Source organism: Bidens hawaiensis, unplaced genomic scaffold (assembly GCF_021521415.1).
Source record: "Bidens hawaiensis isolate Kalapana, Puna unplaced genomic scaffold, B.hawaiensis_p1.1 tig00028454_1, whole genome shotgun sequence".
NCBI classification, from domain to species: Eukaryota; Viridiplantae; Streptophyta; class Magnoliopsida; order Asterales; family Asteraceae; genus Bidens; species Bidens hawaiensis.
This window is the reverse complement of record NW_027505118.1, coordinates 204,704-276,792: the sequence shown is the minus strand read 5'-3', so window position 1 is coordinate 276,792 and position 72,089 is coordinate 204,704. Positions and strand designations below refer to the sequence as shown.

At 37.2% G+C, this 72,089-nt stretch overlaps 2 protein-coding genes across 3 annotated transcripts; both read right to left on the bottom strand.

The window, feature by feature from the left end:
* Nucleotides 1-29,653: 29,653 nt before the first annotated feature.
* LOC143610848 (NADH dehydrogenase [ubiquinone] 1 beta subcomplex subunit 10-B-like) lies at nucleotides 29,654-31,063 on the bottom strand. Of its 2 annotated transcripts, none has more exons than XM_077085217.1 (2): nucleotides 30,746-31,063; nucleotides 29,654-29,820 (listed from the first exon to the last, which is right to left on the bottom strand). In XM_077085217.1, exons 1-2 carry the CDS (start codon nucleotides 31,047-31,049, stop codon nucleotides 29,816-29,818), a joined length of 309 nt encoding a protein of 102 aa, XP_076941332.1. In that variant the 5' UTR covers nucleotides 31,050-31,063; the 3' UTR covers nucleotides 29,654-29,815. The 2 variants fall into 2 exon arrangements, with proteins under 2 accessions (XP_076941332.1, XP_076941331.1); XM_077085216.1 differs by having other exon boundaries at nucleotides 29,692-29,820; nucleotides 30,742-31,063.
* A 516-nt stretch (nucleotides 31,064-31,579) lies between these two features.
* Nucleotides 31,580-38,657, bottom strand: LOC143610847 (histone-lysine N-methyltransferase ASHH1-like). Its single transcript, XM_077085215.1, has 9 exons — nucleotides 38,575-38,657; nucleotides 37,616-37,775; nucleotides 37,039-37,125; nucleotides 36,846-36,930; nucleotides 36,558-36,651; nucleotides 36,082-36,280; nucleotides 32,965-32,999; nucleotides 32,166-32,577; nucleotides 31,580-32,050 (listed from the first exon to the last, which is right to left on the bottom strand). Exons 1-9 carry the CDS (start codon nucleotides 38,655-38,657, stop codon nucleotides 31,820-31,822), a joined length of 1,386 nt encoding a protein of 461 aa, XP_076941330.1. The 3' UTR covers nucleotides 31,580-31,819.
* Nucleotides 38,658-72,089: the final 33,432 nt, after the last annotated feature.

Below are 72,089 nucleotides of genomic sequence, written 5' to 3'. Positions count from 1 at the left end.
ATAAGCACTAGTAGCTCCAGCCTCTTGCCTAGCTGTTTTCCTAGTGAAAGTTATATGGAAGCATCGTAAAGGATCAGATGCCACTTGGGAAGTTGAAGAAGAGATGCGCAAGTTTTATTCATATTTGTTTTAGTAATAGTTAGGTTCGGAGACGAAACCTCTTGAAGGAGTGAAGACTTGTAACATCCCGTTTCCCTTTCGACTAATAAAATAATAATATTAATTGTTATGAGTTGGGCTTGTGTTGGGTTAAATAAATATGGATAATGGACTTGGGTTAATAAGGAAGGAAGAAAGACCATGGGCTTAAGCCCATGACCCATAATATATAAACAATAATAATCCATTAATCCATACATTCAACTCATATCATACACCATCAAAAACACACACTTAAGCTCTCTCTCTCTCTCTCTCTCTCTCTCTCTCTTTCCCTTCTCTCTAGCCTAAATAACCAAGAGAACCCGAGCATCCATCCTAGGCAATAACGTTATGATATTATATGGATCCAAACCTGCTAGATCTTGTCGCGAAATGATGAACTAACACCCTTAACCGTTAAATTCATGAGATTCGGATGGAATCGGGTATAAACCGATCAAAGTACGAGCTTAGGGGTTTACCCTAGCACGGATCTAGATCGAACGGGACGAAAAACGGTGAAAAACGGTGTGAAAATACGTTTTTCCGGCCATAGCCCATTTTTCGGCACGGCGGCGGCGGAAAGGCGACGTACGAGGCTAAGCATGTCAGAGAATGTTTCTGACATTCTCTGACCTAACCCTAAGGTGCGTGTAACGAAATCGTTAGGCAATTCGTACGGAGAATTAACGAATGAGCCCTCATTTGTTAATGCCAATTTGTTAAGAGAGAATAATGAATGAGCCCTCATTCGTTATGATTATTCGTTAAGGCCAGTTCATTACAAAGGCCAATTCATTATAAAGGCCAGTTCGTTATAAAGACCATTTCGTTATAAATACCAGTTCGTTATAACCAATTTGTTATGAGGGTCAATTCGTTATAAAGATCCATTTGTTAAGAAGTAACGAATGAACCTCATTCGTTAAGGGGCAAGATAACGAATTAGACATTGAAAGAATGACAGAAAGGTCCATGGACTTAGAAAATAATGGATTTATTACAAAGAGGCCCTCGAACTTTATGAATTAGCAAATAAACTAATAAATTAGAATTCTAATGAAAAATGTGTTAAGACAGTTAATGGAAATAAATTTTTTTCAAGATGACCTGGCAGCTCGACCCCAGCCAGGGACTCCGCCCCTTAGACCTTGCTAGGGGCGGCCGCCCCTAGAAACCCCGCTGCCAGGGGCGCTGCCCCTGTACCCTCGTTCGTTGAGGGTTATAATTAAACTAGAAACGCAATATGAGTAGTGATTGTTAATTGATACGTGTAATTGTTATGCAGTTAGTCGTACACAGCTAAAGAAAGGAATAACCGTTGACGATGAACGTAACAGGACTCAGGTGAGTTTCTAGCCACACTTCCTTGTTATGTTTTCAGGGCTGTGTGCATACTCAATGTGAACGTTAATACACCTACCTAAAATGGTAAGTGTATGTGTAGGTTCCCAGCCGGATCTACACAGGAGTATCTCGTAACACGAGGGTGCGGAATCCCCACGTATACGATACGAGTGTCGAGTCGATTAACACGTTGAAATATATGTAAACACACGAGAATATAAGATAATACTTGATATATATCAATGCTTAATCACCAAGATACAAACACGTAACTCTAAGAATTACTCAAACCAGCCGTCCAAAGTTATATCTACAAGAGCCGAAGTTAGAGTTAAAATAACTCGACAACTTCGCCTAACATACTAGGCGAAGTTGTCTTAACTTCGCTCAACTACAAGTTCGCTAAAACAAAGACGAACATATAAGAACAAGTTTAACACAAAACAACCAATCTATACGATTACATACACTAATAAGCACGTGATACTGAACTACTGACATCATGCACCAACAGACTCCCCCTTGGCAGTAGCTTCATATCTCTATCTTCTTTCTCGTGTCTTGTAATCCAAAAATCTCGTGCCGATCGTCTTCAATCATGAACGCCCTGTCTCACACAGACAGAGACCACCCTCTGGTACTTCTTTGCTTCATCCTTCCACGCAGGAATATAGAAAATCTTCTTATAATTAAGTACCTGCAAATCAGCTTGAGACAAATTAACCAAGTGCATGGGATCATACACTCTTAGGATCTCCCGTTCATCCTCATCTTCCATAACACCTTCAGCGGTCTTGCAGTCAACGTACCACCACTTGAGATCCTTCAACACATCTTTGGGCATCATCTTCATCGGAACCTCTTTCAAGCATCGAATCGGCTTGTATTTCATCACCATCCAAGGCTTACCATCAGTTCTCACGCCTCTTTCCTTGTCTTAGACTAACTTCCCTTTTTGTGGCTTCAACAATTCAATCTTTTTCTCTTTCACACTTTCCTTCCATACGATCTTTCCAACCCAATCCGCAAAGTTATCACCACTTCTATTTATCAATCTCAACTGGGCTAAATCTTTCACCTCGCACTCAGGAAAGGTGTTGAGCGATCTAAAAGCCTTCTTAAAGTACTGAACCCCATCATAACGCTTTATCACAAACAACTTCAATTGTTCGTCATACAACCAGCAAATGATACCTTTCTTTGACTCAGCATAGCCCTTGATACTGTAACATTTCTTGAACATTTTTGGTACCGTAGGCTTCTTTGTCTTGAAGAACCACTGAGCACAGCCTTCTTTCCATCTTGGTTGTTCTTCCCACTCAGACTCATCCGACACATTTTCATCTAGACTCAGCTTCACCCCATCAGCACTTGGAATATCATGCTCTACACCATCATCAACTATCTCCCCATCTTCCAATCACTATCAATCTCTATCTGTTCTCCAATCTTTTCAATCTCGTCATCCGTTAACACATCATCAGCTAACTCATCATCATCATTTCCCAAAGCCCCTTCATCGTCTACAACCACCACTGTGTCACCACTTGTACTACTTGACGGACCAGCAGACTCCCCCTGAGATGTGAAAGTCCCAAGATTCAGTTCAGTTCTTGGCAACTCACCACTTGCATCTTTCGATGCATTGGGATCATCGTCTCTGTCTTGCCTCTTCTTTGTTCTCAGCTCATCACCCTTGCCACTATACTCCCCCTGAGATGCTAAGAACTCTTTAAGCTAATCAAACATCTTACCGTGCTCAATGAGCAGTGCAGTCTGAACTTGATTTTGTGCCACCAGACGATTAATAGTCTCAGACTGAATAATATTTACCCGTGACTGTTCAGCAACCACCCTTTCAAGAGCTGCAATCCTCTTCGAATCATACAAAGTTGAATCAAAATCAACATTCAAGTGAGAGGTAGCCTGAGCAAACCGTAGTGGGATTTCCAAGCTTGCAGGAATAACAGGTGTAGGCTGAGTAGGAATTGGGGATGGCATCGATACAAATAAACCATCAGTAGCTACCAGTGTGGACTCAGCAAACATAGCAACCACCTCCGATGGAGTAAGAGTAGGAGACGGTAAAGAAACAATCTCTGGTGCCGTAAACTGAAACGTGGTCGGAGGAGTACCAAATGATGACGACGTGGTCACCAAAGGAACACTTGAGGTTATCGGCAGTGTGACAGTCGAAACAGCTGGTAACATAGTCATACCTGATAACGATGGTGGAGTAAAACGAACAACCCTCGAACTTTCTCCAACTCTTGAACTTTCACCAACCCTTTCCTTCTTTGATCTTCGTACCACTGATTTGTTGTGCTACAAAGATATCATCAGTGGAGGACTCAGAGTCAGTTCTCTTAGAATCCGCCATAGATGTAGTAACCATGGAAATATTCACACCAGACACCTCAGCTACTGAGGCTTGAACTCCATCAGCTGGATCAAGCCTTTCCATGTCAAATTAACCCTGCCCTCCAAAGGCAGCTTCAATATCAACCTGTTCTTCTGGAGCGACAACAGGTTCAGTAGGCGGTGCTTGCTGCACCACGGGTGGTTGACCAACAGGAGGTGGTGGTTGAACCACAGGAGGTGGTTGAGGGACATCGGCCTGTTGCGGTGTCGGATCAAGAAATTCATCACCAGGAGGAGCAACATATGCAGGGTTCACTAAGTACCCAAATAATGTTGTGTGCCTAGGACGTAACTCTTCCCTGCTACGTGCACTCGAAGAACGACACTTAGAAAAAATTCTCTTAGAAACACTCTCTACATAAGAGATCGGACATCGTTGTGGCAAATTGGGAGCTACATGATTGAGGATCATCTGTAAGAATCTCGGGTACATCAAAAATCTTTCCCGAGCCACTGCACGTCTCTGTCGATCAATCTTATAGAAAATCATCTGACTAAAACTGTAGGGCTTGTTGTAAGTCAAGGCAGTCATCGCCGATTGCATTGTTGCACCCATACCATCAGTACTAGCTTTGCGACCGGACATGCACACAATCATCACATGCATCAGAAACCTCCACTGATCTAACAGAAACCCCTTTCGTCTTTGAGAATCCTCCAAAGGACCTGAGTACCCCATACGAACAAAAGCACCATTTCGGAAAGTGGCCGAAAAGTCAGTGGGGTCATTGGTAGTCTCAACCCCAAACTTTAAAGCTACCCTTATTTGATCGGCCGAGAACTGTACCACTTGATTGTTAACTATAGCACGCATCACAGGTGGATCAACACGACAGTCATACTCAACCGTATTCCAGAAATCTTCAATGTTCGATAGTGAAATCGGAAGAGTAGTGGTAATAGCATGAAAGATGCGTGAGTGAATGAGAAACGAAATGATCTCACGGTAATCGTCAATTCCTCGAGCATTCGGATCTAAGGTGATATACATATTGTGACCCGGAAAAAACTTTCTCTTATCACCGCCACCTTCATCACCACCAGTTCCCCCAGCACCAGCCACAGCAGCCATATCTGCAAAACAAACGGATGAAATCAGACAAGTGTGTTTACAGGTTACAACTTCGCCCTGCATGGTACAGGCGAAGTTGTAGCTTTAGCGAAGTTGAGATACTGGCGAAGTTGTATCAAATTCACCAAGAACCCTAACTTCGCCGCTTATGCAGTTCAACAAAGACACACGAACTGTTTAAGCCACGGACAATCAATGGTCTAATGTGTGCAGCGCAAGGTATGATTTAGGGTTAAACCAACTTTTAATTATCAAAAATAGTCTGAAATCGACGTGACATGAGACTGTAGGGTTTGACAATAAACCGAGCTTAAATCAGGATATGGTGGAACAGATTAGCAAACATTCAAATAGAATTACGAGTCACAACGATCAGACGAACCTTGATGTCGATTAAAAACAGATAAAACAAAATAGGTTTAATTCAAACTGGTAAGTTCGCCGAGGGTTTGTGGTTAGAGAAATTTAGATTGACCAGGTTTGACCACCTCTTCGCATTATATAGTTTTGAGAAACCCCAGAGGCGAAGTTAGATTTAACTTCGCCCAATAGACAACCTCGCCTCAGTCAACGCATGGTCAACTTCGCTGTTATGATAACTTCGCCCAAACCAAATTCAACTACGCTTTAAAAATAACGTCACCCATTGTTATTGTAACAAAAGTTCAGAATAAGTGATCAAAAACCAGTAACCGACCATAAGATAAAACATATAATAATTAAATAAAGATAATTAAATAAACGGGATCAAAATTCAGTCTTGACGAGAACCTGCATGTTTTAGAAAAGATCCGAACAGGAATCATACTGATTAAATAGCTGTCACACAGGTCCATGTTCAGCGGTAATATGACATAGAGAAACAGGTTGTAGGCAGGTATAAAACTTAGTATGGTTTTCATCGCTTCTGTGATACGGAATAGGTTCAATTAAGCTCAAAATTTAGATGGACATCACATGAGAGATTGTGATGCCTCCTATCTTTTCTCAAAGCGTATTTGGCTTTCCCCAAGTCATCCCGAGTTGACTTCGACCCATAGTGTCTGATTAATCAATGTGCACATGTCGACCTTCCGATTCATCTTCCCGATCTTTCTTATACTTTGAAAATATTCTTTCTTGCCTCTTTCTTGATATCTGTAACGAGCCTAGCTTCAAAAGGCTTAACGATAATAACTAAATTTTTTTAAAGACAATAATATAACTGCAAGTCTAAGACAACTGCAAGTCCCGAATCTGGATCACTGCAGATTACTTAACACTATCTTCGCGGGAATCAGAACACTCACGGGCTCGTGTATGACTGGTAATCACTTTTCTGCCTATCATTCGGAAAGATGTATGTGGAGACATGCACAACTCAGAATGACTCTCCACAGTAAATCGAGAAGATTTAGTTTGTATCACTTCAACTTTTACTCACCATAGAAAGCTACCATAACATACAATGACTGTTCTAGAGTCTTTTAGGCCTAATTACTTCACCAGTTAAGCACCCAAAATCAGTTTATCTATCACTTTCCAAGGTTGGATCAATTTTCATTTAACATCATTAAGGAAACTTCTTGCGAAGTTTTAGACTGGAAAAATTATATCATTTCCCCAAAAAAAAATTTTAAATTCAAACGCCCCGATCAAGTCAAAGTCTTTAGGTAAACGGCTATCCTGAAGATCCAGTGAATCAGCCGGACCGACCACATACAAGTATGTGTCCCTCTGACTAAGTATGAACGACTAATTTTAAGCGAAAGAATAAAAACCCATCATAAACCGCCCCAGTCGCTTTCAGTCATCTGGCTAATGGCTATCCTTACAATCTACAAGTAGATGTAAGGACCAAACATATTCATGGAATACGTCCTTCAGACTTGAGCAACCGACATAATTTTAAGCGATAGTAATGTTTTTTTTAAACGAAGAAAACAAGGTTAGTCGGGATTGATCATCTCATTTAGCTCAACAAGCTTTTGAAAACGGGATCGGTCAAACGCTTTAGTAAACAGATCGGCAAAATTTTCCAGTAAATCAACCTTTTCAAGCAAAATTAATTTCTTCTCAGCACAATCCCGTATAAAATGAAGAAGAATGTCAATATGTTTAGTTTTACTGTGTTTAACGGGATTGTTAGTTACTGAGATAGAAGCAGTGTTATCAATGCAAATAGGAGTTTGAGTGAAATTCAGACCATAATCACGCATTTGTTGTTGTATCCATAAAACCTGGGAGCAGCAATTCGATGCTGCCATGTATTCTGCTTCGCAGGTGGAAATGGCTATAGAGGTCTGCTTCTTGCACTGCCACGACAGCAATCTTCCTCCGAGAAACTGACATCCACCGGCTGTTGACTTCCTGTTCTGATTGCAACCTCCGTAGTCAGAATTGGTGTATGCTACCAAATCCAGTTCTCCCCCTTTCGAGTACCATAGTCCCAACTTAGGCTTTCCTTTAAGATACCGCAAGATTCTTTTCACTCCCTTCATGTGTGATTCCTTCGGTTTTGCCTGAAAACAAGCACAAAGACAAACTGCGAACATAATGTCAGGTCTAGATGCAGTTAGATACATTAAAGAACCTATGATTGCCAGATATTGAGTGGGATCCACATCTTCATCACTGTCGAAATCAGCACCCAGTTTGTGGTTGACGCAGATTGGAGTGTCGAATGGGGTACTATCATCCATCTTGAAGCGTTTAAGCACGTCATGAACATACTTCGTTTGATGAATAAACATGCCATCTTTCTTCTGATCTACCTGCAATCCCAAAAAGAAAGTTAATTTCCCCATGGCGCTCATCTCAAACCTTTTCTTCATGACTGCTTCAAACTCCTGACACATAGTAACTCTTGAGGCAACAAAGATGATATCGTCGACATAAACCTGAACGAGTAGAAAATCACCCCATTTCCATTTGACAAACAAGGTACTGTCGATCTTCCCTCTCTCAAACCCATTCTCTAGCAAGTAATCTGACAAATTTGCGTACCAGGCACGAGGAGCCTGATGTAGCCCATATAATGCTTTGCTTAGTTTGTACATATGATCAGGAAAATCTGGGTCAGGAAAACCCAGAGGTTGTTCTACGTATACCACTTCATCGACTTTTCCGTTAAGAAACGCACTCTTCACATCCAACTGGAACACTTTCATCTCTTTGGGTGCAGCGAATGCCAGAAACAGTCGAATTGCCTCCAGTCTGGCCACGGGAGCAAACACTTCGTTGTAATCAATTCCTTCCTGTTGGTTAAACCCTTTAACTACCAATCTTGCCTTGTTGCGAATGATTATCCCCTTCTCATCTCTCTTACATTTAAAAACCCATTTTGTACCGATAGCGTTCACTTCTTGTGGTTTTTCAACTAGCTTCCATACTTCCATCTTCTCAAACTGTGCCAGTTTTTCCTGCATGGCTTCAACCCACGAGCTATCTTTCAGTGCCACTTGATAATTCTTTGGTTCAATCTGACAGATGACGCATGTGTACAAGCATTCATTTATAATACCCGTATCTTTAATGATTGCGTACACACATGTGTGTTCATCCAAACTTCTTCTAGTACGTACACCATCAGAAGGATTACCAATCACATTCTCCAAAGGATGATTCTTGTGAATTTTAGTGGTCTGTACCGGACCGACTTCCAGATCATTCTCAAGATTTGAAGAGAGTTCATCAGAGTGAGGCTCAGGTTGAGTGTGAAATGGATTGTAGAATTCATCTTCATTCGAGACAGCTGGAATTTCAACTGCACTTGACGAGGTCGGTTGATTTTCATTATATTGCGGACGTTGTACAATGTCCTCCTCTTTGTCATACAGCATCTGTGAGGCCATTTTCTCATCAATGTCTGCAAAATCCAAGTAAGGCACATTAAAAGATTTGAATAGCTTATCATAGTCGAAAGCCTCTGCCGGTCCCATGCTAGGCCTTGGTGATTTGTAACTAGTAATGTCCGTGTTACAGACCACCTCAACCTTGTTGTTTGATAGATTAAAGACTCTTCTGTTGGGTGTCCCAACAACATAGCCAACTAAGATACCTTCGTCAGGTTTCTCACCAAATTTAGAGTTAGTCTTTAATATCGAACATGGGGACCCGAAAGGTTCAAGACCCTTCAAATTTGGCTTTCTACCATGCATAAGTTCATAAGAGGTTTTATTTAATCTTTTAACAGTTAAGACATGATTAAGGATATAACAGGCTGTAGCAACAGCCTCAGCCCAGAACACCACGGGAAGTTTAGCATCTGCCAGCATGGTCCTGGCGCCTTCGATTAGAGTTCTATTCTTCCTTCCAGCTACTCCATTTTGCTGCGGAGTATATGGGGCGCTGTACTGATGCTCTATCCCTTTCTGTAAGCAAAACATTTCCATCTGATAGTTCTTGAACTCTGTACCATAATCACTCCTGATGTACTTAACCTTCCTCCCAACAATATTTTCCACCTTGGTAATCAAGTTAATTACCAACAGAACTGCCTCATCTTTTGCCTTCAGAAAATAGACCCAAGAGTATCGTGAGTAGTCATCGGTTACCACCAAACAGTATGAAGTTCCTCCTAGACTCTTTACATTCACAGGACCAAAGAGATCCATGTGAAGTAGGTCCAAGGTGCTGACAATTAAATTAACCTTCTTGGAGTTATGAGGCTTCTTGTGTTGTTTTCCTTTCTTGCATGATACACATTGGTCTTCAAAATTGAAGTTCTTCAAAGGAACTCCTAGTACCAACCCATTTTTGACTATGTAGTTCATCTTACGAAGATGTATATGACCCATTCATCGATGCCACAACTCTGACTTAGACTCTGTTGCTTTTGACAGAAGACATGATTCTTCATTTTCCATCTCAGTTGATCTCATATCCATTACATACGTGTTATTTTCTCTTGGAGCCTTCATCATAATCCAGGTTTCAGGAATCTTGAAACCAGGATAAAGTACGAGTGCCTCATCTTTAGTAAAATGAACTGTGTATTCTTTGTCACAAATCTGAGAGACACTCAACAAGTTATGCTTCAACTCTTCCACAAAATTCACTTTTTCCAACTTTATTCTTCCATTTGTCATAGTCCCAATACCACTAATTCTTCCTCCACTTTCTCCTGCGAAACTAACCCTTCCTCCTTGAACAGACTTCCAGTCACGTAATAATTTCTTGTTACCAGTCATGTGCCGGGAACAGCCACTGTCAACAACCCACATATTGTTTACAGCCCTGTTTGACTGTTCCTGCACAATTAAAGAAATAGATTAAAATCTGGGGACCCAAGACCTTCTGGTCTTGGGTTGATTAAACCTGTTATCCGGTATCCTGTACCTTGGTTGCCCAAAGTCAGTTTGAGGAGAGTTTCTATAAGTTCTGAAAGGAAAATTTCTAGATGACTGGCTATGAGGCCATCCAAACCTTCGTGAATTAATGGAATTATAATTGTTGGTTTGGTAATTCACTGGGAAAGAACGAGACTGATTTCTTTGAAATCTTGGATTAGTCCAATGATTGAAATTTGGTGTTTTCACATTCTTACCAGCATCATAATTAGTATTCGTTTTATTCTCAGTTTTAGTAGGCCTCAATTTTTCTAGATTTTCTCTGTTTCAGAGGACAATCAGCGACAAGGTGTCCTATCCTGTTGCATCTAAAACAACTTCTGTTCGAACTATTCTGGCTGTTTTGAACTTTCGTCTCAAAAGTTGTTGCAGATGTCGAGGTTGCGTTACTATCCGTTTGTCTCACATATGGTGGGACGAACGGATTTAGGGAAGATTTCTTTTCATCAAACTTATAGTCCTCCCCTCATTTTAGTAACACAGCCTCTTCTTTTATCTCACCCGATTCGGACGACTTGTCCGAGTTTGACGAGACAGAAATAGAGACAGAACTTGTGACATTAGAACTTGTCTTACTTGTTTCACTCTCATTAACTTCGGTTTCTTTAGTAGAAACTTTTATTGGAACTGTCTGACTAATTTCAACATTCGCAGATTGCTGATTACTAGGATTATATGTATAGTTATTGTTGTATGGTGGTGGAACTTTAGAGAATCCAATTCCCCCTTTGTTAACCGGGGGAACGTTGAACACTGATGATGTGATCTAACATCGTAGAAGAATTACTAAATTGTTCAATTTTTCTGTTCAGTTCCACCACTTTTACCTGGTAATCAGCTATCTGTTTATCTTTTTTAGCAATTAGTTTGGTCTTTTCTTCTAACACTTCATAACTAAGATCAATCACTTGTATTTTTTCAGCTAGAGTGGCTTTAAGACTTCTGATATCCTTTTCACTAGCTATTATTTTTACCGAGTAACTGTTTTCTTTAGTTTTAGAATAGTGACGTTCTTCTTTTAAATTTTTAAATTGAGTGTCCAAACTAACAAACTGATCAGTTAATGTTTTCAATTGATCAGACAGTTTTTCACATTGTTCACAATGAGATTCAGAACGTACCTCTGAGAGTTGATCGTTCACTTCTGCCATGTATGCTTGATCTTCCCCCGTCTCTTTCTCACTTCCTCCTGTTTCGATGTTTACCAGATTTGCCTGTTTGAACACCTCCTCAACTTGTATATTCCAGTTGTATCCACCGTTTTGTTGAGATACCATAGCCTTATTTTCACTTCCACTCCCATTATGTTGAGCAGGCCTGTTTTGGTTTCGTTCGACTCTCTCTTTTGTACACTCTTTAGCAAAGTGACCATTTTGTTGACAGTTATAACAACGAACTTTTGACTTATCAAACCCTGGTCTTTCTCCAACAAACTTTCTGCAAGTTTTCTTCATAAATCTCTTTACCCTTCTAACTATCATAGACATCTGCCACTACAGATCCATTTCTTCCAGATCATCAGCGTCGATCTGATCATAGTCTTCATCCAAGGTTGCAGGGTCAACTATTTTTCTTTTGATGTAATTCTCATATGAGACAATGAAAGAGGCATAAAGAGCAAACTGTTGTTCAGCTGATTTCACACTCATAGGCATCTGTGAGTAGTTCTTGCTAGAAGTATTGGTTGAGAAATTACAAGTTGTGGTTTGAGGTTTTGAGGAACTACTCCCTCCTGCTACGAAACATACGTCACCATCCATATTGAGAATCACATGACCATCTGGAGTGGAGTTTGGTTCCCCCTTTGAGTAGTAGGCAGTGGATTCTGATCTTGAACTTGAGTTTGGAGTGACTTTAGCACCATACTGTAACACCCCGCAACCGCAGCGGAAACGTAAACGGGATGCAACAGACATCTCTGATATCAACCACATTGTTTATAAAGAAAACTGAATACATTAATATACTTCAAATTACATTATCTTGTATTTCATTACCGTCTAGGTGATACACACATCATACAATACGATACACAATTCTATTTGTTATAATATATCCTAACATCCTGCACGCAAATCTTACACACATCAAGCACTTAGCACGTAAGCAATCACTTCATCTTAGTTGTACCTGAAAAGCATGTGAGAAAACGGGTCAACTACGAATAGTTGGTGAGTTCCACAATTTGAGTAAACCATGATAAATCCATATCAAAATATAATATTATCTGGGGACACTGTTAACCCAGTACTGTACTCATTCCGGGGGCAATGTTAACCCATAATTACGATGTAATTATGCTGAGCCCACAAGTGAAACCTCTGACTATCACAAACAACCCCCGTGGCATATCCCCCGCCCACGGACCCGTGGCATATCCCCCGCCCACGGAACTGCCCCAAACCGCTATGTCTAACATTACATAGCAAAATATATATCAACAACAAAATAGACATGTGCAACTGGCTGGGAAACATCAGCAAATCCATGCCGGACCAGTTGGGTTTGTCAGACCAATAGTACAATCCACACTCTACCGGCTTTCAGTTAATCACTCGTGTTCCGGGGCCTTAGAATGTTAGCAACTCAGAAAATTACCATCTTAGTACATTTCCGTACGATTCCCGTACAATAAAATATATATAAATCCACGCAAATCCATGCGTTCAGTATGTACTTAAACATTTCAGTAGTAACATGCTTCCGCCCCGGGAAATATTTGAAAACAATTCAGAAAAAGGGGCTCGTGAAACTCACCTTAGCACATGCAAGCAGGTAACAACAATCATTATCAGTTAACACGTCCAATCTGTAATATGATCCCTACGATCGTTACTATACACTCATTATTAATATAACTTTAACCAAGTTAACCGGTACATCTGGGGACACTGTTAACCCAGCACTGTACCCGTTATGGAGGCAAGGTTAACCCAGAAACACTTCTCCGGACTCAGATTGTGATGTCGTTTAGAGTTCAACAGTCAAATTTTTTTAATAGCTTGTTTTCCCCGTTTTGCGTGCCTAGCACGATTACCCGTTTTTATGTTTCAAAAATGATTTTGGTCACACACGACCCGAGAGTAGTGGTTGACTGATAATTTAATTAAAGATGTGAAATTAGAGCTCGGTTTAGACGTCCCGATTGGCCGCGGGACTCGTTTCCGTCTTTGGCGTACCGGAAACTGTTAAAATAGGTTAAAATTACTCAAATCATCCGAATTATGTTCGGATGATTTATTTTTACTTGTTTAACTCAATTATATGAAAATAGTTCATTTTTAGGGTTTTTATACACCAGTCAGCTCGCTTAAGCGAACTTCACCGGTTTACGCGTTTTAACTTTAAAAGTTTGATAATTAGCACAAATAATTATCTGTTTAATCTCGGATCTTGAAATTTTGCACAAATCACTTTTTAACAGTGGGGAATTTTATAAAAATATTTCCAGAATTAATTCTTATATTTAAAATTTATTTATCTATTTTTAAACACCATTTAAACACTAAATATGTCGTAAATACCAAACGATCTTAGAAAAATCCCAAATTTCTTCTGGATGTCCCCTGCCATCCACATAGTCCCCTATAATATTTCCAGAACCAAAATATTCTTTTACATGCCATTTTCACTAAAACCGAGCTAGAAAACCCTAGAACTCGTTTAACCGAAAAGCCTACTTAGACTTCTCCAACTGACCTAAAATCTTGTGTGTGACTTATACATGATATAAAAAGCTTATCTGAAATTTTCCAGAATTTTTCATGATATTTAACTATTTTTCACCAATTTTAGCCAAAACCGAGCATTAAATTCACCAAATATTCATCCTTTGTCCAAAAATTACCAAAATTCACAGAACTCTTATTTTCATGTGTAGAATATCCCTGTAAAATTTCATGACCTAACTCTAAACCATCAACAATCTGTCCCAAAACACATACACCGAACATAAACCGAATATACCTTTCGTTTTCCGCCACTACAAGCTACAAACTCGTCTTTCTGCCTTATCTACCACTAAACACAGAGCCTACAAACAACATACCACAATACCAAGCAAGTTACACTCACGATCAAGCCATTTCTTTCATGGTTTCGGTTATGATTCCAAAAACAAAGATTTAACCGTAAAAATTCGTTTTTGATTCGTTTAACTCCTTTCTTGGACCAAGATCCCTTGTATAACCCGTATACATCACTTGATCATGCAAGAATCGGTTTTCATCTTTGAAACCTCATTTTCTTGCAAACAAACTCAAGAAACGAAGATGAACACGTGATTAACTCGATTCTTTACCTTGTTTTCTTGCTACAAACTCTCGGTTTTGGATCATGATCTTGAGAGGATTGAAGGATGTTGAAGATTTGTTTTAGAAAAAAGAATGAAGGACTTGGGGATATCCCCTATAGTCCGATCGGCATATGGAGGGGTGGGGTGGGACCCACTTCTCTATTCTTAGCCACACAATTGGATTCCCGTAATCCGGATAATGTTTTGGATAATCTGGTTCAGTTCGTTTTTCGGATTAATGTTTAATTCGGCTTAAAACGAGGCTAAAACGGTCGTTTTTCGGCTTAAAAATGAAATTTATTTAAAACCGATTTAAAAACTTTAAAAACTTAAACAATGACTTTCATTAACTTAAAACATCATATTATTAATGATTGCGCATCTTTTTCGGCTTGATCGATCGTCTCTTGCTCGGTTTGGTATTAAAGGTTTCGTTTAATGTACCGACGTACCATTAAATCGAAATTCTTTTTCTGTGCTTTAATTCACTTATCCCGAAGCTTTAATACTTCGTAAAATCACTAAATATCATATATCTCGTCTATAATTGAACCCTCGATTCGTTCGGGTTTCAATAACTATCAATCGATTAATCGCATATTCAATGCGATGAATTATATATTCACGTACAATCAATACAGTGAACCATGTATTCTCGTATAATTACCATGGTAACTCATGTATCCGACATTAAATATGACGTAACTATTGTCTACCGGTTAGGGTATACCGGGTTTCGTCGGAATCGTTACATTCTCCCCCCGTTAAGAAATTTCGTCCTCGAAATTTTACACGCTCACTATCCCTTTCCGAGAGAAAGGTGGGGGTTTTTCCTTCATAATTCACCCTCGCGTTACCAGGTATAATCTGGTCCTCGCTGTGAACTCCACTTAATCTTAATCAATAAAGCTTGGTATGTCCAAACTGTTTAGCTTTCCCGTCTACTATCTCTACGGAATTATTTATGATATCAAGTATATCTTCTATGAGTACCTCCATTACTAGTACTCTCGTTGCCTCATTGCTTAGGTACTTTTCAATCCGTATACATGGCAAAACATCATGTATAGTACTTAGCCCCTGCCGTACTTTAATCGATAAACTAAATGACCAATCATGGAGATAGTCTCATGAGGTCCAATATATTAAGGAGCTATTTTCGGTTTTGCCAAACCTCATATCACCTCTCGAAGGTGATGCCTTAAAAATGCCTTGTCACCTCTTTCCAGTGACAATGGTTTCCTTTGAAGGTTGGCATAAATCCTTTGCCAATCTCGCGCTGCTTTCAACTTATCTTAAATATTATAAATCCGATTAGTTGTTTCTTGAATCAATTCAAATCTTATGGCTTGATCGACGCCCATTTTCAATTTAACAAATTGGTGATAACTACTTCACCCATAGAAAGCTTCAAGCTCTCGATGCTTCCTTCCCCTCCTTCCAATAATGGAAGTAGGATGACTATTTTGATCTGAGATCATTGAAAATGGTACTCCACGACGAGATACCATTTCCCCATCAGGAATTTGGGCGAGAATTAATTGTGGTAATCGTCATAGATTGGAATGAAATGCGAGGATTGGTTAATCGATCCGCGATTACCCAATTTTCCTCATGCCTTTGATATATCTTGGGAATTTGCGTCCCGAAATCCAATGTAATTTATTCCCACTGTCATTGGCGAATTTTCTGTCGTTGTGGCGTTCCCAAGGGTTTTCGGTATGCAGCCTTATCTCTTGCATAACTTAAATTTTCACCAACATACGTAACCATATCTTTCTCCAAACTCGGTCATTAACAAAATCTTTTCAGATATTCGTATCATCAATAGTCTAATCCGATCCCGGATGTATGGAATATTTCGATCGATGCGTTTCGTCCAAGATTAATTCACGAAGGTCATGGAGGGTCGGGATCCAAACCCGATTTTTGAAGTAGAGAATTTCGTCCACGCGCTGTTCGAAATTCTTCTCATTGCCGTAAAGTCCCTCATTTTCCAATTGTTCCTCTTTCAACGCCTCACGTTGAGCGACTCGAATAAGGTCTGAAAGGTTCGACTGGACTATCATCCCTAGCGCTTTCACTCGCAATGGCTTAACCCGATCTTTCCTACTCAAGGCATCGGCTACGACGTTAGCCTTGCCGGGGTGATAACGGATGTCACAGTCATAATCGTTTAACAACTCGACCCATCTTCGATGAATATGAGACTGCGGTCTCTTATCATCTATAAAATTTGTACATTTGCGTCGTACAAAGGATTATGAGTTGGGTAATGCTAAAATTTCTTTAATAACCCGCTGATAGTCTCCGGCTAGTCCTAAAAATTGGCGCGTTTCCTTTGGCGCCATGGGTGACTGCCAATTTTAATGGTTTCTATCTTATTTTGATCTATGTGAAGTCCTTGTTGCTTTACAACATGACCAAAGGATTATGCCTTCTTTATTCAAAATCACATTTCGAAAACTTCGCGTACAACTCCTCTCGCTTTAACACTTCCACAATTTTCCTTAACCGTCGTTCGTGCTCTTCTTTACATTGCGAATATATCAAAATATCATCAATGAATGTTATGACAAATTTGTCAAAATAAAGTTTACAGACTCGGTTCATGAGTTCCATGAATGCTGCCGGCGCATTTGTTAGCCCGAAATGCATAACTAAGAATTCATAATAACCGTAACGAGTCCGAAACGCTGTTGTTGCAACGTCCTCCTCTTGGATTTTTCATTTGGTGATAACTATATCTAAGATCAATTTTCTAAAAATAAATCGCCCTTTGCAGTTGGTTAAACAGATCGTTTACTTCGAAGAAGTGAATACCTATTCTTGATCGTCACTTTATTCAATTCTCCCTAATTAGTACATATCCTAACACTTCCGTCCTTCATTTCCCAAATATCACTGGTGCACCCCATGGTGACCAACTAGGTCGTATAAAACCTTTATCCAATAATTCTTGCATTTCAGTTGGCGCAAGTCGGTAAGATGCTTTAGCAACAGGGCCAGCTTGAGGTATTAAATCGATTCTGAATTCGACCTGTCGGGTTGGCGGTAATCCAGGAAGTTCTTCTGGGAAAACTTCTGGATATTTAAGTATCACCGAAACATCTTCTATATGTTTTCTTTTAAATACTTTGGCAATCGCGTTTGTTAAATACACCACGTCTTCTTGTCGTAAATATTATAACATCTCAAGATGAGATTAGAGTGGTAACATAATACCGTACACTTTTCTCTGTATCTAATCGCTTCATCGTCCGAATGAGAGCTTCTAATCATCTTTTTTTCATATTTGATTTCAGCTTCATGTTGAGTTAGCCAATCCATGTTAACTATTACGTCAAAACTTCTTAACTTTACTGGTCGTAGGTCAATAAGGAAAGGATTAATCGTTCAGAATAATAGGGCAATTCCGAACAATTTAGTTAACCATTAGGGATTCACCGTTAGCGATTCTACAGTATAGGGTTCTATAGTTTCACTAATCGGTATCTTTCCAAATGATAGGAGGTTAACAGGAACTAACTTCTATCGACGACCGTAAAAATATCACTGAAGCCTATTGATTTAAAACTACCACATACTTAGTACCACCTTTGGATCATGACGTGCTTTATTCGGATTACTCATAAAAGCACGGCTCCTTGCTTGATCAGAGGTTGATGCTTGTCATGAGGTTCATCTTCCAACGACACCTTGGTTCAACTTTGGGCAATTTCTCTTGAAACGTTCTGTACTGCCACATTCATAGCAAGTACAATTGTTTGGCATAATTTGATTTCTTTGGATGGACTGTTATTGAAGTTGTTGGGTTCGGAGTGGTTGTACACGAATGGGTTGGGGTTGCCGGTTCACATGGCTTCAATTGGTTCTACAATTGGGGCATTACGTCCATCTTTACCACACCTGTGGCCTACTATCACTCGACATTCTTCTTCCTGCCGATAACCATATTTTCCACATTTAGGGAAGGACCCTTCATGCGGTTCATGTTTCACACCAGAACTAGTCTTTAGTATGATTCTGGGTTGTAGGACATACCTACTTATTCAAAAGTCTATCTTGCACTATACCTTTATCATTTCTCTTCTTCAACACTCGACGTCTCACCTAACGTCCTTCCGGTCCACTTCCCATAGCGTCAAATATATCAATGCTGGCTTGTGACACAACCCTTCCAAAGGTTGTATATTTTACAGGATTGACTATACTCCTTATCGATGGAGTTAGTCCCCAATATAGCGCTCACTTCGCTTAGTTTCAGGAGTAATTAGCCATGTTACCAGACATGACAATTCCTTTAAACGATTAACGCGTTCTAAGTGATCAGCACACAACATTTCTATCTTCCATAGCTCAGTTCCCAGTCTCTGAACTTAATTATTCGAATAAAAGTGCTCTAGCACAAGAATTTTAAATCCTGACCATATCATCTAAGCAAAAATTTTCTAACTATAATTTTGTACCATCGTGTTCCATCACGATACAACATAATATACCAACATATCTATAGCATATTTCACTACACAATGTTCTAGACTCTTACCAACATCCTTAACCATTTCGATCTTTTCTATCCACTCGCAAATCTATTCCTCCCTTTACCATCAGTACACTATTAATAATTTCCTTACCACAAACAACAAACATATCCTTCATACCGGATCTAATTCATTATGACTACTATTCATGTTTAGTTTATAACTAATACTTGTAGTCACAATAGTATCCGGTGGGACAATATCACTCTTAGTAATAACACTAAGAATTAAAATATTCATAATCATGTGATTGCTCGATCTATAATTCTGTGATCACATTTGCATCAACACTAGCAGTGATCTGTGATACGACACTCGGTATCATCATCTGCTATCTTTGAGCAATCAACTGAATCATATCAATCTCCATCATTGGAGTTACTCTTTTTATGTCATTCTGCCGTACTCATCCCATACGCAGTAATCAATACTAATCTCACCGTATAACTCGTTACCAGCTCAATCATAACAGCAGGTACACATACACACCAAATATTATCATACAAATTACACATACCAGTATCTAGTATATATATATGTCCCACAATATAATAACATACGGACTTAACCTGACGTCGGTTAACGTTTTAATATGTTTCATAACCCGTGTCACCAACTGACATATAGATCTTTCTTAACAAAGATTAATGTTTAATATGCTTGATTTCAATATCCTTCTGCATGTCAGCATAACCGATACATGCTCACCGTGAGCACCAAACGATTGCGTACCACGGAGTTATAATATCCGTGTTTATTCGTATATCCGGCATACACAGTATACCACCTACGAACGAATAACCAACTATGCTATAATGATTCCAACGCCTCTTTGTGTATGGGTAATCATTCTATTCGAGTATACATGGGTATAGGCATCTAACGGATGTAAGGTTAACATAGGGAGTTGCAAGATTCAAGGTAATCGCGCTACCCATGTTGCCTTCAAATATTATCAATTACTATTATGGGAAACTCTATCACTTGCTCAGTCAATGTCCTCAGGCGTTCTAGGTTTGCTAAAATCAGTAATTCTCGATCTGGAGGAGGTATGACTCATATGTTTGAGAGTGAGCAATACATATATATATTTCTATATATTATTTTTATCTGCTGATTTATTATCCATTTTATTATTATTATTTTATTTTTATTTTATTGGAACAAGAATGGGTACAGGTACAGGTCCGTCCGTACGTGAGGGTTGGCGGTTCGGGTGAACATAGGGGGTTATTAGGATATACGGTACCGGTGTTGGTAGGGTAAGGGATTTATCAATTTTGGTTGGGAGTGACGGTTACTAGATATTTCTGGTTATTGTCAAACGGGAGATCTAACTTGGTACTATCATAACTATGGCCCGATAAGTCAGACTCATTATCCACCGATGCTCTAGAAATTTCAGCATCCTCGGTACTTTTATTATTTCATCCCCCGGTTCCTTATCCGGGTCCTATTTCTCAATACATGTACCCACAAGATACGTACATATATATATATACACATTAGCACGTATAAATAATATTATATACTTTACACATATGTTGCCATTTTTACCTATTAACGTACCCCGTGACTTCCCCTGAACTCCCTCGTACGGACAAGTCTGTTATTATGTTCCGGACCATAACAACTCACTTGTCCATCCAAGTTCATCCAGATCTCGTCACTATAAATTATTAGTTGATATTCATATCCTATAATACTTGAGCTACTGGTTATATTTTAGGTATCTTTTAAAGACATCCTAATTCTTTTATAACCAATGGCTCTGATACCAACTTCTGTAACACCCCGCAACCGCAGCGGAAACGTAAACGGGATGCAACAGACACCTCTGATATCAACCACATTGTTTATAAAGAAAACTGAATACATTAATATACTTCAAATTACATTATATTGTATTTCATTACCGTCTAGGTGATACACACATCATACAATACGATACACAATTCTATTTGTTATAATGTATCCTAATATCCTGCACGCAAATCTTACACACATCAAGCACTTAGCACGTAAGCAATCACTTCATCTTAGTTGTACCTAAAAAGCATGTGAGAAAATGGGTCAACTACGAATAGTTGGTGAGTTTCACAATTTGAGTAAACCATGATAAATCCATATCAAAATATAATATTATCTGGGGACACTGTTAACCCAGTACTGTACTCATTCCGGGGGCAATGTTAACCCAGAATTACGATGTAGTTATGCTGAGCCCACAAGTGAAACCTCTGACTATCACACACAACCCCCGTGGCATATCCCCCGCCCACGGACCCATGGCATATCCCCCGCCCACGGAACTGCCCCAAACCGCTATGTCTAACATTACATAGCAAAATATATATCAACAACAAAATAGGCATGTGCAACTGTCTGGGAAACATCAGCAAATCCATGCCGGACCAGTTGGGTTTGTCAGACCAATAGTACTATCCACACTCTACCGGCTTTCAGTTAATCACTCGTGTTCCGGGGCCTTAGAATGTTAGCAACTCAGACAATTACCATCTTAGTACATTTCCGTACGATTCCCGTACAATAAAATATATATAAATCCACGCAAATCCATGCGTTCAGTATGTACTTAAACATTTCAGTAGTAACATGCTTCCGCCCCGGGAAAATATTTGAAAACAATTCAGAAAAAGGGGCTCGTGAAACTCACCTTAGCACATGCAAGCAGGTAACAACAATCATTATCAGTTAACACGTCCAATCTGTAATATGATCCATACGATCGTTACTATACACTCATTATTAATATAACTATAACCAAGTTAACCGGTACATCTGGGGACACTGTTAACCCAGCACTGTACCCGTTCTGGAGGCAAGGTTAACCCAGAAACACTTCTCCGGACTCAGATTGTGATGTCGTTTAGAGTTCAACAGTCAAATTTTTTTAATAGCTTGTTTTCCCCGTTTTGCGTGCCTAGCACGGTTACCCGTTTTTATGTTTCAAAATTGAGTTTGGTCACACACGACCCGAGAGTAGTGGTTGACTGATAATTTAATTAAAGATGTGAAATTAGAGCTCGGTTTAGACGTCCCGATTGGCCGCGGGACTCGTTTCCGTCTTTGGCGTACCGGAAACTGTTAAAATAGGTTAAAATTACTCAAATCATCCGAATTATGTTCGGATGATTTATTTTTACTTGTTTAACTCAATTATATGAAAATAGTTCATTTTTAGGGTTTTTATACACCAGTCAGCTCGCTTAAGCAAACTTCACCGGTTTACGCGTTTTAACTTTAAAAGTTTGATAATTAGCACAAATAATTATCCGTTTAATCTCGGATCTTGAAATTTTGTACAAATCACTTTTTAACAGTGGGGAATTTTATAAAAATATTTCCAGAATTAATTCTTATATTTAAAATTTATTTATCTATTTTTAAACACCATTTAAACACTAAATATGTCTTAAATACCAAACGATCTTAGAAAAATCCCAAATTTCTCCTGGATGTCCCCTGCCATCCACATAGTCCCCTGTAATATTTCCAGAACCAAAATATTCTTTTACATGCCATTTTCACTAAAACCGAGCTAGAAAACCCTAGAACTCGTTTAACCGAAAATCCTACTTAGACTTCTCCAAATGACCTTAAATATTGTGTGTGACTTATACATGATATAAAAAGCTTATCTGAAATTTCCCCAGAATTTTTCATGATATTTAACTATTTTTCACCAATTTTAGCCAAAACCGAGCATTAAATTCACCAAATATTCATCCTTTGTCCAAAAATTACCAAAAATTCACAGAACTCCTATTTTCATGTGTAGAACATCCATGTAAAATTTCATGACCTAACTCTAAACCATCAACAATCTGTCCCAAAACACATACACCGAACATAAACCGAATATACCTTTCGTTTTCCGCCACTACAAGCTACAAACTCGTCTTTCCGCCTGATCTACCACTAAACACAGAGCCTACAAACAACATACCACAATACCAAGCAAGTTACACTCACGATCAAGCCATTTCTTTCATAGTTTCGGTTATGATTCCAAAAACAAAGATTTAACCGTAAAAATTCGTTTTTGATTCGTTTAACTCCTTTCTTGGACCAAGATCCCTTGTATAACCCGTATACATCACTTGATCATGCAAGAATCGGTTTTCATCTTTGAAACCTCATTTTCTTGCAAACAAACTCAAGAAACGAAGATGAACACGTGATTAACTCGATTCTTTACCTTGTTTTCTTGCTACAAACTCTCGGTTTTGGATCATGATCTTGAGAGGATTGAAGGATGTTGAAGATTTGTTTTAGAAAAAAGAATGAAGGACTTGGGGATATCCCCTATAGTCCGATCGGCATATGGAGGGGTGGGGTGGGACCCACTTCTCTATTCTTAGCCACACAATTGGATTCCCGTAATCCGGATAATGTTTTGGATAATCTGGTTCAGTTCGTTTTTCGGTTAAATGTTTAATTCGGCTTAAAACGAGGCTAAAACGGTCGTTTTTCGGCTTAAAAATGAAATTTATTTAAAACCGATTTAAAAACTTTAAAAACTTAAACCATGACTTTCATTAACTTAAAACATCATATTATTAATGATTGCGCATCTTTTTCGGCTTGATCGATCGTCTCTTGCTCGGTTTGGTATTAAAGGTTTCGTTTAATGTACCGACGTACCATTAAATCGAAATTCTTTTTCTGTGCTTTAATTCACTTATCCCGAAGCTTTAATACTTCGTAAAATCACTAAATATAATATATCTCGTCTATAATTGAGCCCTCGATTCGTTCGGGTTTCAATAACTATCAATCGATTAATCGCATATTCAATGCGATGAATTATATATTCACGTACAATCAATACAGTGAACCATGTATTCTCGTATAATTACCATGGTAACTCATGTATCCGACATTAAATATGACGTAACTATTGTCTACCGGTTAGGGTATACCGGGTTTCGTCGGAATCGTTACACATACATTCCCGGATCCTGAACCTGATCAGTAGGTGTCTCCTTTCGAGCCATGTTAAGTTCAAAATTCCGTAACTTATTTACCACCGTCTCCAAATCAATCTTCTCAAAGTCCTTATCTTCTCTCATCAGAACTGTGTAGATTTCCCATTTTGGTGGGAGAGCATCAAGAAGCTTTTCCACTATCTCTTCTTCCTTGTATTCAATGGAGTAGTTATTTAGCTCGGTCATCAGATGATAATATCGTGTGATGATGTCATCAAGTGATTCGTTTTTCAGATACTTGAATACTGAGAATTGAGTTTTCAGCAGCTTTGTCTTGGAGGTACGTATCCCAACATTTCCTTCATATCTATTCTCTAGTGCTTCCTATAGCTCTCTAGCAGTTTTGTATTTTTTGAAAGTATGAAGAATCTCTTGTGGAAGTGCCATTGTTATAGCTGCATGCGCTTTACTTTCTGCCTCATACATTTTCTTTTCATCATCTTCCATCTTACTGTACTTCTTAATCTGTTCACAACCTTCAAACATGGATGTTGGTGTAATGTACCCGTCTTGAATGCAGACCCACATCTTTGCGTCTTGATACTTCACATATTGTTCAAATCTATCTTTCCATGCAACGAAATCAGTACCTTTAAGTAGTTTTGGAGCTTTAGTTGCTGAACCAGCTTCAACCTCCATCTTTACCAGTTCTGTGATGTTTATCGAAGCCATACTTGAACGAAACGAGACTCAAACCTTAACAAACTGGAAGACTCCGCAAAACCCGACTTATATGCGAAGTTTCTTGGGGTTAGCTGGCTATTATAAGAGATTCATCGAAGGCTTCTCTAAGATAGCCGCACCATTGACCGGAATGACCTGAAAGACCGTAGTATTCAGTTGGGGTAAGTTTCAAGAAGAAGATTTTGAGGAATTGAAGAAAAGACTCACACAAGCTCCAATACTTGCTCTACCTAAGGGTGATGAGGATTTGGTTGTTTGTACTGATGCATCGCATCATGGGTTAGGTTGCGTGTTGATGCAACGAGGAAAAGTGATAGCTTATGCGTCCAAACAGTTGAAAGTTCATGAGAGTACTTATCCGACACATGATCTAGAGCTAGCAGCAGTGGTACATGCTCTCAAGATATGGATACATTACTTATACGGTACAAAGTGTACTATCTACACCGATCATAAGAGTTTGAAGTATTTCTTTGAGCAGAAGGAGCTGAATACGAGACAAAGAAGATGGTTGGAGTTGATAAAGGACTATGACTGTGATATCAAATTCCATACCAGTAAGGCTTATGTGGTCGCTGACGCGCTGAACCATAAGTATGAGGAAGTCATTGCAACAGTGAAGTCGTATAAGTTGATCATTAACTCATATCTCTTTGAAGAAATCATCGAGCAGTCAGAGGTGCTTGAAAATAAAGGACTAATGAAAAAGGAAAGAATCTTCGGACAGCAAGACGAGCTGATAGAAAACACTCATGGTGTTAAGATTAGGTTTGACCGTTTGTGGATTCCACGCCATGAAAATCTTAGAGGTCGAATCTTAGATGAAGCTCACAAGTAGAGATACTCGATTCATCCAGTATCCACCAAGATGTATCAAGATCTAAAGAGAGATTACTGGTGGCCGGGTATAAAGAATGATGTAGTGGATTATGTTAGTAAGTGCTTAACTTGTTTGTAAGTCAAGGCTGAACACCAGAAACCTTATGGAAAGATGCAGCCATTAGAGATACCTGAATGGAAATGGAAACATATCACCATGGATTTCATAACTAAGCTATCGCGTACAGCTAAACACCATGATACCATTTGGGTGATTGTGGACCGTTTAACGAATAGTGCTCACTTTCTGCCTATACGAGAAGCCATCTCGTCAGAAGTGTTAGCAAATGTGTTCGTAAAAGAAGTTGTGGCTAAACATGGAGTGCCGTTATCGATAGTGTATGATAGAGATACTCGTTTCACTTCAAGATTCTGGAAGAAGTTCCATGAAGCTATGGGAATAAGATTGAACATCAGTACGGCGTATCATCCTTGAACATATGGGCAGTCTGAAAGGACTATCAAAATCCTTGAGGATATGCTACGTGCTTGTGTGATAGACTTTGGAGGAAGTAGGGATGATCATCTGCATCTTGCAGAATTCTCTTACAACAACAGATATCATTCGAGTATCGGTATGCCATCGTTTGAAATGCTATACGGTAGACGTTGTAGATCCCCGGTATGTTGGGAAGAGATTGGTCAGAAAGATAATGGAAGCTTGGAAGTCGTGCAGGAAACCTCTTCAAGGTTTGACCAGATCAAGGCAATAATGAAAGCTGCTCAAGATCGTCAGAAGTCCTATGCTGATAAGCGACGATGACCGATTGAGTTTGGCATTGGTGAAAATGTGATGCTCAAGGTCTCGCCTTGGAAGGGAATTATTCATTTCAAGAAAAGAGGAAAGCTGAGTCCAAGGTACATTGGACCGTTTAAGATTGTTGAGCGTGTGGGTGAAGTTGCTTACAAGCTAGATTTACCCGAGGAGCTAGAGGGAATCCACACTACCTTTCATGTTTCTCATCTGAGAAAGTGCCTAGCTGATGACACGTCGCATGTGCTATTAGTAGACATTGAGGTTGACGTACAATTAAACTACATTGAACAGCCTGTAGAGATCGTTGACCGTAAGGAGAAACAACTTCGTCATAAAATTATTCCTTTAGTGAAAGTAATATGGAAGCATCGTGAAGGATCGGATGCCACTTGGGAAGTTGAAAAAGAGATGCGCAAGTTTTATTCATATTTGTTTCAGTAATAGTTAGGTTCGGAGACGAAACCTCTTTAAGGAGGGAAGACTTGTAATATCCCGTTTCCCTTTCGACTAATAAAATAATAATATTAATTGTTATGAGTTGGGCTTGTGTTGGGTTAAATAAATATGGGTAATGGATTTGGGTTAATAAGGAAGGAAGAAAGACCATGGGCTTAAGCCCATGACCCATAATATATAAACAATAATTATCCATTTTTTACTTATTATTAAAGAAAGTATTTACTTTTTTACTTTATTATTTTACTTAATAATTTAAAATTAGTTAAATTGCCGATATACATTAACAAATGTATAAATGTATGTTATGGCTTTCCGGTTAAAAGTTTATGTTTTATTTTGGAACGGCAAATTTCATTAACACAACTAGCAAGAAGCTAGAAACCGAACAAAAGAAAACAAAATTACAACATAAAATTACACCAATCTTCCCACAACAAATTGTATAAGCTACAATTAAAAGTTTATGTATGCCTCGTTATATACCAAAACAAAACTAATAATCTTCAATTGTATAAGCTTTTTGTGTGTTTTGTCTAGTTTTAGCTCAACTTTATTTAATTCCTTTTGATTTCATTTATACTACTATTCAACTTTATAATATTATTTATATAATATGTAGTTTATTTATTTTTACGATTATAATTGTATATCTTTTATTAAGTTATAGACAGAGTTTATCCATATTTGATCACATATGTAAATCAATGTAGTTTTGCTCATTAGCTTGAGGCCTTGTTACCTAGAAATGTCAAACAAGATTAGAAAGACTTGCTTAGGAATGTCAAATTTGATGATGGTATGGGTTGATTTTAAATACTGTAAACCCATGGAAATTATTTTCAGGAATATTTTATTTTAATTATGCAGTTGTACATTTTTTGGTTATATGATATTTTGTATGGTTGTCGATTTTTTTATATGACCCAACAAAAACGGCGAGCCGTACCCAAAGAATATATACATATACACTGAGTTGAATCGAACCGAAAAGCCGAATCGGGCCCAAAAAAAAGTTATTTACTAATAGGCGATGGGCAACTGTGTATCGACTCAAAATTTCCGACCCCTGTCAAAAATATTTCTGGATTCGTCACTGGTAGGGAACAGACCCTAATAATATCTACGAATGTAGGGAACTGACCCTAATAGTATCTGCGAATGTAGGGAACGGACCCTAATAATATCCGCGAACGAAAGGAACAGGCCCCAATAAACCTATCTCTAAAAGTTAAACTGAACCCGAAGGCTAAACCGAGATTATTTTTTTAAAAACAAGGGGTGCTAGATTTTTTTGTTTTGTTTTTTTTAACTTTTTTTTTATTTTTTTCGTGTTTTATATTTTTTAATTAATTTTTTGATATTTTTAATGAGTTTTTTTGGATTGGGGATGCTAGATTAACATTTTGGTTGTTTTACTTTTTTTATTTTTTTGTTTTATAATTTTTTTAATTATTGTTTTGATATTTTTAGGAGTTTTTTTTTCTTTAAAAAGATGATGTGATAGGTGATTGAGGGTGTGGAAAATTGATGAAGGGTTGGAAATGGAGTTCCCCAATTCTTCACTTTTTTGAAGTTTTTAATGAACTTACCCTATATATATATATATATATATATATATATATAATTGAGATCATGTGAGAAATATTTTGAAATTGAGAACTTTGAGAACCACTTTGTATCACAAAAAACTAAAAAAAAATCATAAAACAAAAAAAAACGCAAAAATAAAAAAAGTAAAAAAATCAAAATTCTTATTTATCATCTCGGTTTCATAAAAAAACGTCTCGGTTTTGTCTGATACATATATGTATAATATCTGCATACATGTTTTTTTATTATGCACATATGTACACTTTAAAGTAAATGATAATGTAGTACACTACGTAAATAGAGATTAAATGAAATTATACACGTGTGTATAAAACAAAGTGTGTTTTTTTTAATGGAACCGGAATGAAATATAAGAATTTTGGTTTTTTTTACTTTTTTAAAATTTTTGTTATAATTTTTTTAAATATATTTTTAAGGTTCTTTTAGTGGTTCAAAATGGTTTTCAAACTTTTCAATTTTCAAGTGGTTTTCTTATTATCCTTACCTTTTATATATATCAGTCTAAGGCTGGCACGTTCTCGAAAGAGAGTTCAATTCGCCCCATCAATCCCGACACAAAGACCACTTTGGAGAAAACCATCATATGTGAGAAAAACCACTAGCTCAAGCTGGCATCTCTACTTTTTTTTTAACAGGTGGGACGCAATCCAAATGCTTGAGAGGTTATTGAGGATTATAACATGCTAAATAGCTAACATAAATTGTCAAGATACATTGAGAAATCGACCAAAAGGGTCGAATGGAACTGTAAAGGAATGTTATAAGAACTTCATTGTTATACCAGTATAAAATATTTTAAAAATTTAATAACTAAGCGAAACAATATTAAACTTTATTACTATTTAACAAAAAATAAATAAATAATCGTTACAGTTTACCTAGTTATCAAAGTAGTAAAAAAAATAATCATTGTTCCAATCAAACCACTTAAATTTTCAAAATAATAATTCAAGTGAATTTTTGTCATCGAAACATGTGCACCTTTTAGTAGAACACGTTACAAAAAAGATCCTTTGTTAGTTTTAAGTAAATATTCCCAGATAATAATACTGTATAAGAACGATAACTAAACAAATAAAATAAAACAAAAATAGTAAACACAATCATAAAAATAAGATATCATTTGAAAATGCAAATTGCACTGAACTTCAATCAAAGAGGGGAATGAAATTTTTATTATGAAGTAACATCAAAATACATGATTGGTGTCAAACTGCTAAACAAACGGGTAAAAGAAGCTCCATCCTCTCTTCAATTCAATACATTAACCTGCCAAAATCAGAGAAGTACATATCAATTAGTTTTTACTTCTAGTTCTAGCACACACTTGTAAACAAATCTCAAAAATCTGGTCTTGTACAATCTGAAACTTATGAACTCAAAATAGACGTTAGATTTGCCACCATCAACATTTCTATTTATCTAACAAGATCCAAACAGGTCAAGTTCGATAGACCAGCAATTGCTTTACTGTCAATATTCTTAAAAAGTTTTGTTCATAACTAATGTGTTCGATATGATTACGAAACAAATTAAGGTTTTTAGCGAAGCGATTTTGTTAGTTTTGTTTTCCAACAAGTTATGTAGTGGTACATGCATGTAAAATAATATAATTTATGTGCGTGTATATATATTTGATTTGACATAATAACATGAATAAACTGTACGAAAAGGAGTCGGTGGTCCGGTTCAACTTAATCCTACCCCATTCTGACCCGCCCATTTTGCCACCTCTAATGTTTCTGCTAAAGATGAAGCGTCGGATAAGATCAAGTTTACCAACTTTAACAATGCGCAGATACCTGTCAAAAGCGAGTCTTTTGAGGCAAACAACAATGGTTTTGGATACAAGTAGAAAAGTTTTTCAGGGTCATCTAATGCTCGAGCAGTTGGTAATATCAAGAGTGAAGTGAAAGAAAGTAGTCAAAAAATAGTTTCTGGAGCAAGGAGTAATGATGAATTTAGCAAGGCGTCAGATACGGGACAGCTAAACGCGTTCCAATCAGGAAGCAAAAACTCTGGTGGGAATCAGGTCAATGCAAAACGTGTTGGCTCAAAAAGATGAAGTAATGAAATGTGAGGTGAGTATGATGATGCTCTGGTCTACATTCTGTTTGAAATTAACATGTTTTTCATGGAGCTGAAAAGTGGGTCGGGTTCTAAGCTAAAAGCGGGTATTTAGAGTTGTACATACCAGTGAGTGAGTCCTTGGGGCCGTGTTGAGCGGGATGACGGCCGTCCTTACCCCAGCCGATACCACGGGTAGAATCCATGTACTGCTGGACGAGGTGGCGACACTTCTGGAGGTGATTGACGCCTTCGATGCGGTAGCACCAGCGGAGCTTGTCGCGGATGATCTTCGAAGTCTCGATGTCGATCCACTTCTCCCGGACGATGTGCTCACGCATCTCCATCATCGCCACCGGCTCCTTGTAAGGCTTCGCTGGATCGAAATCCGGCGCCTCTTCATCGAACACAACTTCCCTCTTTCGACCCATTCTACTTCGTAACCCTAATCCCACTCCCACTCCCACTTTCTTTTCTAGATGTTGTTGCCTATTTCTTCTATATTCTTTATTTTTATTTTATTTTACATTTTCTTTCATTTTTATGTTTTATTTCAGATAAATATCTATTGATAACAACATATTTCAATTGTCTATCTAATACCAGTGTCATTTAGCTAGTGGTGGGCAAACATGATAATTTAACACATGACTTTAACCTAATGTCATGACACAACTTTGGAGACCACGTTACGTTTAAGACTGACTGGTGCTTTCAGTGACGGCATTATCACAAACACATCAAACTACGAAGAAACTCATAAACTTCATCCTTATGGCTTTCAGGTATTCAATAAATTTCAGCCCCCAACCTCATAAACGATAGACTCATAGCTTCAAGGGATGACTCACTTGATCAATTTCTTCTTCCATTCACCAAATCATAATTTCCTACAAAGGGCACAGTTCCTAAGTCTATGAATTCTTACACGAACAGATTAGAACTTGGACGGACAAAAGAATGTTTAAAAAAATAAATCATATGCCACATAAAATACAGCCACATCACCTTATTCGACAACTAATTAAAAAAAAAAAAAAAAAAAAGACCAGACTGAACAAATCTCACTTTTTAAATGTTGATTGCTAGTTTGAATAGTTGTCATCTCACTCTCCATGGCCAAATTCCGAAACCAAAACTATAAGTTGATAATGAAAATGATGTTTGACCACCCTTGACTTTTCAAGAAGTCAACGGCATACTAAGGGTCAGGATTTGGTTCATTTGTATGGGGAGAAGGGCAGACCACATTTTTGACAACTGTAAAATAAAGATCAAAATCCGCTTTTAGTTTAGAACACGACGCCTCCATCCACTTTTCAGCTACGCTTGTTGGAAGAGAATCGAGGCTGTCCCTTTCACGTAGTTCAATCATGGGGCGTATTTCATCATACACAGAATCAAGTTTTGTGGTTGCTAAATTCCGTTCCTCCTACACCATAAAAAAGGGTTTAACAGAACATGTTAATTTCAAACGGGTTGACCCATTTACTAATGAACGGGTTGTAATGAACTTTAAAGAGAATGTAGAGCATCATCCTGCTTACCTCACATTTCATAAGTTCATCTTGCACTTTCTTTGAGGCAAAGAGTTCAGCAACACGTTTTCCATTGACCTGTTTCCGACCAGAGAGTTTTTGCTTCCTGTTTGGAACGCGTTTAGCTGCCCTTTTTGCAGGAACCGTGCCAGACCCGTTGCTAAATTCATCATTAGTGCTCGGTCCAGAAACTATTATAGCAGTCTGACTACTTTCTTTCACTTCACTCTTGATATTACCAACTGCTCGAGCATTAGCTGACCCTGAAAAACTTTCGTACTTGTATCCAAAACCATTGTTGTTTGACTCAAAAGACTCGGTCTTGACAGTTATCAGCGCATTTGTAGAGTTGGTAACCTTGACCTTATCCAACGGTTCATCTTCAGCAGAATCATAAAGAGGGAATTCATCAACCGTGTACCTATAGGAAAAAAAAACGTTTTGAGGAGGCAAAATGGGTTAGATAACAGCCAAAATGTGTGGTTCAGAATGGGGTAGGGTCAGGTTGGACCGGACCACCGACTCTTTTTGGTCCAGTTTATTCAACTTTGTAGAATAATGTATTATATACAATTAAAAACTATATTATTTAAACAATAATGGTAATTTCTTTTCGATAAAAAAGATTCAGGTGAACATTTAAGTACTTTTTAATATTATATCAAAACTGTCACCTCCATCATTTAGTGTACAAAATCTTCATAAATAAGCAACAAGAAATGTTTTGTCATGTGACCAAGAAAATAAAGAGTATGACCAAGCATATACATAGACACAAATGTACAAATATATATGCAGAATATACTACCTGTCATCACCATCTTCCCACACATGGTTATGCTCCTGTTAAAGAAAACAATGTATTAGATGGGTTATACAAGGAACGAGACCTATTTTCCTAAAAAGAGCAAGACAATAATTGATATAAGAAAAAATATTGCAAAAAGTTTAACAAGGAACAAGATACAAATGAAAGCAATATGTTAAGAACAAGTGGGGCCCGTACACGACTATTAACTTCAGATTGACATACAAGTAAATCCACGGAATATTAACAAATTAACAAAACTTGATGAGCAAGAAAAGGGAAGATAAACACAACTAATCGAAACAACTAAAAGTGATTGACAAAAATTATTGGTCTTGCAGTAATTTTGTGATTATGTTATTAAGAGTTTTATTGAATTACAGTGGCTTACAATAATGTCGGGGTCTACTGCAATACTATCTTACTTTGTCCCGAAAAGAATGTTAACTTCCAAATTAAATTATCACTATAATGCATTAATTACAGAATGCTAAAACTACAAGCACTTCATAGGGGTAAATTGGCATTTAACAATTTTGAATTGCATTACTTTCACTTTCCTAAAACTGTGTTTTATCTTGTGAACCCTTGTTTTAGGACGAAAGGGGCACTTGGAAGGAATCATAAATGACACTTGAATAATTCATGTAAAGATCATATTAGACAAAAGGATCTTAGTATTGCAGCCTAAACTAGTTTAAAGTTTCTATATGAACTAATATAATACAACACTGAGCATGGTAAATTCGCATTACGGCCTTTATTGCAACAATCCTAGACATGTTTCAGGAAAATTACTTTAAAGTAAACCAAACCATAAGACAACACTCAGAATATGAATTTGATCATTATACACTAAGCACTAATGACAGAGAAAAAATGGTCAAGTATACTACGTGTGCCACGTCATCAATTTTACACAACTAGCACGTCACTTTAGTATATGTAACCAGTAACCGATAACATAGGTTGCACGTCAACTTTGAAAAATTACACTATACTAAAACAAAAAGGTGGACAATAGAAGATAAAACAAATTGTATGTGTTAGGCTTCAAAACTAATATTTCAATGTACAAAACTTTTAAATCTTTCTACTGTGTATCTGAACATATAAAAATTCTAAAGTTGTGGCATGTCACCAGTTATGATGAAGTGGCAACTTATATTGATGTCGCATCCGCTAAAGTTTACTTGATGAAGAGATCAACTGACTCATACAGAAGCAAGAATTGAAAAGTCTGGTGTATTAAGTCCAATGCATACAAATTGATGTAAAGTTGGACCCAGTTCGCCCAAACAAAATTTAAACTTAGTAGTGAAAACAGTTAAACTGAAACCCCTTTTAAAAAGGTTGAGTGGCCTACATGGAACAAGAATGAAATTGTGACTATGCAGCAACCCTAGGCATTGGCATTTAATTGTTCCTTGCAGCTACTATGCAAATGAAAAAAAGTATAAGTAATACATCTTATTTTATTTATAAAAATGAGTCGGATTTATGGGGAACCTTCAAAATTAGTTGTTTGACGTAGTATTCTTTGTGCGGGTACACCAAGTGTTCAAATTTACGGGGAACCTAGTCCAGTATAAACCTCAACAAAATTTTGTGTTACGAGTCAACCTATTCATATCCCCCCCCCAAATACACATGTGCAGAGAATACTACATACTTGCTGAGAGTATCACGACTGATTAGAGCGAGATTCCTTGCGGCTGAAGTTACCCAACGGTGACTCAAAACAATTTGAACTGATCTGAATCAGTTATTCCAGCAGCAACGGCAGAACACTACATTGAAACAGCAGTTTCCGACAATCTTATTCTAGTATAGCGGCTGTTAGCGATGATGCAACAGCAATATTTGAGTGGTGCAAACACAATCAAATTCACTCACAAACTGCAATTAAATGAGTCTGTTTGCATGGCCCCATTACCACCGCCTAACAGCTATCGCATCAGACCAAGAGCGTCGAATGCTGTTTCAATCTGCTGTCCGATCGCTGCAGCTGGAACAACTGACTCAGATCTGTTTAGATTGTTTAGTCACTGACGGGTAACTTTAGTCGCACGGAATCTTGTTCTAATTGTATTTAGTGTGAAAATGGTGAGTGTTTCTGAAAGTTTATAACATGCATAAAAAGCTTCAAAACAATAATAAAAACGGTCATACCATAAAAGAATTGCAGAATGGCCATTGCTTGTGTAGTTTAACTACTTGGATTCTATTTGAGAAAGTTGCAACTGTCATGATCTTAAAGATACAAAATTTAATAGGATTTTCTTATTCAGTAATTGGGTTCATATTGTGAGGTCTGCTATGAAATCCTTCAAACTCCACAGCTCAATTAAAAGAAAATGTAGCATGAGATTAGTTATGATGAGCATTATTTAAATTAAAATTGCACAAAGGTTCCTTTTGTCAATTTAAAAATGCAAAATCCTTGTCACGCTGTTACGATCCAATCATGGCCCTATCACCTAACGCAATAAGTGAAAGAGAACTGATGGAAAATCTGGCAGGCAATTCAACTGTAATATTACAAAACTAGCCATAAAGACATCATCCAATCAAAGAAAAAAAATTAAAGTTGAAAAACAAAAAAATCCAAATGAGATAAGTTGGAGCTAAAGATTCATATAAAAGCCTGTTAAATACCAGTTAACAAGTCATATGTCTTAAACACAAGCTTAAACTGGTGTCATTTTTTTGAGTTACAGTCAAAACAAGCTGGGTCAGGTTGCGTTAACCGGCAAATACTTTTTTTATCCACAGAAAAGAAAAGAAAAGAAAAGAAAACACCACTTAATGTGATAAGTTGATAACTATGGTTACAAAAGAATATAATCATAACTATATATGTTTTAATGTCATGATTTAAGAGGTTGTATGCATCTAATATAGACTTTTGAGTGACTTTCAGCCCATTTACCCCTTCTCCATTTAGTTATATCATTTATTTGACACGCTTGAGATAATCACACAGCCCTTTTCGACCCTTTAATAAGTAACTGAGTCAAAACTGTTACCTCTAGTGCTATCTGCTTTTGCCAATATAACAAAGAATAAAGATATAACCATGCATTTAAACAGCTAATGCGTTGAAAAGAGCTTCACCTGAAATCCTTGAGACTTTGCACCAAGAAAAATAGAACAGTTAGGGGCCCCACAGAGACAACGCACGTTAACACCACCATACCATTCAAAATTATAGTCATATGCCAGTTCCGTTCCAACAGAAATGTCTTGGGTTGCAAAAATACCAACCCTTGTTTCCCCCAATACCGTCCACTTCCTTGTCTCACAATTCGGTTGGCTGCAGCCAACAAGAAACAGTTAACCCACCAGTAGACGGACCGAATTAATGGGCAAGCTGGGTAACAGGTCAAACCGTAATTTATTACTTTTTTTTATTAATAATTAATGTGTAATGTAGGATAAAGGTAGGATGTTTTAGTGCTGATATTTGTTGAATTTACCGGTTTGACCTGCTAAAAGAACATAGCCCAAGTTGATCCCTTCAAAAGTAGAGTGAAAATTGCCAGCTCTAACCTATAGCTTCTGATAATATTTTGTTTAGCAGTGTAACTTACCAGGAGTCATTAATGAATCTACCAAGACTTCCTTTCCTGGTGGCATCAATATAGTAATTGGCATTAAGAGAGATTATATATGCATCCCTTAAACCTGCACCCAAATTTGAGTTTATTTATAGAATGGTTACTTTGTCAAAAATGATTACAGAGGTTATAATTTTGATACAATGTAATACTTGGCCAACTTTCGACCCATTCTGCTTTTATATTGTATATGTATTGAGTATGACTTATTAGAAATGAAGCATAAACCATAAGTAAAGAGTCAAAATTGCCACGTTGTACCTTCAGCTTCATAAGTTTGAGATCTGAGCTTTGCCTCATCTGAAAAAATTACTTCTCCACAATATTCAATAATGAACATTCCAGCCTAACCATATAAAATTCAAAAAAACAGCAACACGTAAAACATTTATATCTGATAACTTGAATCCTACAACGTTAACAACCGGCATATACATATACATAAACATGTTACCTTGATATTTTCATCAGCTAAAAGACCCCACCCACGGCCCTCAGTCTTGAATAACTTTGTCTTTGCATATTCAGATCTTTGAAACCTCTGAAAATGGTGAAAAGCTACACATTAAAACTAATCACACAATATGATTCCTTTATGGCACACAAGAACATGAGATAAACTTCCAAATTGCATATATATTAATTTGAGCTAAATTATAGAAAATAAAAATAAAGAACACTGAGACACGCATATTACTTATATTACTTGAAACCCAAATATCTGTTTCTTAATAGGCCAAAAATACAAACACGCTAAACACAAATACTTTATGAAAACCAACTTTAATGCATCCTAAAGTTAGAGCAAATGCATGTCCAACTTAGTTCAGGCTGCAATGATGTATTTACCATTTATTGTTAACAAAAAAACAAAAAAAACCCTGAATATATAAACAAAAAGTCCTATCAGTTTAAAGACATTGAATAACAAAACTTATGAAACATAAGTAGACCTTAAAACATTATAATAATATATATGCTCAAGGAAAGAAAGCAAAGTTACAATAAACTAGTGTCCTCCCTGTCATTACCTGGTTCTTGCAATAGCTGCCACATGGGCAATATCCAGGTGTGCATTCTGTGTTGGTTAACACATTCAAACACATCTCTCCACATGCGAACTCAATTTTGTTAGGATCAAATTTGCATTCACAGACAGCAATATCCTCCTCTTCTTTTTTCTTTATATGCCTGGAAAAGAAGAACTTCAAAACGCTGGTCCAAACACAAATGATACACACACACGTACTATTCAACAGCCAGAAACAAACAAAACAAACTGAAAAATAAAAAAAAATCAGGTAAACTGTGAGTAAACTGTCAAAATAGTTGATGGCTTCACACAACCCTTTATTTTCTTAAACAAAATTGTCATAAAACTACAACAAATTTAAAAAACCATTATAGAAAGCTCCTCCTAGAGGATGCCACTGTAGAGATTGTTTAGCTCATCCAATCAGTAACAGTTATGTATTTTCAAAAAAATCTGGTCCATGGATTGCATTTTTTTACTCAAAAACAGTCTATAACAATGTTAATTGTGTGCTATGAGGTACAAGATGGTTCCCACATGTTCTGTGTAACCACCAATTTGGGCCCTCATCTATTGATAAAGACTGTTTTGACCTAAAACAGAATATAGATCACAGCAAATTCTCATGGAGAAATTTTTTTATAGATGTTAAGTTAAATGGATGGTCAGCACGTAATGAAGTTTTTTACTCGCAACTTACTAAATAATTTTACTTGAATTTTTTTTACATTAGAAACATGGTGTTTGACAGCCATTACTCATCAAGCTGAAGCATATTAACTAGCGCACTTAAATTGCCTATTAGAACCTATTAGATAAACATATTGTATTGTTTGCATTTGTATTAAAAAAAATAAAACTGAAAATGAAGAAACACCCTATACATACATAATTTCTATAAATCAATGGACAAAATAATTTCTCATAAAGGCATAATTTAATGTAGAAATGACATACTTCCGTCCTGAACGCTCATTCCGGGTAACGTGTATGAATGGAGCCACCCCTTCTGGTAACTGAACCTTAAACACAATGTTCATTGCGTTAGTTGAAAAAATAACATAAAACATAAAGCAGTATCAGAAATTCATAGTGGATGGAGGTGAAATATATCAAAAGTTCTAACACTGATTAACGTGAATCATACTGACATCATAGCCACTAAGAGAGCATGCAAAACTCTTCAAAGAAGCAAGAGAAAAAGAACACTGCAAATGTCCTTAATGTGTAGCTTTAAAAAGATGGTTACATAAGGTCAAGTCAATTTACTTTTATTACAAACCTCACAACTATGCATGTCCTTATTGATATTTGTGGTTTAACAAACTTAAAATCTGTTTACTACAAATTCTGGTTGGATTGAATACATCTGATAGAACCCGGAAATTATAAGATGAGATTGATAGGTTAATCCAATTCGAGAAGGATTAGGTCTCCGATTTAGCCGATTCGAGATGGCAATTCTCCAAATACAAGGTTAATAAACCCTAATATTTTTATTATATAAAACATGGATATGCCAGAAACTAGAACACAAACATATAATAAGCCTAATTGTAGTAGTAAATGTTGCGGTTACATAGACCGTTCTATGTCCTCAACCATTTATTTTCCTTGACCCTTCAGCTTAAGACAGGTTCGTATCAATACTTCCCAACCACTTAAACGACTTGTCCTCAAGTCGATCCAATAGTTGTAGTGCCACGCGATCATCCATTCGATTGTAGGTTGACCCGTGTCATAGACCCATTGATTAGCTAAAATATGGGGAAATTGACCTGCAACCTTTCCATTCTCAAACCCGAATTCCAGTGCAGACTTGAAAGAATCCAATCCAGTAGAAGTTGAAATTTGGAATCCGAAATGGGCATCAGTTGGTTTTTGCTGCAAATTGGTACTCATCAACTTCAACATCTTGTCACGGGTCGTTAGTGAGGTTTCCCTTAATCGGTTAAGTTGATCCAAATCTCCCATCTTCACTTGAACCCCATCTCCAATATTCTGTTGAGCCCAATCTCCAATATTCTGTTGAGCCCCATCTATGATCTCTACTTCAGCACCCAAAACATGCTTTAACTTATTATCAACATCGCTAGGGTTATCGACTAGGTCTTCCTCTTTATCCAGATCCGGTTGTGGGTCGTGAGGTTCCTCCTGAGATTCTTTGACATTCCACCAAGCCTTGATCTCTGCAATATCCTCCTTTATGGTCTGCAGCGTGTCTAATCGAGCTGTAATTGCTGCCAACTGAGAAGAAGCCAAATCGTCTGATTTGGAGTCAACTGTAATTGCTACCATCACCGTTGTCACTGTTCCAGGTTTGAACCATCTTCCAATTTCCCGGCAATGGAACCAAATGATAGAACCCGGAAATTATAAGATGAGATTGATAGGTTAATCCAATTCGAGAAGAATTAGGTCTCCGATTTAGCCGATTCGAGATGGCAATTCTCCAAATACAAGGTTAATAAACCCTAATATTTTTATTATATAAAACATGGATATGCCAGAAACTAGAACACAAACATATAAATAAGCCTAATTGTAGTAGTAAATGTTGCGGTTACGTAGACCGTTTAGTGTCCTCAACCATTTATTTTCCTTGATCCTTCAGCTTAAGACAGGTTCGTATCAACATCCCTTTTGACTAGCGTATTTTTACGGCTACTAGATCAGCAATCTCGTTGATTTCACGGTTTCTACTTTCTACCGAAGTTAAAGATTTAGCCATATAAGAACCAATGAGAAAATGTTAATAGAGAAATAAGACAACTGCGTAGTTTAAAATGCTCTCTCAAAAGTGGCTTTTCAAACATTTTACTCATACTTTCCTGCTATGTTTGATCTCTTGGTTTGAGTTGATTGACTGTCAAATATACGTTTTGATTGTGTAGCCATTTTTTAGATAGCTACAGTAATTAAGATTATCAGAACCAGTAAACTTAGGCTTAAACAATGAATATAAATCATATCATCTAGTAACCAGGAAACTATTATGCTACATCATACAAATCAAGATGAAGCCTTCAATTGAAAATGTTTTCTTGCAAGTCTCTTTTAGGGGTAAAAGGCAATTAACTGATTGGCATCATGTGCTTAGTACTGAGAACTATATTGCAAAACGTATGAGCTATTTAACCTTAGGATATCCAGTTTATGTAAATAAACACAATTTTTCTAACCATAAGTTTTGCCCACCTATAACTATTTTGTTACTTCTTAATTCAATAAACTCTTCAGATAACAAAATTCAAAACAATAAAGCTTTGGAAATACAAAGGTGTTGATGAAACATTAGTTGAGAACTCTTTGTTCATTTGTCCATTTTGACCCATATCCATTTTTGTTAAAACATGTTCTGACCTGAAAAAATGACCATTTATAAAATTCGCCCGTCCTGACCCAAACCTATTCAGACCCATTACGTCCAACCCGAACTGGTTGTTTTGCCACCATACTCGCAACATAGCATACAAACTGGTAATCACATTTCAATAGTAATATGTTAAATAATGCAATTCCTTGTGCAAGCTAGGTTAACTTACATCAAAACTAAGGTCAAAAGTCAGACAACTGCATGGAATTAGTGTAATGTGTTATTGTACTCATAGTGAGCTCACAGGGCTTTTTGTATAATATTCTAAAGGTGTGGTATCATGTTAATGTGTAAGTTTCAAATGTAATTAATACAAATGTTAGGACAAAATCATGCATCAAATTTATCACTAATAGGATCATTGGTTTAAAGTTAAAAACATAACACCAAGAAAAGAAACATCACAAATCTTCACTTTTGGTATAAGTTTATTGGTAAAAACCTGTCTCCAGTTATCAAAAACCAAATCTAACTTCTCGATAAGCAATGTTACATGTAAGTAAAAACGATAATAAAGAAAATTCAATAACTATTCAATGTTGGTTATCAACACCATGTGTTGTAATTCCTAATGAAATTGGTCATGGTGCATAAAGTAAACTTTGGGTATGGGTGATCAAAAATCCAAACTAAGGAAATATATCTAAATAACAGCCTACTGCAAGTAAGAGACTCGTGAACATCCATAAGTAGGAGCAAAGTTGTGGTATGCTCGCTTTCCCAAACATGAATTTTGGGATTCTTGATACGCTTTTTTTTCTCCCTTGTCCATCCATCATAGATGACCGAGTCTTGTCCATCATTTCCTTATACAACAACACTATTTGGGGCTAGGCCTATAATCTTCTTAACAGGCCAAGATAAATTGCACTTTGGCCTAAGACTCGGCCATCTATGGTATGGTATTGTATGGTATGCTTGATAATAGATAGTTTGGTGGTTAGGTTAGTAGAACTAAACTTAGGGTAAAGTAAGAAACAACTGTGTGTGAGTGAGTAAGTTGTTAAACATTAACAGAAAGCAGTTGGAATAATTACATAAATAACAATTGAATTGAGGAAGGTGAATAATAATAATAATAATAATACTTACTAGGTTAATTCTGTTTGAGTCAGGCTGCTCCTCCATTACGTTACATTACATTACAGCAGTCAGTTGCCCTAGGGTTGGTTTCTAAAACAAACAAACAAACAGATGTGTTTATCGATTGAATGATTTCTTGTATAAAGAATATGAGAGAAAATGTATGGTTGTTTTACATGAGGATTGGATTGGATTGGTATTTTAGTGATAAGGGAGGAGGGTGTCGCTGATTTTGGCAGTCGATGCCAGCAGATACCTGACCCTAGAAGAAAGAAAGAAAGAAAGAAAAGGAAATTGGTTTGGCGCTGCCCGCCTGCGATTCAACTTCTTCTTATGGACTTCGCCCGAGGACCCTCGAGATCATGTTTTCTTTTTCTTTTTCTTTTTTTTTAACTCCAGTTTTCTCCGGCTACTCTCTCACCAACTAGTTTTGTCATTCATACTCCCTATGTAATTTCGATACACGCCCCCTTGAAGATAAACCCGGGTTTCAAAACATTTCATTTGGACAACCCGCCCCCTGTTTTTTTTAAACTTATTCTCTCTTTCACCCTTCTTTTATGAAATCACGACCATCACCACTACTGCCATCATTACCAAATTTTTTATCTGCGTATAGTTATATATGTTTTATTCACGTTTTGATTTGTTTTTATTACAAATTCATGAGATTTGGATACTTAATGTGTGACTTTATGGATTAGTAGCTATCAAGGGAGACACGAGGTTTACGAGAAGATATTTGAAGTGGAAACCAAGAAAGGAGCAAAAATGGGAAAAATTGTGATTTCGCAACCCATGGAGGGTCGTCAGCCAAACCCACAGCGGTCCTCCACCCAACTCTGTTAAGACCCATAACAAACTGTCACCACTTTTCATAACAATCCGCGAGATGCAAGATATCATTTGTTGGGAGTAAGCCTCAGTTCAAGCTAGGGATATAATATTTGGAGAGTTATGCAGTTTGTCAGTTATTATGTATATGTTTTTAAGTAGTTCAATTAAATTTTTCAAAACTAGCACTCAAGATGTTTTCTATTTTTATGAATATTATTATGTTATGAATGATTAAACCTAATCTTCTTGTACTACCTAGATTATGGATGATTAGAATATTTCTCGATTCCGATTAATCATATGAATGTTTGCTATTGAAAAATTTAATCAATGATAATTTATGATGCATATGAATATTGTTTTTGAGTTATATTGCATGATTGTACCTTATATAATCTTGATTAGTTAATTTTGAATCTTTTGGTTAGGACTGCTTGTTTAGATCAATTCCTTGATGATTTTGGATTAATTGTAATTGAGCTAGAGATAATAATCTATAGGAATATCTTGTAAAGGCACCTTATTTCAATGTTTACAAGATTCTTTGAGACTAAGAGGTGGTAGGGAGTCGTTTATGTGTTGTTTCATTGTTTGGTCAAGATAGAGTTATGAGAGAATGTGGTTTTCCTTATTGTATTTGATTCTTTGTGTTTATGTGTCATGATTACATTAGAGAGAATGCTCATTTACCCTTAGGGGATATTGAGTCATTGTGACTGAGAGGTAATGCGTTATTAGGATACATTACCATTCTTTTATCCAGTGAATTTATCTCACTTCTTAGATTCATTCAGGTTAGTGAGATTGTGAGGTGTTTTAGAAATATTGATTTTTCATGAGTTAGTTTATCTTTAGATTCCAATGTCATCTTATTAGTTAATTTCGAGAATAGTCGAATCATTAATAGGATTCTTAGCCTATGTAGTTGTTTCTACATATTTGATTCTTCTCGTGTTAGTCGATCTTGGTTTGATTTTTACCTCTGGTTTATTCTATTTGATTAATTATATTAGTTCTTAGTTTTTTTTAAATTCAACTTAAAAATTAGATTAGTTTATGACGTGCTCGAATGGTAACAATTAAATAAACGAAATGCAAACGCTAGATTCAAAAAGGTATAAGACCTAAACTACTAAACCGCATACGTAACAAGCAAGCGAGCCTATCATTATGTAATATAGTACGGGTAAGATACCGAATATCAATTCGTGAAAAAGGTGGCTCTTGATGCTAGGATATTTATCAGTAAGTGATCTATGAAAAGTGGAAGAAAATGGTTTTAAGCTATAAAGAAACACCAAAGCGAAACATGACAACGAAGGTTGGTTAGAGAATTCAAATGACAAAAAGTTAACTATTTAGAATTGAATCATTAAAAGGGTTGACTAGGATGTTGATATTTTCTAAGGAACTGCCTAAACTTAATTAAAAACAACGTGTAAAGTGCAAAGATAGAATAAGACCAGTTAAGGTTAATCCCAATGAACGTCATAGACACACCTTAAGACATAATCTAATGAAGCGAGTTTTGTTATAAACACTTATAATCTAAGGTTTCTAGGTTGGTTTTGAGACAAATCTAGAAACACTGTGACTTATGACATAACAAGATTAACCTTGTAGAATACCCTAACCACTTTCTTTATCATTTGAATCAGATTCTTCCCGTAGGTAGCTCATGTGTTTTACCAATTGTTTACTACATTATCTATTACTGGTTAAGGTCTCAAGCCCTATATATATATTCAATTATAATAAGTATAAATAGGACACAAATTAATTATCTTAAAAGGGTGCGGTGGGATACAAGCTTAGAGGTCCAAAATGCACTTTTATTGTGTTACAAGTGTGTTATGAATAATAAAATCATAACACATATAATAATGGTTTACATAACATAACTAAAATAGAGAAAAATGTTAATTACATATGTTTACTTAGAGAAAAAGGTTTATTACATATGTTTACTTAGATAGGCATAGCTTATTCTTATGATAAGAAATAAGAAGTCATACTAGAACAAGAATATCTCGAATGATACATCTAACATTCGACTTCTGATCTTTGATAAACCGATCTTTGTGACGTGTGACAGCAGCGTATATGTGTATGGCACGTACATGGCAGGGTGTGTACATGTCGTATATGGCTCGAACTAATTGTAGTGTGTATGGCACGTGCATGGCAAGGTGTGTACAGGTCGTATATGGCTCATTTGGACCTTGACTTCTCATGAGCAGTGTTGGTGATTAAGGTATGAGTAGTGCATAAGTGAATGCACATGGGCCATACATGTAACATCTTAATAACTTCAAGAAAAAAATGTAAATTTAGTAAGTCCAGGAACTAAAGTAAAATAATGTGAGTTTGGACCCTGATAGATCGCTACTCCTTTAGCCGTCTGTCGGGAATAAAGGAAAGCTAGCAGACCACTACCATAATAACCAATGGCTCGTCACTCAACCATGAAGTAATCAACTCAGTGATGGCACATAGCGGATGATTTACCCATGTGTGATACATGTTGTTGCTGGGCCAATGCCACGAAGGTCCGTTGTGGAGCTGTTAATTCTCCGACGACGGCTAGATAAATATCGGGTCTGACACAAACTGACACATTTCCGATGACTCATGACAATAGCGGTCCGACAGACCACCGCCAGTTTGCCAACAATCGTCGGCGATGAACGAATTCAACTACAAAAGGGAGTCCAGGTAGTTCATTTTTTTCATATGAATATCTCGAACTATCACACTCTGCCAACGTTGGATCATAGGTGTACGAAATAATTATAGCTATTGGTTAAATTGCATCATTACATTATGTTGGGAAAACAACTGTGTAAACTTTAAGCAACCTTAATATTTTGATAATGACTTAATTAGTCTAATGTGACATATAAAAGTATTAGTTCATTATTGATGCTATATGTCACACACATGTCACTTAACACAATACTGATCATCATTAATCATAATTAAGTATGACTAAGTACTTAATAATAACTACATATTAAAGATTAAATATGGTGAAATTAACAAGTTTTAATTCACAAAGAGTTAAATGAAGATTTCTAAATCAACATTGAAGATAGAGAAACTACAAGATTAATTCACTAAAAATTAAACAACTTAATAAAACCAAGTTGTTACATTTTATAAACTCAGGGAAAGTTCATTCAAATCTTGCATTGGTAACTTAACCATCATAAAAAAAGGCTAAGAGATTGTTTAGCAATCATGTCCTAAAATGTATGACTGATTATGACATAGCCTCTAAATCATTCAATATGTCTTTGAAACTTAACTATTAGGAGGTCTATTTTTTGTAAATAAAACATACTCTACCAGTGATTAGTTCAAAGGTAGTTTGTTTTAATGAAATCATTAAGAGGCTACCAAACACTCCCTAAGTCAAACTCATATAAGGAAAGGTTGGAAGCTTTGGATGAACAAACCGAAATGTGCTTAACCCATTAAATGAAATATTTTAGTTTAGCTACGATGATAAGTGGGAAGTGATATGGACACTTTCCCATATGTGAAGAACCTACAAGAAGGCAAAAAGCAGGATAAAGATTTCACATAACATTCACATTGTCAAAGCCAATGTGAAGTGGATTGGACATCCACGGTCGCTTGAAACGATCATGGGGATTGATTGTCGGGTGACCAGTCAATATACCTTGCATCTCACATGATTGGTTATAAATAAAAGGCTTATTTAAAATAAGTCGTCAACCCTTTGGTCTACAACTTTCACATATACTTTGAAAAATATCTCTCCTATAATTCAAGAAGAATCAAGCTTCGAAGATAAAGCGGAAGGGATTATAAGTTAGAGCAAAAAGAAGAGTTTTTTCAAGCTACCAACCTTCAACTTGCTTGTATTTTGAGGGATTATTACTAGAGTTTGTTCTAGTATTTTGACAAGTGAGGTTTCATCATTTTGTTGATGATTTGAATGGGGAACACACTATCTATATATAGTTTTTTTTATTGCATTGGGTTTGGAACTCTATCTTGATATGGAGTTTATTACAATTTGAGTGAAGACTCACTATCCTCACATGGTGAGTTTTAGAGGAATTGCAAAGCTAAGAACTTTATGTGTTTAATGAAACATGTGATTACTTTTTTTGAAGAGTGAGGCGATTGCATCGGTGATCCATTCCATTTAGGGATAATCAGTGGACCAGAGAGAGTACGCATAGTGAATTAGTTGATATTCAGTTGAACCACTACAAATTTGTTATGTCATCTTTATCCCTAAACTCTTTACTTTGTTTCATTTATTTTTATTGTGAAAAGAGTTTAACAAAGTCATTGGCTCATTAAACCGAAGTAAAATCTATGAAAAACTATTTACCCCCAATCTAGTTTTCTACAATTGGTATTAGAACAAGTTGCTTTAAAGTTTTTCAAAATGAAGGTTTTTTTATTGGAACAAAGATTTGAAAATTAAGTTTTTTTTTTTATTTGAAACAAAGGTTTTTTCAAAACAAGTTGCTCTATATAGAGGAGAATTATATATCTAGACCACCTTTGTTTGAAAATGAATGTTTTTTTTTATTGGAAACAAAGATTTGAAACATATGCGAAGTTGATGAAACAATTGAAAATGGAGATCTTGTCTCATCTAAGGTTGATGAAACTTTCAAAGTAAAAGTTACTTAAACCAAGGAAAGTTGGACAAGTGAGATAAGAAAATGATTTCAGATAATTTTGAAGCTAAATCAATTATTTATTATGCATTGCCACGAAATGAGTATGAATGATTTTTTATGAGTCAAACCTTTAATGAAATTTGGAAACTATTGTCATAAGTCATAACTTACCAAGGTAACCCTGAAGTAATGGACAACAATATTTAATTACTTATACAATAATATAAGCAATTCAATGTTAGTGAACATGAAAAGATTGATGAGGGTTATGTTGGATTTAATATTGTCATTGCAAGTCTTAAATCTCTTGGTACCATTTACACTAGTAAGAATCATTTTAGGAAATTCTTGAGGGCGTTGCAACCAAAATGGAGAGCTAAGGTGGCATCATTTAAGAATCAAAGGATGTTAATGGTTTTTATATGGATGAACTAACTAGGTTCCTTAAGGTCTATGAAGTAATCATGGAGAAAGATGATGAAATCTCTAACCTCAAAAGGAGAAATCAAAGTTCATTGCACTTAAATCTAAACACTATAAGGCATTAAGTGAAGATGATGAAGATTCATTCAAAAGTTGTAATGAAGGTGAATATGCTATGGTGGTTAAAGAGTTTAAGAAATTGTATAAGGCACATTCGCTATATGTAATGACACATTCGTTATAGTAGCTAATAATGAATGTGTACGCGTCTTATGTCTTCATTCGTTAAAGGATGTTAACGAATGAGACTAACGTATGTAATCATTAGTTATGTTAACAAAAAGATTTAATGTATTGATAGCGAATGAGGCTCATTCGTTAGGGAGTGTCTAACGAATGACCTCATCTCATATATACATACACACACACACACATATATATATATGCCATGTAATATTATTCTAAAGAAACAAGTTCTTGTTTTATCAATCTTAGCATTGTTACTTTGCTCAAATATTCTCTCAACACACAGTTACACACATTAGAATAATCAAGCCTAATCGTACTCATATCAATGATTAGATCCGTAAAGTAATTGATCGTATCGATTAGATCATGTTTGATAAACAAGTCGATATCATTCTTCAATTAACATGCAAGGATGATATGTTGAAGAAATTAAAGAATAATGATGATGACAAGGATCCAGAGGCTAGATGATTTGATCAGCATCCAGGTGGTACTTCTACATCTGGAAGTGTTCTTGTTGAAGGTGATTCTGGGACGCAATTAGTGGTGTATCATGATTCCACTAATGTGAAACCCGTGAATACACCTAAGGTAAATATGGTGTTATTTGTGGATGATAAAAGGATTGTGATGAGTATGGTGGATACAAATGAGATTGAAGAGGGTGAGTTTGTGGATCACTCGTTGACTAAAGAACAGATTGCCATCTTGCTTAATTTAAACAAAGAGGAAGTAGAGGAATTAGAGAAGAGAGTGGATGTGGAGGTGGAAGATAGTGATGAGATTAAATTTGACAAGATTGTTCCATCTGGGAATACTGCTTATGATTTTGATTATGATGAGGTGGAGGTTGAAGACTTGACAACCGAAGAATATCTCGATATGTATACTCATTCTAACTCTGATGAGGGAATTCTTTTTTTTAGTACTGAACATTTTTATGCAACTGAAGAACGTCTGAGGAAAGAGAAGGAACAAGAGAAAGGAAAGACTAAAGTAATGGTAACCGGGACACAAACTTATGATGATATGTTTACACACAACATGACGAAGATGAATAAGATGATCGAGGTCTTGAGATATGCTGAGAAAGAAGATTATTTACAGTCGAAGGCTTGAGAATCAACATGTCAGATGAAGAAGTTAGTTGCTGCAAAGACGGTGAAAGGTAATATTATATCGTGGATCTACGACTCAGAGCATAAAATATATACCGTGAAGTGGGAGCATGGAATTAAGTATTTCAGGCATATTATTGATTTACTTTCATTGCTAAGATGGGATGTTCGTACACTCTCTAATAGACCATTCATGAACTATAACACCCCGAAAAAAGGCGGATAAACATGCCGGGGTGCAACGGATTGCTCAAGAACACTATGACACTATTAAGTGACAATATTTAATCAACTCATTAATTTCATAAATCAATAAACAACACATCTTGTTCATACAAAACAAATTAAATACAAGTAAACAAATGTATATTCTTTATTCGACTAATTACTTAGTGGTCTCAAAACAAGCTACGTTCCTCAATTCTTCGTTCAAGCAATTATCAAACCTGTAACATTGCATAAAATAAATTTTGTCAACACGAATGTTGGTGAGCAATTTTCATAGATTTGAACAATAAGTATATAATAGATGAAATCCACAACTCGTATATGAAACAATAAATAATATCAACAACTTAGATATGCAAATAGTAAATAGTTTGAGACACCTTTCTATATGGTAACAACCAAATATACTCGGATAATAGTTGCTCTATGCTACTAGAAATTAAGCTAAAGTAGTTAGGGGAGCGTATGATCATACTTAATAGTTTCATAGAGGCCAACCCGCCTAAAGCAATAAACATATAACATGTAATCATGTAAAACATATAACACCAAATCGAGCATTTATTTAAGTAACATATACTAAAGAGTTTGTGGTTTGAGACACAAGTACAACTCATTTGAATTTGAATAAGTATGCAATGCCACCCCCAAAACGTAAGATGGAAAACGGGGGATGAAAAAGTACTCACATGAAATAAATAACTTGAAGGGTTGTCTATGATAAACCGGGATAATAAGTTCAACGAGTGAGGTCTAGGTTAAAAGGGTTTCGATTTAGAAGATGGTCTTATAAGCGTTAAAGTAAAATAACATGACAAATAAGATAAATAATTAAAGTTTGAGGGTTAATAAATACATAAGAAATTAAAGTAATGGCTTTTGAAAAGTAAGTTTGCTCGAAATTAGGTCTCGGTATTCTATTCATTAGTCTTACATAACCTTTGTTAAGTAAATGTGGTATAATTGTGACATTTGTCAATTTTTATTCGTATTCGTATTTGTATTTTTTATTCGTTAAACCGACTCGTTGTGTCGTTTCAATAAATTCGTTTTGTTGTTTATCATTTAATATTAATTACGATGATTTATAGTTATTACCCGTTCAATGTCTATTTGTTTAATTCAAAAAAAAAACAAATCTCCGAGCTATAAAAGTCTATAAAATAATCAAAGTTTAAATCTATCGGGTATAAAACGTAAACAATCTAAGGATATTAGAAATATAACAAGTTTTAATTAATTATGTATAATTATAAAGTTAAATGGTTAAAGATTTATAAGTTTAAAAACAATACACAAAATGATTCAAAGTTAAGGGGCTTAAAGTGTAACTTTGAATTTAAAATATATTAAAATAATAAAAATAACCCTAGCCGCCCCCCTGTCCCTTCCCCTTTCCTTTTTCCGGTACACCGGCCAGCGGCGGCGGTGTTTTGCAGCGACCATCAAAACACCCATTAAAACTCCGTTTTGATCCGATAATTAGCCCAAACGACGTCTCCACAACTCCTTAACATTATTACGCGATTTATTTTATCATTTATCACCTAATTAACACCCCTTAATCACCCACTCGCCGGATTATAATAAAGATCTTATTAACTCGAATTAAACACCAAAACATCCAATTGAAAGTATAAATAGGATGCTAATCATCGTCTAAACCTACTACAAACATAATATTTCACAAACAAACTGTTAGTAATCTTGAAATTGTTCTTATAAACTCGGTTCCAGCCAACTCGTCGTTCAACCTCTTTCCAGCATCATTCGAGGTAATTGATACATGGTTTTGATTCGTTTTAACCCGGCAAACAAAACCCTAACTTAAATCAATCAAACATGGAATGAATCTGTAGAATTGAAAACCTAGGGTTTTGGTGTAGAAGATGATGTTGAGCTTTTGTTTAAAATTAATTATTTCCAACTGTTAACAATCAAAACTGTTTGGTCCAGTGGTTGTGTATATGTTGTGTGGTCATGGAGACCCGGGTTCGAACCCGGGTCACATCAGGTCCTTTCATATATTTTAAAAAAAACTGTTTTATTAATTACAATAAACCAAATATATATTTACGAAATCATAAAAAATAAATAAAATTAGTTTATAGTTAAATAAAAGATGTTTTGATTTTCGTTAACAATTTTCGTTCAAAGAATCAACTTTTACAAACCCAAACCGCTCGTTAAAACTCGTAAAATAATTATATAAATAATATATATATAATATCGTGTAACTTTAGCTTTATACCAACAAACATTTATAACAAATAAACATACCGGTAACGCTAAAATTTCGTAAACGTTATTATATTCAATTTATAAATAATATTATAATAATAGATTGTTAAAAACCGTTAAACTTTAAATATACTTTAAAAGTGTAAATATATATATATACAAATAATAAATATATGAACCTTATAAACTACATGTTATTTCTATAAATTAATTGGTAATTCTCGTATTTCTTATTTTTAGCTTGCGAGATTCGATCGTTCGGTTTCATTTAACGCACTTTCGGTTTTTCTTTCCAAGTTATTTTCATTTGAAAAGGTGAGTTTCTCACACCCCTTTTTACTCTTTCTAACTATTTTGGGGGTAGCATATATATCCTATCAACAATTAAATTTCATTTATTTATTATAACAAACTACAATTCGTTACAAGGACTTGTGTGATTATTTGTTTACTTGCTCAAAGACTACTTGCTCATGGTTGCCTCAATAAGTATGATCATACGCCCCCTATGCACTAAGGACCTCGATGTTATGAGTGGAATAGGGACCCCCGATCCGAGTACATTTGGTTGTTACCGAATGGAAAAGACATTGCTTGCGCTATTACTACACTAAGTTTCATGGAATTGTATGGTTTTTATGTACTCGTATCAAACTTGTGTGAACTCACCAACTATTCAATTAGTTGACTTTATTTTATATATATGCTAAAGGTACTTTCATTAGAGGATGAAGTGACGAGAAATACTAGAAGTTAGGTTACTTAAATAATAAACAAGAAGACGTTGTTTTGTTCCTTTTACTTTGTATTTGTTTATTTGATAAATAACTCGATTTTTACCTCGGTTTTCTTGCTAAAATTCTGGATTTTTAAGTGGAAATGTGGAGAGAAAGAAGGATGATGCAAATGGTTGATGTAAAAAATTGAGAGGCAAGGGGTTATACCCCCTTGTCCGATCGGAATAGATAGGGGAGGTGGGGTGGGGCCCACCTTTCCATTCTTAGCCACTCATTCGGATTTTGGGAATCCGGATAATGTTTTGGATAATCTGGTTCAGTTCGTTTTTCGGTTAAATGTTTAATTCAGCTTAAACGAGGCTAAAACGGTCGTTTTCGGCTTAAAAAATGAAATTTATATAAAACCGATTTAAAAACTTTAAAAACTTAAACCATGACATTTATTAACTTAAAACATCATATTATTAATAATTGCGCATCTTTTTCGGCTTGATTGATTGTCTCTTGCTCGGTTTGGTATTAAAGGTTTCGTTTAACGTACCGACGTACCATTAAATCGAAAATTCTTTTTCTGTGCCTTAATTCACTTATCCCGAAGCTTTAATACTTCACTAAATACCATATATCTCGTCTAAAATGTAATCCTCGATTCATTCGGGCTTCAATAACCGTTAATCGGTTAATCGTATTTCCAATACGATTAACTGTATAATCGAGTATAATCCGTACTGTGAATCATAAACACACGTATAAACGCATTATAATTCACATATTCATTATTAAATAACACATAAATAGTATATACCGGCTAGGGTATACCTGATTTTGCCGGAATCGTTACACTCTATGGCACTAAGTGTGTGGTATTCACCGACCACAAGAGTCTTCAACATATTTTCGACCAAAAAGATCTAAACATGCAGCAACGAAGATGGGCCGAACTACTTAGCGACTACGACTGCGAAATTCGTTACCATCCTGGTAAAGCGAATGTTGTAGCCGACGCACTTAGTCGAAAGACCCATGTGAAATCAATTCTGCTTCATTGTGTGACTGTTCAAACTGATCTCCAACTTTGTATCTTCGAAGCCTAACATGTCTCTGTCACCGAAGGTAACTTGTACGATGAAATGTCCTGTGGTGTAGAGAATCAACTTGAAACTAAGCGTGATGGTTTGTTGTATTACTTCAATCGTTTGTGGGTTCCTAACCATGACGATCTTCGCACATTCATCATGGACGAAGCTCATAAGTCTCGATATTCCATTCATCTCGGTGCGGATAAGATGTATTTTGATCTGCGGACAACATTTTGGTGGCCTGGTATGAAGAAAGACATTCGCGTTGTATGTGGGTACATGCGCTAAAGTTAAGGCCGAGCACCAACGACCATCTGGTTTGCTTGTTCAACCACACATCCATGTTTGGAAATGGGAGGATGTCTCTATGGATTTTGTGTTCAAACTCCCGACTACTCGAAACCGTCACGACGGTATTTGGGTTATAGTTGACCGTTTGACTAAATCTGCTCATTTCATCCCGATCAACGAAAAGTTTCGGTTGATCAACTAGCTCAAATTTATGTTCAGCGTATTGTTTGTCATCATGGTATACCTTTGCGTATCATTTCCGATCGTGATAGCCGTTTTACTTCTCACTTCTGGCCATCGCTTCATAAGGCGTTGGGAACTCGATTGGATCTTAGCACCGCCTATCATCCTCAAACCGATGGGCAATCCGAGCGCATGATTCAAACGCTCGATGACATGCTTAGGTCATGTGTCATGGATTTTGGTGGAAACTGGGATTCTCATCTTCACTTGATTGAGTTTTCGTACAATAACTGTTTTCATTCGAGTATCGGTATGGCTCCGTTCCTGGCTCTATATGGTCGTAAATGTCGATCACCTATTTTTTGGAGTGAAATTGGTGAAACCCAAATCACTGGTCCGGAACTTGTTCAAGAGACTACTGATTTAATTGCTCAAATCCGACAAAACCTCTTAACCGCTCGTAGCCGTCAAAAGAGTTACGCCGATAACCGATGACGCTCTCTTGAGTTTAATGTAGGTGACCGTGTCCTTCTCAAGGTATTCCCTTGGAAAGGTGTTGTTCGTTTTGGCAAGAAAGGCAAGCTATCTCCTCGATTCGTTGGACATTTCAAGATTCTTGGTCGTGTTGGTAGTGTTGCTTGCACACTCGAACTTCCTCAAGAGCTTTCCAGCGTTCATCCGAAATTTCATGTCTCAAATTTGAAGAAGTGTCTTGCTGATGGAAATCTCCATGTACCACTCGACGAAGTGCGTATCGATGAAACAATGCACTTTGTCGAGAAACCGGTGGAAATCATGGATCGCAAAGACAAGGAAACTAAATGTAGTCATATACCTTTGGTAAAGTTTCGTTGGCACGCGTGGCGCTGAATTCACTTGGGAACGAGAAGATTAAATGCGAACAAAGTATCCTCATCTTTTTGTTACGGATTCTTCTACTTAATTTCGGGAAGAAATTCTCAAAAGTAGTGAATGTTGTGACATTTGTCAATTTTTATTCGTATTCGTATTTGTATTTTTTATTCGTTAAACCGACTCGTTGTGTCGTTACAATAAATTCGTTTTGTCGTTTATCATTTATTATTAATTACGATGATTTATAGTTATTACCCGTTCATTGTCTATTTGTTTAATTCAAAAAAAAAAAAACAAATCTCCGAGCTATAAAAGTTTATAAAATAGTCAAAGTTTAAATCTATCGGGTATAAAACGTAAACAATCTAAGGATATTATAAATATAACAAGTTTTAATCAATTATGTATAATTATAAAGTTAAAGGGTTAAAGATTTATAAGTTTAAAAGCAATACACAAAATGATTCAAAGTTAAGGGGCTTATAGTGTAACTTTGAATTTAAATTATATTAATATAATAAAAATAACCCTAGCCGCCCCCGTCCCTTCCCCCTTCGTTTTTCCGGTACACCGGCCGGCGACGGCGATGTTTTCCGGCGACCTTCAAAACACCCATTAAAACTCCGTTATGATCCGGTAATTAGCCCAAACGATGTCTCCACAACTCCTTAACATTATTACGTGATTTATTTTATCATTTGTCACCTAATTAACACTCCTTAATCACCCACTCGCCGGATTATAAAAAAGATCTTATTAATTCAAATTAAACACTAAAACATCAAATTGAAAGTATAAATAGGATGCTAATCATAGTCTAAACCTACTACAAACATAATATTTCACAAACAAACTGTTAGTAATCTTGAAATCGTTCTTATAAACTCGGTTCCGGCCAACTCGTCGTTAACCTCTTTCCAGCATCATTCGAGGTAATTGATACATGGTTTTGATTCGTTTTAACCCGACAAACAAAACCCTAACTTAAATCAATCAAACAAGGAATGAATCTGGAGAATTGAAAACCTAGGGTATTGGTGTATAAGATGATGTTGAGCTTTTGTGAAAAAATAATTATTTCCAACTGTTAACAATCAAAACTGTTTGGTCCAGTGGTTGTGTATGTGTTGTGTGGTCATGGAGACCCGGGTTCGAACCCGGGTCACATCAGGTCCTTTCATATATTTAAAAAAAAACTGTTTTATTAATTACAATAAACCATATATATATTTACGAAATCATAAAAAATAAATAAAATTAGTTTATAGTTAAATAAAAGATGTTTTGATTTCCGTTAACAATTTTCGTTCAAAGAATCAACTTTTACATACCCAAACCGCTCGTTAAAACTCTTAAAATAATTATATAAATAATATATATATAATATCGTGTAACTTTAGCTCTATACCAACAAACATTTATAACTAATAAACATACCGGTAACGCTAAAATTTCGTAAACGTTATTATATTCAATTTATAAATAAAATTATAATAATAGATTGTTAAAAACTGTTAAACTTTAAATATACTTTAAAAGTGTAAAAATATATATATACAAATAATAAATATATGAACCTTATAAACTACATGTTATTTCTATAAATTAATTGGTAATTCTCGTATTTCTTATTTTTAGCTCGCGTGATTCGATCGTTCGGTTTCATTTAACGCACTTTCGTTTTTTCTTTCCAAGTTATTTTCATTTGCAAAATTGAGTTTCTCACACCCCCTTTTACTCTTTTTAACTATTTTGGGGGTAGCATATATATCTATCAACAATTAAATTTCATTTATTTATTATTACAAACTACAATTCGTTAGATGGACTTGTGTGCTTATTTGTTTACTTGCTCAAAGACTACTTGCTCATGGTTGCCTCAATAAGTATGATCATCCGCCCCCTATGCACTCAGGATGTCGATGTTATGAGTGGAATAGGGACCCCTCATCCGAGTATATTTGGTTGTTACCGAATGTAAAAGACATTGCTTGCGCTATTACTACACTAAGTTTCATGGAATTGTATGGTTTTTATGTACTCGTATCAAACTTGTGTGAACTCACCAACTATTCAATTAGTTGACTTTATTTTATATATATGCTAAAGGTACTTTCATTAGAGGATGAAGTGACGAGAAATACTAGAAGTTAGATTACTTAAATAATAAACAAGAAGACGTTGTTTTGTTCCTTTTACTTTGTATTTGTTTATTTGATAAACTTGTGTACATGGGATTTGAATGAATTAATGATATTATTGTCACTTAATAGTGTCACATGTGTTTTGGGCAATCTGTAAGTCACACTCGGGGGTATTCCGCTTTAGCCGGGGTGTTACAGATTGGTATCAGAGCCGTGACTATAAGATAGGACATTAGGCGTGGTGTTCTAGTTAGTTATAGTTTATTTTCTTAATTGTTTAGGTTACATGATTAGAAAATTATGTGGGCCTTATATTATTGTTCAATGCACTTGCTTAATATTTTATTGTAAATTCATTTACGCCTCATGTACACAAAGCACACCCAAGTCCAAGGCTTATACCTAAAAGCAAAGATTTTTCAAACGTTTTCAATAATCGATTTTTATTGTGGTGTTCCGATATTTCTTCTTCTTAAAAATGGTTCGTTATGGCGGGTATGTAGTAACTGGAAGGGGGACGTGCTTGTTTTATAATATAGTTTTAAAGAAAATGAGATTCACAGAACCCAAAACACATCTAGTGTGTCTTAAGTGGATGAACCCGATTTATTTCGTCTTGGTTCGGTCCTTGACTCGTGTAAGGCCCCGAACCCGGTAGCCTTACTTTAGCGTCGGATTTACTCATAAACACAGTTCTTACAAATCAGAGTTCATTAAAACTTTCGCGGAATATAAAAAACTTTCATGAAACCTTACAGCAATCCAAAACTTGCCTTAATTAAACATTATTGTCTTTCAAAAATAAACGTCAATTACATAAAACATCTTGAGTCTTCAGATGCCAGTCTCCTATTCGCCCACCATGTGCCCGCTCAAGCTAGCTGTCTCATTCTACTCACCTGCGTGCACACTAAAAGTCAGCTACGCTGAGTGAGTTCTAGTTAATCGGACGCCATACAATACATATACATACATACATTTCCTAAGATACATATCAATACTTAACTAGTTACCCTTCTGTTCTACATACATACTTACTACCATACATACATTCATATCTACAATCACTAACCTCAGTCTACCGAGAGTACGTTCATAGTCCGCCGTCTATACCTGTACTCAAGGTCGTGAACACGTAAAAGGTCCGCAGTCCTTACCTATGTTCACCATTCATGGTACGTGCAAGGTCCGCAGTCCTTCCCTATACCATCCTACATCCACAACACGTACAAGGTCACAAGTCCTTCCCTATGTTGCAACCTAATTCATAGCACGTACGAGGTCCACAGTCCTCCCCTATGCTACCACAATACAAATACATAGCACGTACGAGGTCCGCAGTCCTCCCCTATGCTACCACAATACAAATACATAGCACGTACGAGGTCCGCAGTCCTCCCCTATGCTACCACAATACAAATACATAGCACGTACGAGGTCCGCAGTCCTCCCCTATGCTACCACAATACAAATACAGCACGTATAAGGTCCACAGTCCTTTTCTATGCTGATGGCTATCTATAATATGTATAAGGTCCGCAGTCCTTAACTACGTTGTCGTCTATTATCTGTAACACGTATAAGGCCCACCGTCCCTATCTACGTTTACGTCTATCATCTACATTACGTATAAGGCCCGCAGTCCTTAACTACGCCATCACCAGCCGAGTCTATGTCCGACAGAAGCTAGAGGGATTTGCCATCCTAACTTACTATGTCGAACGTAGAACTCACATACCATTCGTGTACCTGTATACACATACTTCACATATACAATAATTACATTAAAGCATAAGAACACTCTAGGCGTTCTTTACATCATTCATTTAACAACCATACCCCTTGTCGATACGTGCAATATCCGAAGATCGTTCACGCCCCGACAAGTATTCATTTGTAATGTTCATACATCTTCGATATATAATATTCGTATCTTTATTTTTTAACCTGACAGTACGCGCAATATCCGAAGATCGTTCGCGTACCGACAAGCAATCATTCATATCCATCACATATGGCATACACTTATCACTTAGGATAAATGTATTAACAACACATCGAGTATGCACACAGCCCCGAAAACATAACAAGGAATGGGGCTAGAAACTCACCTGAACTCTGCTTCTTCCTCCGATAGTTGTAAATCCCTTCTTTAATTGAGCTCGGCTGACTGTATAAGTTACACGTATCAATACTCGCCTGATCTAATCTGGTGGCCTAGTATTAGCTTACATTTACTTATCGTTTTTAATTTATTTTCTAATCGAACTTGACTTTAGGCGAAGTTAAACCTTAGGCGAACTTAGCTTTAGGCGAAGTTAACCTTAGGCGAACTTAGCTTTAGGCGAAGTTGTCATCAGGCGAACTTAGCTTTAGGCGAAGTTAGCTTTAGGCGAAGTTGTCATCAGGCGAACTTAGCTTTTAGGCGAAGTTGTCATCAGGCGAACTTAGCTTTTAGGCGAAGTTGTCATCAGGCGAACTTAGCTTTAGGCGAAGTAAAACCTTAAGCGTAGGCGAAGTTAAACCTTAGGTGAACTTAGCTTTAGGCGAAGTTGTCATCAGGCGAACTTAGCTTTGCAGGCGAAGTTCATCTGGCGAACTTAGCTTGCAGGCGAAGTTGTCGGCTGCAGCTACTGTTCGTCCTTAATCATCTTCGTTTCTTAACCAAATAACTCGATTTAGGTATCCACGGAATCGTCTGACCAGCGCCTACAAACCCCAACCATCAAATCGGCCTAACATCGATGTTTAAAGGGTGAGATTTAGGCATATAGGTTACGGGTTCTTTTATCAATCGATTAACCCATCAAATCTTAACCATTTTCAGTAAGTTTAGCTTTGTAGGATTCGTTTTTACCATACAAACACCGATCTATCATTTCTATACTAATCCAAACCTAAACGAACATGTTCTCGATATAAACGTACCGTAAATGAGTCGAACTACGAACACGAGCTGGTCTTGTTGCTTTGGTTCGTCACGACGATCTAGCACCAACGAGCTCGGGTCCTCGCCTTTGGATCTTGGTTCGGGTTGTGTGTTTTGGAGTGTGTATAGATTATGATGGAATGAAATGAGGGTTTAGGGTTTTAGGTTGGTTTAGGGGATATTTATATCCCTTAAAGCGCATGGACCTAAAGCCCATTCTCATTTAACCCATCTCCATTAATCTAAATCCATGATCCGTTCTTTACTCGATATTAATTAATTAATAACGCGAACTCACTAAACGTAACTTTCTTTATTCAACATTATAAATTTTAGGATGTTACAAGTCTTCCCTCCTTAAAGAGGTTTCGTCCCCGAAACCTAGCTTATTTCTTGTAAAAGGAATACCTTTTTCTTTATAATCGCACACTTTATTGAATCACCTTTGCTTTCTGAGTTATCCTTCTTACTCCCGACTTTGCAGCCATCGAATGGTGGTCATGTGTTTTAGCTATTTAAGGTAGCTTACCCATGAGACCCTCGATGTACCAAGACTCACCTCATCCTTCCAAGGGCTTCGATTAGTACTTTTAACACTATTGTCTAAAACAACATTTCATCATAACATAATAACCATTCATAACCAAACTCTATATATCACACGTCACTGATAAACATAAGTTTTAAACCTTAACACAAAACAAGTTCTTAAGCAAATGTAATTTAATAAAACCATTGCATGAGCAATTATTCATTCATCAAGTGTTCCTCTCTGCAGTTTCCCCAAGTCTTTATCCTTTCGCACCTCCCGCCCCTGATTCCTTGCAATCCCTAGCCATGTGGTCAGCTTTTCCGCATTTGTAGCACTTTGGATGATCATGGCATTCTCGAGAGTAATGCCCACTCTTTCCGCACCGATAGCACCTGTCTGTCCCAGTCCTGCATCCTCCCTGGTGCACTTGCCCACACGTCTTACGTGCATCCTTGTTCCCAACCTTGGCCTTCCTCTCATCAGTTGTTGTCACCATCTCGCCAGACCGCTTAGCAGAGGTAGCCCATTTCTTCTCCTTCTTTTCCTCCACCACCACATCGTCCTCAGCCAGGTCAGCATAAACCACTTCTGCAAGTTCAACAGCAGAGTCAAAAGTAGCAGGTTTATTTGCCCTGACTAACATGTGGACTTTTTGTGAAAATCCCCTCACATAACATTTGATTCTCTTGACCTCAGTGTCAACCATATCAGGCACCAACCTAGATAGTCGGTTGAATTCAGTAGTATACTCACGATGCGTCATCATACCGGCCTTTAAATTCAGGAACTTCATCTCCGTCCTTTCAACCTCGGCATCTGCACAGAACTTCTTCATCACCAACTCTTTCAGATCGTCCCATCTCAACGCCTTGATCTCATCCCTAGTCTTTCTCTGCTCCACACTTTCCCACCAATACATAGCTTCTTCCTCAAATGACTGAGTAGCATAACCCACAGCTTGGTCGGGACGGCATTCGCTAATGCGGATAATCTTGTCCATAGTGGTTATCCATTGGAGAGTAGCGATTGCGTCTCCCAACCCAGTCAGCTTCGGCGGGTGGCATCCTTTGAAGGACTTGTAGTTACACCCACCTCGACCTCTCTTCCTGTCATCAACTTTCACAGACCTTACCTCACTTGAATCACCCCTTTCCCTCTCATCATCCTTTCTACCATTACCACCTGCCCCTTCAACAGTTCTTTCACGGCTTCCAGCAGACCCTCCCGGAGTAATATTCTTCACAGCAGTGGCTACAGCTTGAACAATAGCTGCTTGAATTGCGGGATCCAGTTGAACTCCTTCATTGTTTTCCGGGTTTCTTCCAGCTGCGCTTCCTTCAGCTTCGGTGTTGGAAGCTGTCTCAACCGAAGGTTGCTGGACACGACGAGGCCTGCCGCATCGTCCAGTGCGACCTCCGGCTCCAACAATGTCTCCAGCTCCAGCCATCGTATTCTAAAGGGGAAAACACAAACATCATCACTCAAGGAACTATTTAGTACAAGGATAGCAAGGCTAACAGGTAATAACAGTGGCCAGCTATGACTAGCTGATCACGTTGCTTTCCGTGTCCTATACACTTCCCTTTATGAGTCTATTTGTGCTGGTTCTACTTAAGCAGTTAGTCAAATCAAACAATCAATTATTCCTATCCCTATCGTTCACATATCTTTTCTTTCTCATTAACATATATCATTTAATCATACACTTTACCTTTACTGATCTTGCTTGAGCGACACATGGCATTCTTGAACTGGCATCTTCTTTCCTTTCTTACTCAAATCCCATTTTCTGTTCGAGTCTAAGCATGTAGGATGCTTAAATCTCTCGAACTCATGCTCTGATACCAACTTGTAAGGCCCCGAACCCGGTAGCCTTACTTTAGCGTCGGATTTACTCATAAACACAGTTCTTACAAATCAGAGTTCATTAAAACTTTCGCGGAATATAAAAAACTTTCATGAAACCTTACAGCAATCCAAAACTTGCCTTAATTAAACATTATTGTCTTTCAAAAATAAACGTCAATTACATAAAACATCTTGAGTCTTCAGATGCCAGTCTCCTATTCGCCCACCATGTGCCCGCTCAAGCTAGCTGTCTCATTCTACTCACCTGCGTGCACACTAAAAGTCAGCTACGCTGAGTGAGTTCTAGTTAATCGGACGCCATACAATACATATACATACATCCATATCCGAAGATACATATCCATACTTAACTAGTTACCCTTCTGTTCTACATACATACTTACTACCATACATACATTCATATCTACAATCACTAACCTCAGTCTACCGAGAGTACGTTCATAGTCCGCCGTCTATACCTGTACTCAAGGTCGTGAACACGTAAAAGGTCCGCAGTCCTTACCTATGTTCACCATTCATGGTACGTGCAAGGTCCGCAGTCCTTCCCTATACCATCCTACATCCACAACACGTACAAGGTCCACAGTCCTTCCCTATGTTGCAACCTAATTCATAGCACGTACGAGGTCCACAGTCCTCCCCTATGCTACCACAATACAAATACATAGCACGTACGAGGTCCGCAGTCCTCCCCTATGCTACCACAATACAAATACATAGCACGTACGAGGTCCGCAGTCCTCCCCTATGCTACCACAATACAAATACATAGCACGTACGAGGTCCGCAGTCCTCCCCTATGCTACCACAATACAAATACAGCACGTATAAGGTCCACAGTCCTTTCCTATGCTGATGCCTATCTATAATACGTATAAGGTCCGCAGTCCTTAACTACGTTGTCGTCTATTATCTGTAACACGTATAAGGCCCACCGTCCCTATCTACGTTTACGTCTATCATCTACATTACGTATAAGGCCCGCAGTCCTTAACTACGCCATCACCAGCCGAGTCTATGTCCGACAGAAGCTAGAGGGATTTGCCATCCTAACTTACTATGTCGAACGTAGAACTCACATACCATTCATGTACCTGTATACACATACTTCACATATACAATAATTACATTAAAGCATAAGAACACTCTAGGCATTCTTTACATCATTCATTTAACAACCATACCCCTTGTCGATACGTCCAATATCCGAAGATCGTTCACGCCCCGACAAGTATTCATTTGTAATGTTCATACATCTTCGATATATAATATTCGTATCTTTATTTTTTAACCTGACAGTACGCGCAATATCCGAAGATCGTTCGCGTACCGACAAGCAATCATTCATATCCATCACATATGGTATACACTTATCACTTAGGATAAATGTATTAACAACACATCGAGTATGCACACAGCCCCGAAAACATAACAAGGAATGGGGCTAGAAACTCCCCCGAACTCTGCTTCTTCCTCCGATAGTTGTAAATCCCTTCTTTAACTGAGCTCGGCTGACTGTATAAGTTACACGTATCAATACTCGCCTGATCTAATCTGGTGGCCTAGTATTAGCTTACATTTACTTATCGTTTTTAATTTATTTTCTAATCGAACTTGACTTTAGGCGAAGTTAAACGTTAGGCGAACTTAGCTTTAGGCGAAGTTAAACCTTAGGCGAACTTAGCTTTAGGCGAAGTTGTCATAAGGCGAACTTAGCTTTAGGCGAATTTAGCTTTAGGCGAAGTTGTCATCAGGCGAACTTAGCTTTTAGGCGAAGTTGTCATCAGGCGAACTTAGCTTTTAGGCGAAGTTGTCATCAGGCGAACTTAGCTTTAGGCGAAGTTAATCCTTAAGCGTAGGCGAAGTTAAACCTTAGGCGAACTTAGCTTTAGGCGAAGTTGTCATAAGGCGAACTTAGCTTTGCAGGCGAAGTTCATCAGGCGAACTTAGCTTGCAGGCGAAGTTGTCGGCTGCAGCTACTGTTCGTCCTTAATCATCTTCGTTTCTTAACCAAATAACTCGATTTAGGTATCCACGGAATCGTCTGACCAGCGCCTACAAACCCCAACCATTAAATCGGCCTAACATCGATGTTTAAAGGGTGCGATTTAGGCATATAGGTTACGGGTTCTTTTATCAATCGATTAACCCATCAAATCTTAACCATTTTCAGTAAGTTTAGCTTTGTAGGATTCGTTTTTACCATACAAACACCGATCTATCATTTCTATACTAATCCAAACCTAAACGAACATGTTCTCGATATAAACGTACCGTAAATGAGTCGAACTACGAACACGAGCTGGTCTTGTTGCTTTGGTTCGTCACGACGATCTAGCACCAACGAGCTCGGGTCCTCGCCTTTGGATCTTGGTTCGGGTTGTGTGTTTTGGAGTGTGTATAGATTATGATGGAAATGAAATGAGGGTTTAGGGTTTTAGGTTGGTTTAGGGGATATTTATATCCCTTAAAGCCCATGGACCTAAAGCCCATTCTCATTTAACTCATCTCCATTAATCTAAATCCATGATCCGTTCTTTACTCGATATTAATTAATTAATAACGCGAACTCACTAAACGTAACTTTCTTTATTCAACATTATAAATTTTAGGATGTTACAAGTCTTCCCTCCTTAAAGAGGTTTCGTCCACGAAACCTAGCTTATTTCTTGTAAAAGGAATACCTTTTTCTTTATAATCGCACACTTTATTGAATCACCTTTGCTTTCTGAGTTATCCTTCTTACTCCCGACTTTGCAGCCATCGAATGGTGGTCATGTGTTTTAGCTATTTAAGGTAGCTTGCCCATGAGAACCTCGATGTACCAAGACTCATCTCATCCTTCCAAGGGCTTCGATTAGTACTTTTAACACTATTGTCTAAAACAACATTTCATCATAACATAATAACCATTCATAACCAAACTCAATATATCACACGTCACTGATAAACATAAGTTTTAAACCTTAACACAAAACAAGTTCTTAAGCAAATGTAATTTAATAAAACCATTGCATGAGCAATTATTCCTTCATCAAGTGTTCCTCTCTGCAGTTTCCCCAAGTCTTTATCCTTTCGCACCTCCCGCCCCTGATTCCTTGCAATCCCTAGCCATGTGGTCAGCTTTTCCGCATTTATAGCACTTTGGATGATCATGGCATTCTCGAGAGTAATGCCCACTCTTTCCGCACCGATAGCACCTGTCTGTCCCAGTCCTGCATCCTCCCTGGTGCACTTGCCCACACGTCTTACGTGCATCCTTGTTCCCAACCTTGGCCTTCCTCTCATCAGTTGTTGTCACCATCTCGCCAGACCGCTTAGCAGAGGTAGCCCATTTCTTCTCCTTCTTTTCCTCCACCACCACATCGTCCTCAGCCAGGTCAGCATAAACCACTTCTGCAAGTTCAACAGCAGAGTCAAAAGTAGCAGGTTTATTTGCCCTGACTAACTTGTGGACTTTTTGTGGCAATCCCCTCACATAACATTTGATTCTCTTGACCTCAGTGTCAACCATATCAGGCACCAACCTAGATAGTCGGTTGAATTCAGTAGTATACTCACGATGCGTCATCATACCGGCCTTTAAATTCAGGAACTTCATCTCCGTCCTTTCAACCTCGGCATCTGCACAGAACTTCTTCATCACCAACTCTTTCAGATCGTCCCATCTCAACGCCTTGATTTCATCCCTAGTCTTTCTCTGCTCCACACTTTCCACCAATACATAGCTTCTTCCTCAAATGACTGAGTAGCATAACCCACAGCTTGGTCGGGACGGCATTCGCTAATGCGGATAATCTTGTCCATAGTGGTTATCCATTGGAAAGTAGCGATTGCGTCTCCCAACCCAGTCAGCTTCGGCGGGTGGCATCCTTTGAAGGACTTGTAGTTACACCCACCTCGACCTCTCTTACTGTCATCAACTTTCACAGACCTTACCTCACTTGAATCACCCCTTTCCCTCTCATCATCCTTTCTACCATTACCACCTGCCCCTTCAACAGTTCTTTCACGGCTTCCAGCAGACCCTCCCGGAGTAATATTCTTCACAGCAGTGGCTACAGCTTGAACAATAGCTGCTTGAATTGCGGGATCCAGTTGAACTCCTTCATTGTTTTCCGGGTTTCTTCCAGCTGCGCTTCCTTCAGCTTCGGTGTTGGAAGCTGTCTCAACCGAAGGTTGCTGGACACGACGAGGCCTGCCGCATCGTCCAGTGCGACCTCCGGCTCCAACAATGTCTCCAGCTCCAGCCATCGTATTCTAAAGGGGAAAACACAAACATCATCACTCAAGGAACTATTTAGTACAAGGATAGCAAGGCTAACAGGTAATAACAGTGGCCAGCTATGACTAGCTGATCACGTTGCTTTCCGTGTCCTATACACTTCCCTTTATGAGTCTATTTGTGCTGGTTCTACTTAAGCAGTTAGTCAAATCAAACAATCAATTATTCCTATCCCTATCGTTCACATATCTTTTCTTTCTCATTAACATATATCATTTAATCATACACTTTACCTTTACTGATCTTGCTTGAGCGACACATGGCATTCTTGAACTGGCATCTTCTTTCCTTTCTTACTCAAATCCCATTTTCTGTTCGAGTCTAAGCATGTAGGATGCTTAAATCTCTCGAACTCATGCTCTGATACCAACTTGTAAGGCCCCGAACCCGGTAGCCTTACTTTAGCGTCGGATTTACTCATAAACACAGTTCTTACAAATCAGAGTTCATTAAAACTTTCGCGGAATATAAAAAACTTTCATGAAACCTTACAGCAATCCAAAACTTGCCTTAATTAAACATTATTGTCTTTCAAAAATAAACGTCAATTACATAAAACATCTTGAGTCTTCAGATGCCAGTCTCCTATTCGCCCACCATGTGCCCGCTCAAGCTAGCTGTCTCATTCTACTCACCTGCGTGCACACTAAAAGTCAGCTACGCTGAGTGAGTTCTAGTTAATCGGACGCCATACAATACATATACATACATCCATATCCGAAGATACATATCCATACTTAACTAGTTACCCTTCTGTTCTACATACATACTTACTACCATACATACATTCATATCTACAATCACTAACCTCAGTCTACCGAGAGTACGTTCATAGTCCGCCGTCTATACCTGTACTCAAGGTCGTGAACACGTAAAAGGTCCGCAGTCCTTACCTATGTTCACCATTCATGGTACGTGCAAGGTCCGCAGTCCTTCCCTATACCATCCTACATCCACAACACGTACAAGGTCCACAGTCCTTCCCTATGTTGCAACCTAATTCATAGCACGTACGAGGTCCACAGTCCTCCCCTATGCTACCACAATACAAATACATAGCACGTACGAGGTCCGCAGTCCTCCCCTATGCTACCACAATACAAATACATAGCACGTACGAGGTCCGCAGTCCTCCCCTATGCTACCACAATACAAATACATAGCACGTACAAGGTCTGCAGTCCTCCCCTATGCTACCACAATACAAATACAGCACGTATAAGGTCCACAGTCCTTTCCTATGCTGATGCCTATCTATAATACGTATAAGGTCCGCAGTCCTTAACTACGTTGTCGTCTATTATCTGTAACACGTATAAGGCCCACCGTCCCTATCTACGTTTACGTCTATTATCTACATTATGTATAAGGCCCGCAGTCCTTAACTACGCCATCACCAGCCGAGTCTATGTCCGACAGAAGCTAGAGGGATTTGCCATCCTAACTTACTATGTCGAACGTAGAACTCACATACCATTCGTGTACCTGTATACACATACTCTCATATACAATAATTACATTAAAGCATAAGAACACTCTAGGCGTTCTTTACATCATTCATTTAACAACCATACCCCTTGTCGATACGTCCAATATCCGAAGATCGTTCACGCCCCGACAAGTATTCATTTGTAATGTTCATACATCTTCGATATATAATATTCGTATCTTTATTTTTTAACCTGACAGTACGCGCAATATCCGAAGATCGTTCGCGTACCGACAAGCAATCATTCATATCCATCACATATATCACATATGGCATACACTTATCACTTAGGATAAATGTATTAACAACACATCGAGTATGCACACAGCCCCGAAAACATAACAAGGAATGGGGCTAGAAACTCACCTGAACTCTGCTTCTTCCTCCGATAGTTGTAAATCCCTTCTTTAACTGAGCTCGGCTGACTGTATAAGTTACACGTATCAATACTCGCCTGATCTAATCTGGTGGCCTAGTATTAGCTTACTTTTACTTATCGTTTTTAATTTATTTTCTAATCGAACTTGACTTTAGGCGAAGTTAAACCTTAGGCGAACTTAGCTTTAGGCGAAGTTAAACCTTAGGCGAACTTAGCTTTAGGCGAAGTTGTCATCAGGCGAACTTAGCTTTAGGCGAAGTTAGCTTTAGGGGAAGTTGTCATCAGGCGAACTTAGCTTTTAGGCGAAGTTGTCATCAGGCGAACTTAGCTTTTAGGCGAAGTTGACATCAGGCGAACTTAGCTTTAGGCGAAGTTAAACCTTAAGCGTAGGCGAAGTTAAACCTTAGGCGAACTTAGCTTTAGGCGAAGTTGTCATCAGGCGAACTTAGCTTTGCAGGCGATGTTCATCAGGCGAACTTAGCTTGCAGGCGAAGTTGTCGGCTGCAGCTACTGTTCGTCCTTAATCATCTTCGTTTCTTAACCAAATAACTCGATTTAGGTATCCACAGAATCGTCTGACCAGCGCCTACAAACCCCAACCATCAAATCGGCCTAACATCGATGTTTAAAGGGTGCGATTTAGGCATATAGGTTACGGGTTCTTTTATCAATCGATTAACCCATCAAATCTTAACCATTTTCAGTAAGTTTAGCTTTGTAGGATTCGTTTTTACCATACAAACACCGATCTATCATTTCTATACTAATCCAAACCTAAACGAACATGTTCTCGATATAAACGTACCGTAAATGAGTCGAACTACGAACACGAGCTGGTCTTGTTGCTTTGGTTCGTCACGACGATCTAGCACCAACGAGCTCGGGTCCTCGCCTTTGGATCTTGGTTCGGGTTGTGTGTTTTGGAGTGTGTATAGATTATGATGGAAATGAAATGAGGGTTTAGGGTTTTAGGTTGGTTTAGGGGATATTTATATCCCTTAAAGCCCATGGACCTAAAGCCCATTCTCATTTAACCCATCTCCATTAATCTAAATCCATGATCCGTTCTTTACTCGATATTAATTAATTAATAACGCGAACTCACTAAACGTAACTTTCTTTATTCAACATTATAAATTTTAGGATGTTACAACTCGGTATAAGACCGAGGATGGTTGACACATACCCAAATACCATTGAACTATTTAAAATGATTTGGGAACTAAATGGTTAGGAACTAAACAATAATAATAAGCTTACACATAATTTAAAGTGTTAACAAAGACATAATAAAGTGTAAATTTAATCAAGAGTTCGGTTTTGGTTCGGTCCTTGACTCGGAATAAAACCGAGGTTGGTTGCCACATACCCAATACCATATAACTTATTAAATAAACTTAGAAATGATAATGTTCAAGTTTTGAAAACAATAAGTCAACAATAAAACATTTAAACAAAAGTTTGGTTTTGGTTCGCTTATCAACTCCGGATGAAACCGAGGCTAGCCAACACATACACAATACCATGGAACTTATAGAAATGAGTTTACAAACTAAAATAAACAGAAACTAAACAAGATTAGTAAGCTTAAACGAATTATATATAAACAAGGACTATAAAAATCCTCCATGTACACTTGCCTTATACCACCGCAACCGACCAATGACTGGAAGAAGTGAAAAACAAAGGAAAAAAGGGGTAAATATTGTATATATGTTGTAATAACAATCTTTAGTTATATGGAGTTAGTTAAAATTAAAGAATGGTCCTTGTTTGACTCTTAGAAGTTAAACAAGAAAGAACTTGGAGGTATAAGCTTAAACTTTGTTTGAGAGAGTTTGATGTGAAAGAGTAGGTTGGAATAGGTGGATCATCTTTGATCTTGAAGGATAAGGGGAGAGGGTTATCCATAAAGTCACTTTTGAGATATTTTCAAGCATTTTTATTGGTTAATAAGGTCAAACATGTGATAAATAACAACAAAAACGAATTAGTTTCTACTGGTATGGCTAGGCGCCGCATAACCACCCTGCCCCTTGGTGGCCACGCGGCGTGGCGCCATCTAGGGTTGAGGTTGGTCTCCATCTTTGAATAATTGACGAATTTGGTCCCTGAAAAGGTGTTTTGAGCATTGTAGAAGCATTTTAAAGGCCGTAAAAGGTGTGATGGCGATCCAACAACCGTGGAATGACTATGAAACATAAAATCTATCATTTTAATAATATCGAAGGGTTCGGGATACGAATCGGGTCAGTTTACAATATGAAGGCAAAAACGAATCAAATCGAAAAATGACGAATGTCATAGTATCTCCAACATTTTGGAAATTACATCCCTAAATTAAAATAGGCTAACAAAAAAGAAGAAAACTGCCATCGGGTGTCTTTTGAAAAGAGGAGCATGTACAAGAAATTTATAACTAAAAAAAATAAATGAATAACATCAATCCTTAAATGACCCAAAAACGCCATAAATGTGAACATAACCATGTCCTTATTATATCACATTCATATCGTTGTTCGAAATCATGCTTGGTTATGAGTTATTGCACACAACTGCACTTGCTATGGCTTTCATACGAGGATTTCGTTAATTAAGTGTGCACCCATAATTATCTAAGTCGTCGTTCGGTCCCCATGGTTTCGTTGTGTGGTTTTCAAAAGACGTTTTTATTAATGTGAATTTTGCAAATCTTATTTATTCGATTAATTAACTATAGATGATTGCGTAAGCAATAGTAAAGTGTGAACCAAAGTTGAAAGTTATCAAAAGGAATACGGAGGTCTAACATTGAGGGACTAAATGAGGCATGATAAAATAAAACATATGAAAATGAGAATTTGATGAATACAAACTTGAGGTTAAAATAAACATTTGTGAGAATGATTGCATGAAATGTGATAACATGAGAATGAAGTGAGTTCTATGGGGTGACGTAAGCATGTATCAAACATAAAATCACAATAATTTTTTTTTTTTGTTAACTTGGCAAAATCATAGAAGAAATGTAATAAAATGTGAACACGGATTCTATTGTGAAGCCATTTGCATAATCATGATTATAGTAACGGTTTCCAATAGCGCCAAAACTTGCGGACAGCCACACATAGGCCGTTGATAGAGTAAATGAAATGATGTGAAAAAATGTAAAGAATTGTGTTTTCCTTGAAAAGCATAATACTCAAACATGAACAACATAGTCATCAAAATATCGTTTAAAAATGTAAACAAATTTTTTAGCGAAAATGAGGTTTTGTAAGTAGTACCAAAATTGTTATTGAATAACTTGAATTCGGTCATGAATAATCAAAATGCAAAATGAAATCTCATGTGCATAAAATTACCATCAAAACATCTCATCAATTGAAAAGAAATCGTAATAACAGTGAGACTCGGAGAGATGACGAAATATGTAAATCGCGTATCATATACTCTTTTGAACTTATAAAAGTAAAATCGAAAATGAAGTCTCAAGTAA

Bases quoted from the DNA above. Each gene is read 5' to 3' on its own strand.
- LOC143610847 (XM_077085215.1), bottom strand. From the start codon at position 38,657: ATGAACATTGTGTTTAAGGTTCAGTTACCAGAAGGGGTGGCTCCATTC. The intron at 37,776-38,574 runs GTATGTCATTTC...CTTCTTTTCCAG, and splicing joins AATGAGCGTTCAGGACGGAA to GCATATAAAGAAAAAAGAAG. The intron at 33,000-36,081 runs GTGAAGCTCTTT...TTTCTTTAACAG, and splicing joins CAAAGTCTCAAGGATTTCAG to GAGCATAACCATGTGTGGGA.
- LOC143610848 (XM_077085216.1), bottom strand. From the start codon at position 31,049: ATGGGTCGAAAGAGGGAAGTTGTGTTCGATGAAGAGGCGCCGGATTTC.